The sequence below is a fragment of the Strigops habroptila genome, chromosome W (assembly GCF_004027225.2).
Source record: "Strigops habroptila isolate Jane chromosome W, bStrHab1.2.pri, whole genome shotgun sequence".
Lineage (NCBI taxonomy): Eukaryota > Metazoa > Chordata > Aves > Psittaciformes > Psittacidae > Strigops > Strigops habroptila.
In genome coordinates, this window is record NC_044301.2 from 5,752,518 (window position 1) to 5,820,031 (window position 67,514).

The following is a 67,514-nucleotide window of genomic DNA, read 5'->3' on the forward strand; positions in this document are numbered from 1 at the left end:
CCACCAGAAAGCTCCCTTAAAGTCTCTTTCTAATGAAAATGGTGGGAAGGTGAAACATGCTAATGTCAGTATCATGTACTGATGTTTCAGACTGACAACCATTTAAAGACCTCACTCTTTCTATGCCTGGACAATGAAAGGTGTCTGGTAGTTTGACTCCATTGTCATAATCTAAACAAAAAATACTGGCTGTTTCAGGCTGATTAGACTGAAGGTCTTTCACCAAGGTTCTGCAGGCATTGCAGTTTCACTCCTCTAAGCAGATCCACTGAGCCCAGAGGAACTGGGTCTCCTCCCAGATTTACTGATGGAGAGAGGCTCATGGCATCATATTTTTGCAAGAGGATGTTCCAAGAGGACATATCTGCAATCTTAAGAATATTCATTAGAAAAGTTAATAGTGGTCTTGCTCAGAATAAAACTTCTGGATAGGAAAAATTTCAATTACTGCTGGTGGAGTGGAGACAGTTTTTCTTAACTCTTTGCTGATGCACTAACCCTCCTGGCAAGTCACAGCAACAGAGAAAGGCTTTTAATCTTTAAAAGGAATTTAAGAGTTGCTAAAAGTTCGAAGTGCATGTGCACGGTGTTACAGCCAGAATTATGTAAAATTCTAAGGTGGACTTGTTCTTATAGCATTTTGATTATTAGGATACTGATGATATTATTAGGGTACGTGAGAATACTGGTTTTTGGTGTATTTTTGGGTTTGTTGTTGTGGGTTTTTTTTGTTGTGGGTTTTTTTTTTTGTTGTTTTTTTTTTTTTTTTGTTCCAACTCCAGCAATATCTTTCATAAACTGTCCATTAGGATTACTGCTATGCCTTGATTCAAGTTTTGTAGTCAACTATATAGAAGGCAGGTTGTCTACAACCATAGTGATGTACTATACTGTAACAGTTGAGGTAAAAAAAAAAAACAACAAACAAAAAAAAAAAAAACCCCCCCCAAAAAAAAAAACAAACCAAAAAACAAACAAAAAACCCCCCAAAAAACACACACCACCAAAAAAACCCCAACGAACCACCTGAAAACATCTAATTCAGAGTCAGATCCAAGAAAAAAAAAACAACAAAACAAAACAGTTCTAGCATGACCATCTCATGCTAGAAGACTGTTTTTGAAATTTTCCTAAAGCAGATCAGGGAGTCTGCTGTTGGCCTGGGGAGTTCATTCACTGCTCACATTAGACTGTCTCCATGTGCTGATAACAGAGGTGGTCTTCATAGGATGCATCTTGTTTTCCAAGGATGCACTCCTCTTGCAGGAGGTTTGTTTCAGGGTAACTTATTTTCCAATTTGATAACTGAGCTCCTTTTTGTCACTTTTCTTTGGTATCCATTTGGATTGGCTAGAGAACACAACTGTTGTTCTTTGTGTAGCTCTGCATGTATGTGCACACACACATGAGCTCCAAGGATGACCTGGTTCTTAACCCTCTTCTCAGCTATGACTTGCTGTTGCAATCCATGTTTTTAAAGTTTCTGGTCTTGCAAAACAGGTGTCATGTTTTCTCTTTGTCCCCTCCTTGTTTTCCTCTTCTTTTGTGCCCCCCCCCCCCCGCGGAGTGGTGGTGAATGACATTTAATGAGTATGGGAGAAGGAACAGACTTTGCCAAAGAAGAATGTCTTTGAGCCAGGGCCCTGGTGTGAGGTTCTCTGCTGCAAACTTAACTCCATCTCTCTAAAACTTTGCTTCTAATCCTCTGCTCTTGCAGACAAAAATATGACACTGATTTCTCATTCTCAAAAGCTCATCCAGCCTAGCTAGCTTGAGGGTTCTGGTAGGAGCTTGGCCAGCAATCACATCTTTGGCTACAGTACAGGCATATCTGCTGACCACTAAGCCATCTACTTGGAAGAGAGCATGTAAGCTTTGCTTATTTGCCTTTCCCTCACTTAATTACAGAGTTCTCCAGAGTTTTCCTCTCTGTTAGGTCATTTAAAAGATTTAATGTAGTAAACAAGCAAAAATACGCAGCTCAGAAGGCCAAATTCCAATTTGATTTATTTTATATTCCATAGACTTTCATTGGTGACAATGATTTTGTACAGGTTATAATTGCAAGAGAATGTGACCCAGAGACAGGCTTCGTGCTCCTCTTCAGCAAACACTGTATCCCATCTGTTTGTCACTATTAGAACATTTCTTCATTGGCAGATGAAAAACAAAATGTACAAAAGGATCTAGTAAACTATTCCATACTACCCTCAGTACAACCGAATACATAGTCATTATTCTGATAATGATGTAGCCTCTTATTCTGGCCAACTGTCAAGTCTTCAATGCAATACATTTAGTGACTAAATGGTGTACTAGTGGCATGCGAAATGTTGAAGTCTTCAGAACAGGAAACAAATGATTGCATGCCTTTACATTCTATTTAGAAATTAGTTGTGGAGATTAATGGCACTGACTCAGTGCATCTTCATGCAGTGAATCACTTTATTGCCTATTGCTCTAACTTTTATACCATTCTAGGAAAGCTATCTTTAGCCTATTGCTCTAACTCCTATGCCAAACTATTTTATCACATCATGTTTAGTTCCTGGTTTACAGTTTTGTTTTTTTCAGCATTCTTCATCTTTTCACAAACAGTCCCAGAATAGCCAGTTCCTTATCTTTCTGTTCTCCTACTCCTGTCCAGCTGGGTTGCTCTGCTTAATCACACAGTGTACTTTGCTGCTTCTTTAACTCTTTCTTCTCCAGCCAAGCAGCTACCTCTCTCTGGCAATAATGAAATAGTTTCCATCCTTTCCTACATCTCCCCCTTCTTTATTTATCTGCGAAAGGGCAAGGTTCGCATATAACTGTGTGACCATAACCTGATTCATACTTCGTTTGATTGATTGTTGAACACAAGAAAAAAGACAAGGAAGACATAAGGCAATCATTAATACAGCAATTAGAGCTACTAAAATAAACCACATTGTGGACTGGTTAGTCACATTGGCAAGTGTGAGCCAAATGTTGGTGTCAGGCAACACAGGTGGTTTATAGGAGCATCCTCCTTAACCACAAGTGAAGATGATAAGAAGGCCGAATACAGTGCTCAGGAACCCATCGGGGCTGATTACCCGTGGAGACACAAGCATAGCCGTGACCCCATGTTTTATCTGGGTGGCCAATGCAGAGGCTGAAGCTGCTGCATGGTGTCCTGTGGTTCCTATATTCTGACATGCTTGAACCATATCTGCCAAGGTAGGGTTACGACTGCAAAGAGGCTGTAATACTCACAGTCGTCATTGGCATTATCATATGCTAATTGCTTTAGTAATAACTCTCGAGCCTCCTCATGCTCGACCTGTCGTAAAACATTTTGAAAGCGATCGACAAAGACAGGATACGGCTCCTTCGGACCCTGCAAAACCTTGGCAAAAGATTCACTGGAGGTGCATCCGGACTCAGGTATTTTCCAGACTGCTTTAAACACAGCCTCCTTAATCTGTAAATAAGCCTCCCTAGGATACCCAGCTTGTGTAATAGGAGCTGCATAATTACTCTCCCCAGCTAATTGCTCATAGGAAATAGCAAGTGCCCAATTAAGATTGTCTATCAAGGTCACCACACACTGCTCATGAAAGTCAGACATCCACATCATATACTGAATTGGGGTGAGCACCATATGAAGCAATGATTTCCAGTCATGAGCTGTAAATACATAAGATTCTGCTGTCGCTTCAAGAAGGGACATGGCAACTGTACTATGAATTCCTCCTTCCCGAACAGCTGTACGCAACTCTTTAACAGCCTCATAAGGCAACAGTTGCCATTCTGGGAGTCTAGTGTGGCCGATAGACAACCGGGCATGCCACCGCTACCCCCATGTCCCCCCGCTTAAGAGTTTCCCGCCTGCAGTCCTGTCATAGGTCCTCCAGACCCCACCCCTGCTTCCCTGTAAATGTCTGTAACTCAGCAGGGGGAGGAAACAAGTCTGGCTCCTTCTCCAGATCTATAAAACCAGGATCAAAGGGGTCTGTAGGGTCATCAGGGTCATCATTCAACTCAGCTGCTCCTGACAGAGGCACTTGCACCGTGAAGATCGTCGAGGGCGGCAGCGAGGACTGCGACAACAAAGGAGGCACAGACAGGAAGACAGCTGGTGATGAGGCTTCAGGAGAATTTACCCCCTTACGAGCGTTGGTAGCTTCCTCAGATGTGACGGCATCAGCGGCACGGTCTGCTTTAAGTTGTTTCAATGAGTCAATTACCAATATGCCACGTAGTCAATAATCTCGTGGCGGTGTTGTCGCCTTTAGTAGCAGCGTCCCACAGTACTTCCCCAGCTCGCAACCATGTTTCTACATGAAAAGCAGTTTGTGCATCCGCTGCTATGCCTTTGTTTTTAAGCCAGGCGAGTAACAAGCAGAGCGTGTTCTCGTTGTGATACCTCTTCTCTCCAGAATCTTTTTGAAAATGCAGACAATAGATTTTTCTTCCGACGACGTACTTGCCCCCGTCGTTATGCCCCAGCCTTTCACCTTCTGTAACGGTGATTGTTTAACCCAGGTTGCAGCTCTCTGGTCCCGCTGCTCCTGTCTCTCGATTGGCTGGGGTCTCTACCGGTCGCTCTAATTGCCGTGTTCGGGTCCCTGTTCAGGCACCATTTGTGGAGATTAACGGCACAAACTCAGTGCATCTTCATGCAGCGAATCACTTTATTGCCTATTGCTCTAACTTTTATACCATTCTAGCAAAGCTATCTTTAGCCTATTGCTCCCTTATGCCAAACTATTTTATCACATCATGTTTAGTTCCTGGTTTACAGTTTTTTTTTTCCAACATTCTTCGTCGTTTCACAAACAGTCCCAAAATAACCAGTTCCTTATCTTTCTGTTCCCCTGCTCCTGTCCAGGTAGGTTGCTCTGCTTAATCACACAATCTACTTTGCTGCTTCTTTAACTCTTTCTTCTCCAGCTAAGCAGCTACCTCTCTCTGGCAATAATGAAATAGTTTCCATCCTCTCCTACACTTAGTGGTTTGTGATAGAAAATTCCTACTTTGTAGCTCCTTTTAAGTGCTTTTTTTATGTCGGGGGGGGGGGGGATATAAATCTTTAAGGTCCATTCCAACCCAAACCATTCTATGATTCTCCGTATCTGTATGTTGTGCACCTGTTTTGTCCTCCAATCAAGTTGAGATGAAATGGGATCAAACTAGAGCATTTAAAAATGACTTGGCCCTATAAACTGGAGAAAAGTTTGGAAGAGGTTCTAAGCAGGCTGAAAGGAAGTTATTTACTATGAGCATTTAGAAGGCTCATAGGACTTGTATTACCTATTCAAACTTGAGATAGTTTTTTGCTGGTGAGCTGTTTTCTGATGACAATATATAGATGTCTCTTGTCCATTCAGAGGATCCAGAATCCCTTGTGACAAATACGTGCCAGAGATTTCAGCTAACTTTCAATTATTCTTGAAGATTAGGGATGTAGTTATTTCATAAACCAAGCTACCCATCTGCAGTTGCAAATTCTTATTTGCAGTATTGGAAGCTGTATTAAAGTCTGCCTAAAATCTAACTTCCAGCTTGAGTAACCATGCTTTGAAAATTGTTTCTAAATTCCTCATCTGTAGAGCTTTAGGAGGCTCTTTAAGGGGGATGGGAACCTGGATTTAGAGATGTGCACAGTACGTACTATGTCATGTATATAACACAAACAGTTGTTGTGGTGTGTACAGGGTTAGTTCTGCTCATGGAAAGGGTGTTCTGCAGGAGAAGGAACTCCTCAGTCTAAATGCAGGGATCATGCACCTTCCTACCTCCATGTGGTGACGTGCCTGCCAGTCTTTGTCAGGGAGACAGTGTAAGCCCCTCTACTCCACTGGCAAGCATATATGCTGGGTGTTCGCAACTCCTTGTTCACTCAAGGGAAAGGTGCAGCAGTGCTGTGGTTTAAGCCCAGCTGGTAACTCAGAACCATACAACTGTTTGCTCACCCCTCCTTAGTCAACCTGGTATGCCCTGGTTCCCCAGGGCTCACCATATTGATGCCAGCCTTAGCATGGATGCCCACTCAGCATAGCACACTGCAGCCCAGAACTCCTGGGCTCAAGCCTCCTGAGTAGCTGGGACTACAGGTGCATGCCACCACGCCTCCAAGGTCTGTCTATAACTGAAACCCCCAGTGTGGTGGTCTGTGTGTAGAAGTTAAAATACACCTGCTGCAATTACAGCAGCCAGTCAAGCCCTGTCAAGTGTCTTCAGTAGTGCTGTGCTCCAGCATGCTGTTGAAGCATGGCTCCATTCAATTACCAGTATGTTACTTTGGACGTGCCTTATGCCATTGACAAAAATAGCTAATAAATTTACCGCACATAAATTCTTCTGTGGTACTCCAAGAGGGGTTGCATGCCACTTGCTTCCTGTGCAATAGCTTTTCCACATAGGCAAGCCTGATTGCTGCCCTAAAAGATTTCAGTGCATCTAAAACAACTTTGCGGTCTTTGTGATCATAGAATCATAGAATGGTTTGGGTTGGAAAGGACCTTTAAGATCATCTAGTTCCAATCCCCCCCCTGCCATGGGCAGGGATGCCTCACACTAAACCACGTCACCCAAGACTCCATCCAACCTGGCCTTGAACACTTCCAGGGATGGAGCATTTACCACTTCCTTGGGCAACCTGTTCCAGTGTCTCACCACCCTCACTGTAAAGAACTTCTTCCTTATATCCAAGCTGAACTTCCCCTAAGTTTGAAATCATCAGCCCTTGTCCTGTTGCTACAGTCCCTGATGAAGAGTCCCTCTCTGGTATCCTTGTTAGGCCCCCTTCAGATATTGGAAGGCTGCTATGAGGTCTCCATGCAGCCTTCTCTTCTCCAGGCTGAACAGCCCCAACTTTCTCAGCCTGTCTTCATACGGGAGGTGCTCCAGCCCCCTTATCATCCTCGTGGCCTCCTCTGGACTTGCTCCAACAGCTCCATGTCCTTTTTATGTTGAGGACACCAGAACTGCACATGGTACTCCAATTGGGGTCTCACAAGAGCAGAGTAGAGGGGCAGGATCACCTCCTTCGACCTGCTGGTCATGCTCCTTTTGATGCAACCTGGTATGTGGTTGGCTTTCTGGGCTGCGAGTGCACACTGAAGCTGGCTCCTGTTCAGTTTCTCCTTGACCAGCACCCCCAAGTCCTTCTCTGCCCAACCTGTAGCTGTGCTTGGGATTGCCCTGACCCAGGTGATTACTGCAGCCTACTCTCTATTTGCTGTTGGATGTCCTGACAGCACCAGTTCTACAGAGCAGGTATTTGGATGGGGCTTTGTGCAACCTGGTCTAGTGGAAGGTATCTGCCTGTGGCAGGGGTCTGGAACTAGATGAGCTTTAAGGTCCCTTCCAACCCAAATAATTTTATGATGCTTGATATCAGTTATTATAATGTCACCTCCCTGTTATAAAAGACCCATGGTTCTGTGTATTTAGATTAGGTACTAGGAAGAAGTTCTTCCCTGCGAGGGGTGGTGAGGTGCTGGCACAGGTTGCTCAGAGAAGCTGTGGCTGCCCCATCCCTGGAAATGTTCAAGGCCAGGTTGGACGGGGCTTGGAGCAACCTGGTCTGGTGGAAGGTGTCCCTGCCTATGGTGGGGGATTGGAACTGGATGAGCTTTAAGGTCCCTTCCAACCCAAACCAGTCTGTGATTCTATGAAGGGAGGCAGGGTGGGCAGGGGCAACCTGCAAGTCCTTCAGCCGAAGCACCACTGGGGCCATGACACCACCAGGGCACAGAAGGTCCCTCGGCCACCTGACATGCCACAGGCAGAAAGAGATTCTTTATTGGCTGGGGGAAGATTAAGGCATTTCCCACCACTGGTCCTACAAGTCCTGCATTAGCCGCCCTTCTCCAGGAGCTGCAGACACAGCTGTGTGGGGGCTGCATCCCAAGCAGGCAGAACCCCCTGCGGCAGGGTGGCATAAGTGGGGCTGGTTTAGCTACAGCTATGAGGCATGATCACCAATGCAAACCCAGGCAGGGCGCCATCAAAATTCAGCAGTTGGTGACCATACCCCTGTGGCAGGGGGTTGGAACTAGGTGAGCTTTAAGGTTCCTTCCAGCCCCAACCAGTCTGTAGTTCTATGACTGTAGGCCGATCAAACCCCTTTGCAGAGGGGTGGCTCGATGTTCTACACTCAAGGCCCGGGACTGTGCTCTGAATAAATGCAGGGTGAGGGCACCCGTGCCCGGTGGCGGGACGAGGGATGCTGAGGCAGCCACTCTCCCCTAGTCCGCTGCGGCGGCGGAGGGAGCCGTCGGGGCCGCCTCTTGTGGCTCGCAGCCGGGCGTTTCCCGCGGGCGCGGCGAGCTGCCGGGCGGCCTGGCTGGCTACCCAGAGTGCAGCAGGCAGGCGGCGGTCGGCAGGCAGCTGCCGGTACTCTCCCGGCCCGCCGGTGCAGCGGGAGCCGGGCCCGGGCTGCAGCGCGGCCCAGAATGCGAGTGTGAGATGCTTCCCTGGGCCCAGGCGGTGGCGGTCCTCGCGTGGATGCGGCTTTGGAGCCGGCGCTTCGTCCTCCACAAACATTTCTATAGGACTTACTCACCCTGCTGAGGAGATCGGCCCGACCCGGCTGCCTGCTCCCCCGCGCCGCGGAGCGGCTCCCTTAGAGACTGCGGGCCGTGCCCGGGCGGGCATGGAGGCCTTCAGCGGCGCTTTGCCGCTCAGCCCCGCGCTGGTGGGCCGCCTCCGCCAGGAGTGCGAAAAGGTAAAGACCAAGGCGGCCGGGCCGGGCCGTGGGAGGAGGAACGCAGCCGGGGCCTGGGACGGGCGGGGAGCTGGGGGGGAGGGATGAAGCGGCTCCCCCCGGCTGGGGGTGGGGAGGAGGTCGGCAGCATTGGGGCGGCGTGCGGGCACGTGATGGCGCTGGCGTCACGGCTGGCGGATGAAGCGGGTCGTGGCCGTGGTCGGTCCCCGGCGGGCCGAGGCTGGGGAACCCGGAGCGAACCCCGGGAACGGAACGGGCCAGGCCGGTGTACACCCGCCAGCCCGCCCCATGACCGCCCCCACAGGGAGAAGGGGCGCCGAGAGGCCCCCGGCCCGGCCCGTTAGCTGTTGGCGGCGGTGCCGAAATGCCCTTTTACAACGACACATGCCTCTCTACTTTGAAAGGCACAGAGGCACCCATCTGCTGGCCTGACTCAGTCTCGAGGGAGGCGTGTTGCCTATCAGGGGCTCGGATCAGGGATGTTGCTGAGAGGCTGCCTGGTCTAGTAAGTCCTGCTGACTTATCTCCTTCTAGTGGTCCATGTGGGTGCTAGCAATATAGATAGCAATAGCCTAGAGAACATTAAGAAGGACTAGAGAGCCCTGGGAGAGGTGGTTAGGGGCTCTGGAGCTCAGATAGTTTTTTTCATCAATCCTCTAGGATAAAGGGGAGGACCTTGAAAAGGCCAGGCAGATTTGGCAGGTTAATAAATGGTTAGAATGGTGGTGCCATAGTCAGGGGTTTGGTTATTTAGACCATGGGACTCAATTTAGGAAGCCAGGTCTACTGGAGGCTGATGGGGCTGGTCTGACAAAGAAGGGGAAGAGCTGTTTTGGTAGGAGGCTTGCCAGGCTGGTCAAGGCAGCTTTAAATTAGATGTCTTGGAGGAGGGGGGCATCGATCCATCCCAACACTCCCAGTCAGATGCCAGCACCTGTAATAAATGCTTGGAGCAATGCACAGATATTTCAGCTGCTCCAGCCAATGAGTCAGCTTTATTTGGAGCTCAGCTTAGATGCCTCTATACAAATGCCCGTAGTATGGGGAATAAGAGGAATTAGAGATATGTGCACAGCTACAGTGATATTATATCATTGGCATCACAGAAACATGGTGGGATGGCTCTTATGATTGGAGTGTTGGAATAGAAGGTTACAGGCTGTTTAGAAAAGACAGACCAGGCAGATGGGGAAGGGGAGTAGCTGTTTATGTCACTGATAGGCTGGAGAGTTTGGAACTCTGTCTGCGGACAGGTGATGAGTCAACAGAGTTTGTGGGTCAGGGTCAAAGGGAGAACAGTGATGGGGGACATTACAGTGGGGATCTGTTACAGACTGCCTGATCAGGAGGACTCTGTGGACAAAGCGCTCTACAGACAGATAGGAGCAGCCTCAGGCTCGCAGGCCCTTGTCCTCATGGGGGACTTCAACCATCCTGATATCTCTTGGAGGGATGGTACTGCCCGGCACAAGCAATCCAGGAGGTTCCTCGATTGTGTGGAAGACAACTTCCTCTTTCAAGCAATAGAGGAACCGACAAGGAGAGGTGCCATGCTGGACCTCGTGCTCACCAACAGGGAGGGACTGGTTGGAAATGTAACGCTCCAGGGAAGCCTTGGCTGTAGCAATCACGAGATGGTTGAGTTTGAGATCCTCAGGACAGTGAGAAGGTCACACAGCAAGCTCACTGCCCTGGACTTCAAGAGAGCAGACTTTGGCCTCTTCAGGAACCTGCTTAGTAAGGTTCCATGGGATAAAGCCCTAGAGGGCAGGGGGGCCAAGACTGCTGGTTGATATTCAAGGATCACCTGCTACAAGCTCAGGAGTGTTGTGTCCCAACTAGAAGGAAGTGCAGCAGGAGGGCCAGGAGACCTCCATGGATGGATAAGGAGCTGCTGAGGAAACTTAGAGGGAAAAAAAGAAGCTCATAGAAGGTGGAAGCGAGGACAGGCACCCTGGGAAAAATACAGGGATATTGTCCAGGAAGCTAGGGACCAGGTCAGGAAAGCTAAGGCCCAGCTAGAATTAAATCTGGCAAGGGATGTGAAAGATAACAGGAAAGGCTTGTATAGGTATGTAGCAAACAAAAGACAGGCTAGCGATAACGTGGGCCCTCTCTGGAAGCAATCAGGAGAACTGGCTACCATGGATTTGGAGAAGGCTGAGGTTCTCAATGACTTCTTTGCCTCAGTCTTCACTGGCAAATGCTCTGACCACACCACCCAAGTCTTGGAAGGCAGATGCAGGGACTGTGAGAATGAAGACCTTAGGCCCACTGTAGGAGAGGATCAGGTCTGAGACCATCTTAAGAACCTGAACGTGCACAAGTCCATGGGACCTGATGAAATCCATCTGCGGGTCCTGAAGGAGCTGGCAAATGAAGTTGCTAAGCCACTGTCCATCATATTTGAAAAATCATGGCAGTCAGGTGAAGTTCTGGACGTCTGGAAAAAGGGAAATATAACCCCCATTTACAAGAAGGGGAAGGTGGAAGACCCGGGGAACTACAGACCAGTCAGCCTCACCTCTGTGCCTGGCAAAATCTTGGAACAGATTCTCCTGGAAAGCATGTTAAGGCACATGAAAAACAACGAGGTGGTTGGTGACAGCCAACATGGCTTCACTAAGGGGAAATCCTGCCTGACCAATTTGGTGGCCTTCTATGATGGAGTCACGGAACTGATGGACAGGGGCAGAGCAGTTGACGTCATCTACCTGGACTCGTGCAAAGCGTTCGACACTGTCCCGCACGACATCCTTGTCTCTAAATTGGAGAGACATCAATTTGATAGATGGACCACTCAGTGGATGAAAAACTGGCTCGATGGCCGCACGCAAAGAGTTGTGGTAAATGGCTCGATGTCCAGTTGGAAACCTGTAACGAGTGGTGTCCCTCAGGGATCGGTGTTGGGACCGGTCCTGTTCAACATCTTTGTCGGCAACATGGACAGTGGGATTGAGTGCGCCCTCAGCAAGTTTGCCGACAACACCAAGCTGTGTGGTTCGGTTGATACGCTGGAGGGAAGGGATGCCATCCAGAGGGACCTTGCCACGCTTGTGAGGTGGGCCGATGCCAACCTCATGAAGTTTAACCAAGCCAAGTGTAAGGTCCTACACCTGGGTCTGGGCAATCCCAGGCACAGCTACAGGTTGGGCAGAGAAGAGATTCAGAGCAGCCCTGCAGAGAAGGACTTGGGGGTGTTGGTTGATGAGAAGCTTAACATGAGCCAGCAGTGTGCGCTTGCAGCCCAGAAAGCCAACCGTATCCTGGGCTGCATCAAAAGCAGCGTGACCAGCAGGTCAAAGGAGGGGATCCTGCCCCTCTACTCTGCTCTCGTGAGACCTCACTTGGAGTACTGTGTGCAGTTCTGGTGTCCTCAACATAAGGACATGGAGCTGTTAGAGCAAGTCCAGGGGAGGGCCACGAGGGTGATCAGGGGGCTGGAGCACCTCCTGTATGAAGACAGGCTGAGAGAGTTGGGGCTGTTCAGCCTGGAGAAGAGAAGGCTGCGTGGAGACCTCATAGCAGCCTTCCAATATCTGAAGGGGGCCTACAAGGATGCTGGGGAGGGACTCTTCATCAGGGACTGTAGTGATAGGACAAGGGGGAATGGCTTCAAACTTAAACAGGGGAAGTTCAGGTTAGATATAAGGAAGAAGTTCTTTACAGTGAGGGTGGTGAGGCACTGGAATGGGTTGCCCAAGGGATTTGTGGATGCTCCATCCCTGGTGGTGTTCAAGGCCAGGTTGGACAGAGCCTTGGGCGGCATAGTTTAGTGTGTGGTGTCCCTGCCCATGGCAGGGGAGTTGGAATTAGATGATCTTAAGGTCCAACCCTAACATTTCTATGATTCTGTGCCAGGCGGGTGACCGGGAGGTGGCGGGGTCAGGGCTTGCCTTGTGCCTGCTGCCTGGGTGCTCGTCCTGACGTGCTGTGGAGATCATTACAGTCCATACACATGCAGCGTGCATGCCGGCATTCTCCCACATGCGTTTTTCACCCTCATTTCCCTTCTCCTTTTTTTCTCCAGCCACAGGGCCGGTCATGCACCTTTGTAAAACATGGGCCTGCGCGTAGGCCCTGTGCAAGGCCTGGCCAGTGCCGCTGAACTGGGTCATCTCCTGGGCTAACTTGAAGAGGAGGTGAATCAAAAATTCATGCCTTGTCTTAAAAACATTGATTACATTTGAAACAGTTTTGAAAGAGCCAAGCAGAAATGATTCCTGGGAGTTTGGAGGCTGGTTCCATGTGTGGCTGTAGTTCAAAACTCAAGATACCTTTTCCTGCAGATTACACTTGTGATCTGAGGCGAGTGCACCATGCTAATTTAGCAAGTGGGATTTTGGGCTTGTAGGTCCCAGCCTTGCAGCGAGCTCTCTGTGGGTGCAGGAGGAACTTGCGGGCATATTCAGTGCAGCACTGGCACAAGTACGTTTGCCCAGTCACCACACCTTTCAATTTTTCTGCTCATTTTAATCATAGGATTGAAATTTCTTAAAGCTGCTTCTAAGATGCACGTTAGAGCTCCTCATCTAGAACTGAAGACTTCACTGTGTATTGCTTTGTCACATGCTGGTTTAGTTAAGAGTAAGAAAACTGAGTAAGACATACATGATGTAAAAAAATGTGCCTTGCCTGGAATACAGTGTGCAGGAATGTGTCTACTTTTGAACAGCTCACTCTTGTCATTGCTGTGATCTACATAACCACTGACCCTTAATACGGATGACCAGTAAGAGGATCTGCTCTGTGTCGCACGTTCTGCACGGATAGTAACCTGTTATACCAATAATTGGTGATAGTAAGTCATCTGCTTGGGCTCCTTCAGTTAATTTTCAAGGTGGTAGAATCTGGTGAAGAATAGTTTCCCTGGTACATGTCATGGTTTAAGCCCAGCCCATAACTCAGAACCACACAGCCGCTTGCTCACTCCCCCCTTCTCCCCCCACTCCTGGTGGGATGGGGAGGAGAATCAAAAGAATGTAAATCCCACGGGTTGAGATAAGAACAGTCCAGTAACTAAGGTATAATACAAAACCACTACTACTTCCACCAATAATAATAATGATAAGGGAAATAACAAGTGGAGAGAATATGAAACTAAAAGGGGAAAAGGAAAACAATAAACACAAGTGATGCACTATACAATTGCTCACCACCCACTGACCGATACCCAGCCATACCTGACCAGCTATCTGGGCCTTCCGGGTAACTCCCCCCAGTTTATATACTGGGCCTGATGTGACGTGGTATGGAATACCTCTTTGGCTAGTTTGGGTCAGGTGTCCTGTCTCTGCTTCCTCCTGGCTTCCTGTGCCCCTCCTCACTGGCAGAGCATGAGAGACTGAAAAGTCCTTGATCAGAGTAAGCATTACTTAGCAACAACTAAAAACATCAGTGTGTTATCAGCACCGTTCTCAGACTAAAGCCAAAACAGAGCACTGCACCAGCTACTAAGAAGGAGAAAAATAACTTTTACAGCTGAACCCAGGACAGTACATTAGTGTCAGACAGGCCTAATGTGTCGGTTGTAACCACATAGAATTATTTCTAGTTCATGGTAAGACCCTTCTGTAAGCAAGTTTAAGACTCTTCTTCAACAGATCTCCTCTAGTGGAAAAGAGGCCCAGGAGACCATTAATTAAGTCTCTGTTAGGCTGATGTGCCACAATTATATTTTATCATAGGGAAACTTTACATAATTCCTGCAAATTGGCTAATAAAAATTGAACACTTTAGCTTCAATATGAAATTATACTAAAGAACTACATATCTTGGTTAAAACCGAGTGTCATGATGAAGATATAGTAGACTTTCCCTTTATGCAATTGTCGTGGTTTAAGCCCAGCCAGTAACTCAGAACCACGCAGCCAGTCACTCACTCCCCCCCTTCTTTCTCCCCTGCTCCTGGAGGGATGGGGAGGAGAATTGAAAGAATGTAACTCCCACGGGTTGAGATAAGAACAGTCCAGTAACTAAGGTATAATACAAAACTACTACTGCTACCACCAATAATAATAATGATTAGTGTAATAACAAGGGGAGAGAATACAATTGCTCACCACCCACCGACCAATACCCAGCCTGACCCGAGCAGTGATCTGGGCCTTCCAGGTAACTCTCCCTGGTTTATATACTGGGCATGACGTGCTGTGGTATGGAATACCCCTTTGGCTAGTTTGGGTCAGGTGTCCTGTCTCTGCTGCCTCCCAGCATCCCATGCCCCTCGTCACTGGCAGAGCATGAGACTGAAAAGTCCTTGATTGGGGTAAACATTACTTAGCAACAACTAAAAACATTGGTGTGTTATCAACATTGTTCTCAGACTAAAGTCAAAAACGCAGCACTGCACCAGCTACTAAGAAGGAGAAAAATGACTGCTACAGCTGAACCCAGGACAGCAATGAATATATATAATTGGATTACAACAGTATTTTCAGTTAGGAAAATACTGTATTTTAAGATGGAGGAGGTCTTTTCATTTCAGCTGCCTCTTTTCAGAGATTCATATTTTTCTCACAAAATTAATGAAGTTGAAGGCTCATGTTTTGGGCTTAGCACAAAGATGAGGGAGAATCATTTATCCCGTACTTTGGTAGACTAGTAATGGTAGTATGAGCATCATAACAAATAGTAAAGTTATTTAGCCAGAACTATCTCTCTATATACCAGTAGCAGGCACATATATTTCCTTTAATTACTGTGATGTCGCGTTGTCCCAGTGATACTTGATTAAGTATAAAGAAACCTGTTTATTCCCATTAGTCTGAAGGCAGCCTTGAGTATAACTGTGAAATACACCATTATCTATCCACAAAATTAATATTTGAATCATAGTTAATTATTTTAATCTCCAGGCCACTGTACAACCCTGGTTCAGCTATGAGTTTGAGCTTTTAAGTGCTAAAGAGCTGCTCTGGAGAGCACGTGAACTGAGGCTTCCTTCCTGTTTGAGAATATTAAAATAACAGGATGTTCATGACTTTCTATTTTTAATCTGATTGAGGCTGCAACTTCCAGGTTTAGGACCCCTGGTGAAAAGTAATTTTAATTCTTGTTTAGGACTGCTTGCCGGTTGGACAGATTTCATCTTGTTAATTTGTAGCGATGGCAAGGCTGTTAGAAGCAATTTTCAGTGCTCCCACGAAAGGCACTTTGTATAAAAACATGACTTAGAATGTGTATCTTGGGGATAAATTATAGAAGAATATCTAGTAATTTTCATGATAAAGACCATCACTGGAAGCACAGTGCCTGCATAAAGTTTTGAATCTTTCCATAAGAATATAATGTATGTATCGTGGATTACTCGCAAAAGCAATATGTTAGCTGAAAATACCATGTTAAATCTATTGCAAGCTAGTACAGGAATTATAAAATTAATATTTAAATAGGTGGATTCTCAAGCCATAGAGCCTGCATTTAAACATAATATTTGATATGCATCTATGTCTGCAATGAAATGGGTTGGGATTACTAACTGATAGGAAGTTGACAAGTCAGATCTGTATGATCTGGTACGACTTGTGTAGACAGTGAATTTACAGTGGGCTGATATGTTCTATAGTTTCTGAGCAATGCAAGGAAGGTACGTGTAATGGGAGACATTTGTAGAGTGCAAACATGGGCATGAAGAATGTAAAGGATTCCAGTATTAGCTGGCAGTATGATTTTTTTTTTTTTTTTTTTTGTATTGCACTAACAAATACATTTATTTATTTTCCTTTTAGGAAAATTAAGACAAACAAGTGACTCTTGTCACTCATCATGACAACAAAACACGATTAGATTTAGTGCTACTATTGACATATTCTTAATTTTTATGAATTTTAATGGTTGATTTGGATGATCTTTAATTTCCAAATTGTTTTCAAGATTCTGGGTACTTGAAGTTTTTTAATGGTCAAATAACTTGTAGGTGGGTTATGGGGAAACAAATCGGAGAACCCTATGCTTAGACTCTTTTAAATTGTTTTCTGCTCATATGAGTTACTTCTGGAGGTAGCTGCTTCTGTTTATTCTGTTTAAGTCTTTTTCAAGTAGTGTCTGTGCTATGAAATCAGCAGCATGGAAGTTTTAAAGCTGTTCCTTCAGTCTGAAAAAGAGCAGCGAGACTGAGTAGGGTCTTGTACACTGCAGGAGCCACTGGAAATCTCGAAGTGCTTGCCTGCAGACTCGGCAGGTGAGATTCAGTGTGCTTTCCAGTGCAGTGTCTCCCAGGGCATTGCACTTTTTCCAGCCTACATCCAAGGTAACAGGCTCTAGAGAGAGCCTGGGTACAAGACAGCAGCACGGTAGGACTTCAGTTTGCACAGTAACCACTTGAGAAAAGTTAACAGTGTCCAAAGCTTGGTTTGATATGTTCCTTTTTAAAAGGACCTGTCTGAAGCTTCATTTGCTTTTTCAAAGGTACCCGGACAGTTACTTCTTCAGAAACTTGTGGTGACATTCACTGCACCCCATCCAGTGCTTCTTTTGTAATAGTGGGTTCCAGTAATGTTTTCTCATGCGCTGCTTTCAAGTAAAAGGGCTAATTCAGTCATTATTTAGAAGCTTTAAGTGTAATACTTATTGTTCCTCCAGTGTTAATTGATCATCGCTTTTACTTTTTATAGTCAATATTTGTCTATGTTCTTATTACTATGAATTAAATACCCACTGATATTATATAGTGTCAAGAATTGTGAAATAAATTATCAGATCTTTGTTTTTTAAATGGTAATTAAAGTAAAAACTATTCACAAAAGAGTTTAAAGAGTGTTGCCTTTATTCTGGAGTGGGCAAGTCTGTATGTGTCCTGCCTCACTGGTAACTAAACTGTATAGATGAGATTATATCAACAAAATTTAAATATTATTGAAGTGTCCTGTTCCTACTACAGATTCTGTGAGTAGATGCAGTGACTAGGGTACTGTTTGGGAATTGTCTTCAGTGTCTCCAGTATCTTTGCAGGTCTCCACTCCAGAAGTCCTGCTCATAACCTGTCTTTTCAGGTTGACTTGGGTACCCCTTGGGTACCCCATGTATTCCTTTCCTCCTTTGAGTTTGTGAAATTGTATTTGGTTTTAATCTGGAGCTCCAGTCTTGCAGATGGATGTGCTAGCTCAGAGCTTGCTGTCTTGAGGCTCTCAGAGCAGCAATTGCACTGAGACTGAATTTTTTTGTAGTGGGGTGTTAGGACCCGGGGCTGCACTGTGCAGTTGCTGGTTTTGTGGTTCCTCTTGTCTGTTTGCATAGGCTGCCACTTCACTGTCATAAAAAGGGTGAACCCCTCTACCACTTTTGTACTAAAGCTTGTGATCAGCCTGCTGGGAGTAAGAGGAATCCAGTAATACATACAAAATGGTTGTGTCAGATGCCAGCACAAATGTGGTGGGGGATATGCAGAGCCAGCGATGGGTGAAATTGGGCTGGCCCTTTGAACTGCGGCCATGCTCGTACCAAGTTAGAGCAGTTGTGAGCAGCAGCCTCAGTCCCTTGTTCAAAAATTTCCTTAATGATCACGTGAGTTATCCAGGAAGGAGATCTTACCTTTTTTTTTATGACCGCTTGTTTCTGCCTTTTATCAATTTTAGGGTGGCACATCTGTGATGCTACTCAGTGACCTGGGTTGGGATCCAGCTTAAACCCAAACCTTGGTTGTTGACTTTTTTGCTTTTTTTTCTTCCTGGATTATTTTTCAGCCACCGTGGTTCCCTAATCTGGTTGACTGCAGCATCACAGATGTCTGCCAGCAGATTATGTCAGGGTTGGAAGGATAAGACGGTGGAGCTGAGTAGTTGGAGACAGGGAGGGATGAGTTTACTCAGGATTGCGGCTGAATGTTGAACCACAGCCTGAAGGTATGTCTGGGAGGCAGGTGCCATGGCTCATGGCAATTTTTAGCTAGTTAACTCAGGTATTGCTAGCAGCATAGTCATTGCACCATAGGCTACATCAAAGCTTGCAAAACCTGCTGGAGGTGTTTGGTGAGTTAGATCACGGGAGTTCTATGCTTATGTTGGTCTGCTGCTGTGAGAGGTAAAGGCGACGGGATCTGCATGATGGGCTTGAGCAACACTCTGAATGCAAGCTATGAGGCCCTGATAACCAAACAAGCCTTGGGCTGATGGGCCAGGATGTTGGGAAACAGGAAAAGCGTGGCATGCCTGGGCATGTTGAGAAGGTACCGAATGAGGGAATAAAAGGGGCTTGATTGTAATAAAGTTTGTCTCAGTATCCTCACCGACCTGAGTCCGTGCTTTCAATACGCCACATGCTGCTGTCTTGGTACCTGAGCTAGCTTGGATATGGTACAGCCACATGAATGCATTTACCTGAAGTAAGTTAAAATAAAGGTACAAATTCCTTAGCTCTGTCTCAAGATGCAGTTACATGACATGGATGCTGACTTGCTACCAGTGAAAGATGAGACCTTACTCCAGTTTGTTGCTCTCTTGCACCAGTTCTTTTGGTTCAGAGCTAATTAAACTTGCACTCTTAGCGGAAAACATCCTGCTGCCTTTGAGATTTTTGCTGGGTTCGTCAGTTGAAATGACTCCCAAAGGGGACTGGCAAACAGCAAAATAGCCCAAAGGCATTGGGAGCTCATGGTTGGATGCGAGGAGGAAGGGTGCTGGCTCGTGTGAGGTGACCCTGCCTGCCTGGCTGTCCCATGCTTACCTGTGCCACGCTTACTACAGGGTAACTCCAAGTCATGTGTCGCATCACCTATAACAGTGGTCACAATGTAAAATAGTCCAGAGGGCAGAGTTCCCAGTGGCAAAGATAAGATGAGGTGTTTACTGTCCGCTTTATAATTTTTTGATGTTTCAAGTAGAATTTTTAAGCTCCCCAAAATAATTTTTTTCAGAACTTAGTTTTTATTTACTGATAAATAATAATAATGTACTACTTTTTCTGCAAAACTGTGACCCACTTTTGTGTACACAATTAATATAAAAATAGATCTTCACTTGTTTTCTTGTAGAGAAAGGTAAAAATTGTGATTATATTTTTAAATTAGATTTTTTCCTTTAGAAAGAAATGTTTGCCATGATTCAAATTTCTTTCAGTCTCTCTTTTCCTTCAGTATTCTTCCCAAATGCATTTCTTCAAAAGACAAGTTTCCACCCAAAGGGGGATTTATGTTAATAATTTCTTGAAATGTAGTGGTTTTGAGTAATATGATCTAATAAATGAGTATGAGCACTCAGAAATGCTTTCTTCCTTTTCCATTAGATCATACAGTGTGCCAACAGACTGAAGAACTTTTAATAGTTTTGTTTAATTTTTTTGATTGAAAATGAGGCTCTAGGAAAAACAGTTGTGCAAATGTTAATTCTGTCTTTCTCCATCAGCGATTGCTGTGTTTTAGGCAAATACTGTGTAGCTTCCTAGAGGAAAAAATGAAAATTCATTTTAAATGTTTATTTTGCATGTGGCTTGTTACATCCTTGTTACCAAGAAATGATTAAATGTTTGACCATCCATTAGTGTTCTTCTGTAATGTAAAGTCATATTGTGATCTGGTTATTTCATCGGTAAACTTTTAGGGTTTGGGGGTGTGACAGAGAAATCTCATGCATGAGTTGTATGGCAGAGCAGGTTTTGATGCTGCAAACATTTACAGATGGAGGCAACTTATGTGCGTGTATCAACTGTGGTAAATACTTGGATGTAGAAGGTTAAGCAGTTAAAACTGTGCAGAGTCGGAGTCATCTGAATTGGGTCAGTAGTGGAAATGATCTTGGATTTATCATGAGCCTTGCAAACGTGGATCTGCATTTCAGAAAAGCAGCATCCACTTCCACTGTAGTTTGTTGGAAGTTCTGAACAACAGAACCAAGGTTGAGACTGAGATATTTATACAGCCCAAATGGCAGGGACAGTCTCCTGAAGGCAAATCATTGGTTTTAGACTTTATTAGGCTCTTACCGAATTACCACCTCATTACTTGCTCTGCTTCCACAAAAAGTATTCCATACTGTCATTTTCCCTAAGTAACTGGAAATGTGATTGAAAGGGATGTTTAAAGTGAGACTAATTCAAGATTAAATAGTCACAAATTATATTATTGCTACATGTGAACAAATTTGCATATCTGATTTTATTCAGATTACTTTTCAAGTGGTAAATAATGATTTATCACTTACATAGTGCTCTTACATCTTTAGAGTGCTTTTCTCACATTAATTAATCATCATTAAACACACTGAGGTGGGTAGGTTAATACTATTATCCCCATTTTGCAGATGAAGAAATATAGACTGAGAGATCGTGATTTGCTCAAGGCCATCTAGAAGAAATAGAATCAGAGCTGGGATTAGATCTGTGTCCCTAGCTTCTAATTTCAGAAGACCAGACAGATTGCGAGCCACAGTTTTGAAGCAAAATACTCAAGTGTGCATGTAGAAACAGCACACATCTACTTGGCCTCTCAGATGCCTGAGTTGCAGTTAAAGTGGAAACTTTGCTTTTGTGCCATGCTGCATATTTCCACATCAATAGCCACAAGTGTGGAAATAGCTTTTCATTCATTCAGGAACTCTTCCTAAGATGATGGGGCATTTTTATTTCCATCATTCTTGTTGAAATTTACTTTCATTTTAAATAACAGTTTCTAGTTCTTTAGACTTGAACATTACTGTGACTTGGATGCAGCAGGTTTAGCATTGGGACCTAACACTGTCTACAGATGATACCAGTACCAGCTCTGTTGCTTACAGTTTTTCACGAACTCAAACAAATAAAATTCTGGCTTGGCAGCTCGCCTTATTGCTGTTCAGAACAGGTGAGAGAGAGAATTACACTCTGTGTGCTAAACCCATCACTTGTAGGCAGTGCCTATCTGAGGAGTAGAGACGTTTGCATTCATGTATTCCACCTTGGAGAACTACCTAAATAAACCCAAATAGTCTTAGACTGGAGAGGAGAGCAGAACTATTTGTGCACCACCTTGGTAATTAGAAGCACTAAGGAGAATTCTATTCAGCTGTTAGGAATGGGAGCATATGCAGAAGCAACAGGCTTCTGATGCTAGCCCAGTTCCAGTGTTAGTGGTTAAGTTACTCAGCCTGCAAGATCAGTGTAGCACTTTACCAAAGTGCTTTAAACTTTAATTCATAGGTAAGTTTTTGAGCTGTTCAGATGGAAGATCCTGGAGAAGGTGGGCTATAAATAGATTGGAAAGAGAGAAAAGTGTTGGACACAAAAGGAATTTCCTGCCTTCAGACAGCTAATGAAGTCTTTGGTTGAACAGTTGTTCTGCTAACAGGCAGGGTACGCCACAAAACGACCACACGCTACCTGTATAATATACACAGTTTATTAAACAAGCACACTAAAGTGATCAAGCACACTAAAGCAAACAAGCACACTAATGTGAATCAGGTATATATCTCATATATATAGTAAATAAGTATAATAAAGCAAATTAGATATATATAAAAGTACAGAGGAAAATTAGCAATGCATCAAATCATTACTGCATAGAGAGAACAGAGATTAAGAAGAAATACATCACCGATTACCACTGAATCATCATCCAGGCCCACACTTCCAGCTGGGAAGCCCCATTGCAGCCTATGCCAGGATTCTCAGGTAACTGGGAAAATTCCTATGCGGTGCATCCACCCATAGGTGAGGCTTCTTTCATGGCCACAAGAGGGTCCCGCTTTTATACCCTTATCAAAACAACTGGTTTTATGCCAGATCTCTAATTGTTTACTCATGGGACCGTGCATTTTCTCATGATCTCACCATTGTCCACTCTGAGAGCATTGGCCAGGCGCCCCAGTGCGGCCAAGTATGAAGGTCATAGAACAGCTGCACCCTCATGTTTTCCTGCCTCTTTCTGACAGTCATGATGAACATAAACATATATACTCTACTGAATACACTTTGACAAAAAACATACTTTGTTATGTCTCTCAGTCATGAGAGGGAATCAACTCTCAGCTATGTTCCCATCCATTACAATGGTACAAGTTGTTTGGGGGTGATTTGTAGTCACTAGCCTGCAAGCTGCTCTGGGTTCAGATTGGCATGGTGGGGGACACCTGGGAGATGATTGTAGGTCTAAGGCTGACTCTCCTGCTCTGCTGTGACTCTGTGAAACCTTGAAACAAGAAATTCCCTGAAAGCAGCAACGTGTGCTTCCCTTCAAATAGCTCAGCCTAGTGGTGACGAGAGCAGTACCAAGGTGTAATCACCTGCTTTATCATTTTTTTAATCCAGAAGGAATTATGCTTTGGGTTATAGGTGCACAGAAGTGTGCTCTCTCAGGGCCGTCCCACAGTATGCCTCTGTCTGGTCAGGGGCTCATGATGCACTAAATTTTAACAAGTTGCTGAAAGAAGAAAGGAAGGTGTCCTGAGTTCAGCTGTAACAGTTATTTTTCTCCTTCCTAGTAGCTGGTGCAGTTGCTGAGTTTTTGACTTTAGTCTGAGAACAATCCTGATAACACACCAATGTTTTCAGTTGTTGCTAAGTAATGTTTACTCTGATCAAGGACTTTCTCAGTCTCATGCTCTGCCAGTGAGGAGGGGCACGGGAAGCTGGGAGGAAGCAGAGACAGGACACCTGACCCAAAGTAGCCAAAGGGGTATTCCATACCACAGCACATCATGCCCAGTATAGAAACTGGGGGGAGGTACCCAGAAGGCGCAGATCGCTGCTCAGGTCAGGCTGGGTATCAGTCGGTGGGTGGTGAGCAATTGTATCCTCTCCACTTGTTATTTCCCTTCTCATTATTGTTATTGGTGGTAGTAGTAGTAGTTTTGTATTATACCTTAGTTAGTGGACTGCTCTTACCTCAACCTGTGGGATTTACATTCTTTTGCTTTTCTTCCCTATCCCTCTGGGAGCAGGGGAAGGAAGAAGGGGGGGGGGGGGAGTGAGCGAGCAGCTGCGTGGTTCTGAGTTACCAGCTGGGCTTAAAGCACGACACACACCTTACATGGAGCTAGTACTTGTTGTTTTAGTGTTTATTGGCTTCGGGGCCTGGGCTAAGGTTCATTGTTTTGCTGTACTTGATGGTAATGACTTGTGATACAATCGAATCATTGATCATGAAGCTGGGCTGGTAAGCATTCTCAGCGTGGCTATCACCTCTAGACTATGGGAGGCATATAATGGGAATTTTTAACAGTTACACATCTTTTTTTTCCTTCCCTCAGAGGGTCAACCTATGAAGGAGACATTCCCTCACCACCACCCCCAGCTCCCCCACCAGGCTATTTACAGCAGCATTTGAGAATTCTAAAGGTTTTGAATATCCTTTGAATACCCTTGAAACCTGCCTGCTGCTTTTGCTGGGAATCTGCATGTTGCCAAAAATACTGTATGTGCTTTACCCACAGCCATACCACCCTGAGAATGCCCGATCTCGTCTGATCTCAAAGCAAAGCAGGGACGGGCTCAGGTCTTGTCTAAGGTTAAACAACTATTTAAGAGTACCACCAAGAGATCTTCCCTGAGGCTGCACAGTCATGAGTGGCAGGGTGTGTGGGATTGTATAGGGAAGCACCTGGGCAAAGCAACAGGCAACGCAACTACTCAAACCCCAAACACAGCAGCTACCCCAACCCCAGTGACAAGCACAGCAGTGACTCAAACCCGGACAACAGACACTGCAGCCGCTCCAACCCAAGTGACAGACACTGCAGCCACTCCGACCCCAGTAGCATGCGCTGTACCTGAACCAAATCAGTTGCCCCATAAGCAAGAGGAAAAGCAAATGAAAGGCGCGGAAAGCAACTTCTGTAGTGAACGAAGATAAAGTCCTAATGCATGAACTATAGGGGGTGACATCTGAACGAGAAGAATTAGTACAGGAATGAGAGGAAGAGGACAAGGTGACTTCTCGATCTTTGTCCTTGACTGAGCTGCAGAAAATACGAAAAGATTTCAGCCATCTTCCAGGGGAGCACATTGTCACCTGGTTGCTCTGATGCTGGGACAATGGGGCTGACAGTCATGAACTAGAAGGTAGGGAAGCCAAGCAGCTGGGATCACTTGCTAGGGAAGGAGGAATTGACAAAGCGATTGCAAGAGAGAAGAGAGCCCTCAGCCTTTGGAGGCAGCTCTTGGCAGCTGTGAAGGAAAGGTTTCCCTACAAGGATGATGTTATATGTCGCTCAGCCATGTGGACCATGATAGAGAGAGGCCTCTAGTACCTGAGAGAATTAGCCGTTCTAGAGATGATCTACCATAAGTTGGATGCCGGGAATGCACCCGTAGATCCAGATGAACTCAGATGTACACGACCCATGTGGTGGAAATTTACACGGAGTGTGCCATCATCATATGCCCACTCATTGGCATCAATGACCTGGAGTGAGGCAGCAGCACCAACAGTGGATGAAATGAGTCATCAACTCCGAGAGTTTGAAGACTATCTTGCCCTTTCCATCATTTCAGCTGTGGAAAAACTCCTGTCCCAGCAGTTCAAGCAACTGAGAGATGATCTATCCAGTTACCCACATGTACCAACCGCATCTCAGCTATTACCAGAAGGCGCCCTATTGCCCGAGAGAGAAGATATAGGAGGTATATGCCATGGGCCACCCCATGGTTTTATCTGCAGGATCACGGAGAAGACATGAGAAAGTGGGATGGAAAACCTCCCTCACTTCTGGAGGAACGGGTGTGTGAATTGAAGAGGAAAACAACAGTCAAGAATGATCCTCCCAAGAAAATTGCTAATTCAGTCTTTGGTGAGCAGCTTCCCAGATGGAGTGGAAAAGCTGATTTTAGTCCAACTCCTATGAATATGAATGCTAATGCCTTTGTAGAAGAACTAAGTGAAGAATCTTATGATCACTATTAGAGGGGCCTTGCCTCCAGCCAGGTGGAGGAGAGGGATAATCGGGTTTATTGGACTGTGTGGATCAGATGGCCTGGCACATCAGTCCCACAGGAGTATAAGGCTGTAGCAGATACTGGTGCACAGTGTACCCTGATGCCATCAAACTATCAAGGGGTAGAACCCATTTGTATTTCAGGAGTGACAGGAGGATCCCAAGAGTTGACTGTACTGGAGGCTGAAATCAGCCTGACTGGGAGGAAGTGGCAAAAGCACCCCATTGTGACTGGTCCAGGGGCTCCATGCATCCTTGGCATAGACTATCTCAGGAGAGGGTACTTCAAAGACCCAAAAGTGTATAGATGGGCTTTTGGTATAGCTGCCTTGGAGATGGAGGAAATGAAGCAGCTGTCCACCTTGCCTGGTCTCTCACAGGATCCTTCTGTTGTGGGGTTCTTGAAGGTCGAAGAACATCAAGTGCCAATTGCGACCACAACAGTGCACTGGCGGCAATATCACACCAACCGAGACTCCTTGATTCCCATCCATGAGCTGATCCGTAGACTGGAGAGCCAAGGAGAGATAAGTAGGACTTTCTACCCCTTTAGTAGCCCCATATGGCCACTGTGAGAGTCTAATGGATAGTAGACTATCATGGCCTGAATGAAGTTAGACCGCCACTGAGTGCTGCTGTGCCGGACATGCTAGAACTTCAATATGAACTGGAGTCAAAGACAGCCAAGTGGGATGCCACAAGTGATATTGCCAATGCATTTTTCTCAATTCCTTTGGCAGCAGAGTGCAGGCCACAATTCACTTTTACTTGGAGGGGCGTCCAGTACACTTGGAATCTACTGCCTCAGGGTGGAAACACAGCCAATGATATAAATCCTTCTGAAGGCCAGTTTTGTCATAAAGCAGAGTAAGATCAAGGGACCTGCACAGGAGATTCAGGTTTTTGGAATAAAATGGCAAGATGGACATTGCCAGATCCCCGCAGATGTGATAAACAAGATAACAGCAATGTCTCCACCAACTAATAAGAAAGAAACAGAAGCTTTCTTAGGTGTTGTGGGGTTCTGGAGAATGCACATCCCAAATTACACTCTGATTGTAAGCCCTCTCTATCATGTGACTCGGAAGAAGAATGATTTCAAATGGGACCCTGAGTAACACCAAGCCTTTGAACAAATTAAACGAGAGATAATTCATGCTGTAGCCCTTGGACCAGTCCGGACTCAGCAAGATGTGAAAAATGTGCTCTATACCGCAGCCAGGGAGAATGGTCCTACCTGGAGCCTCTGGCAGAAAGCTCCAGGAGAGACTCGAGGTCGACCCCTCAGTTTTTGGAGTTGGGGATACAGAGGATCTGAGGCCAGCTATGCTCCCACTGAAAAAGAGATACTGGCAGCCTATGAAGGGGTTTGAGCTTCTTCAGAAGTGATTGGCACTGAAGCACATCTCCTCCTGGCACCCCGGTTGCCTATGCTGGGCTGGATGATCAAAGGCAGGGTCTCCTCTACCCATCATGCAACTGATGCTACATGGAATAAGTGGGCTGCACTAATTACACAACGAGCTTGCATAGGAAATCCCAGTCATCCAGGAATTCTAGAAGTCATCATGGACTGGCCAGAGGGCAGAGATTTTGGGATGTCACCAGAAGAGGAGGTGATGCGTGCTGAAGAGTCCCCACCATATGATAAACTGTCGGAAAGCAAAAAGCAATATGCCTTTTTTACTGATGGGTCCTGCTGTATTGTGGGAAAGCATCAGAGATGGAAGGCAGCTGTGTGGAGTCCCCTCTGACAAGTTGCAGAAACTGCTGAAGGAGAGGGTGAATGGAGTCAGTTTGCAGAGGTGAAAGCCATCCAGCTGGCCTTGGACATTGCTGAATGAGAAATATGGCCAGTACTTTATCTCTATACTGACTCATGGATGGTGGCAAACGCCCTGTGGGGGTGGTTGCAGCAATGGAAGCAGAGCAACTGGCAACGCAGAAGTAAACCCATCTGGGCTGCTGCACTGTGGCAAGCTATCACTGCCCGGGTGCAAAACCTGGTGGTGAAGGTATGCGAGGTAGATGCTCATGTACCCAAGAGTAAGGCCATTTAGGAACATCAGAACAACCAACAGGTGGATCAAGCTTCTAAGACTGAAGTGGCTCAGATGACTTAGATTGGCAACATAAGGGTGAATTATTTTTAGCCCTGTGGGTCCATGACACCTCAGGCCATCAAGGCAGAGATGCAACATATAGATGGGCTTGTGATCGAGGAGTGGACTTAACAATGGACACTATTGCCCAGGTTATTCACCTATGTGAAACGTGCCGCAATTAAGCAAGCCAAGCGGTTAAAGCCTCTCTGGTATGGAGGATGATGGCTTATGTACAAATATGGGGAGGCCTGGCAGATCGACTATATCACACTCCCGCTGACTCTCCAAGGCAAGCACCATGTGCTTACCATGGTGAAAGCAACCACCAGATGGCTGGAAACATACCCTGTGCCCCACACCGCTGCCCGGAACATTATCCTGGGCCTTGAGAACCAAGTCTTGTGGCGACACGGCACCCCAGAGAGAATTGAGTCAGACAGTGGGACTCGTTTCCAGAACAACCTTATAGACACTTGGGCCAAAGAGCATGGCATTGAGTGGGTATATCACATCCCCTACCATGCACCGGCCTCTGGGAAAATCGAACGGTACAATGGGCTGTTAGTAACTACACTGAGAGCAATGGGTGGTGGGACTTTCAAGCATTGGGATGCACATTTACCAAAAGCCACCTGGTTGGTCAACACGAGGGGATCTGCCAACAGGGCTGGCCCAGCCCAATCAGAACTTTTACGTCTTGTAGAGGGGGATAAAGTTCCTGTGGTGCACATAAAGAATTTGTTGGGGAAGACAGTCTGGGTTATTCCTGCTTCAGGTAAAGGCAAACCCACTCATGGGTAGTGCAGAAAGATGGGGAAGTCCGGTGTGTACCTCAAGAGGATTTAATTTTGGGGGAAAACAGCCAATGAACTCAATTATATGCTGTTGCCTGTATTAGAACAGTTCTATAGCAGCTAAATGCTCATCTCTGCCAGTCTGGACTTTGAAAAGAAGCTATGTGCTATCATGATCATCAGCAGAGAATCAAGTCATGGGAAAAGCCAGCAGCAGCAGGAGTCTCCCAGTACTGTCCTCTGGCCACCAGTAAGTGAACCTGACTTCCCTCCGATCGTCACCCCAACAGAAAATGAACTTTGACGAAACCAGACAAGTTTAATGCTGTCGTCAGGAGGCAACAATCCAACACTACACACTGTCTCTCCTGTTCTGAAGGACTGATGAAGCACAACATCATAGACTGAATGAATTCAGTGAACTTTATAGGGATGGTCCATGGACTAAGGAATAATATGTCTCTGTGTGTGTGTGTATGTATATATATAAAAAAGCGATGGTATATTGAAAAATGTGGGACCTGAGTATGATGTTAATAGGTATGGAATAAAGGGTGGATACTATCCTGGGTTCAGCTGTAACAGTTATTTTTCTCCTTCCTAGTAGCTGGTGCAGTGCTCTGTTTTGGCTTTAGTCTGAGAACAATCTTGATAACACACCAGTGGTTTAGTTGTTGCTAAGTAATGCTTATTCTGATCAAGGACTTTTCAGTCTCATGCTTTGCCAGTGAGGAGGGGCACGGGAAGCAGGGAGGAAGCAGAGACAGGACACCTGACCCAAAGTAGCCAAAGGGGTATTCCATACCACAGCACGTCATGCCCACTATATAAACTGGGGGGAGTTACCCAGAAGGCCCAGATCACTGCTCGGGTCAGGCTGGTTATCAGTCGGTGGGTGGTGAGCTCTTGTATTGTGCATCACTTGTGTTTCTTGAGTTATTTTCCCCTTCCCTTTTTAGTTTTATTTTCTCTTCCCTTATTGTTGTTGTTATTTTATACTTTAGTTATTGGACTGTTCTTATCTCAACCCATGGGATTTACATTCTTTTGATTCTCCTCCCCATCCCTCCCAGAGGTGGCGGGGGGGAAAGTGGGGAGTAAGCTCATGACTGCGTGGTTCTGAGTTACTGGCTGGGCTTAAACCATGACATTTTTTAATAGAATTCAGTACTAGAAGTGCAGCCTGAAACTTTTTTAAGGTGGTATATTTTAGTACTTCTGTACAAGGTCTTCTTTTATGCTGGCCTCTGAAACAAAAAGGTTTGGTTTTTTTTCCATCCTTTAGTATCCCTTCAAGAGAGATTATATCAAAAAAGAAGAATTAAATGAAAATTGATTTGTCTTATTGCTTTTCTTTTTTTTCTTTTTTTTAAAAAAGGGTATAAAGGGTGATGGAAACAGCATATGCCCCTGAGCTGTTTTACTGATGGGCTATTTTTTAAAAACATAAAAAGCATATGTGCCCAATTTATATATTTACTAATTAAAAATCTTCCTGGAAACCTTCAGTAGACTATCTTCTGTAACCTTTAACATTGTAGCTAATGGATATAGCCTGGAAATTTTCATAGGAGGTCCTCTAAATAATGTAAGTGATTATGAATATGTAACTTGTTAATATGCAGCTACAAAAGGATTATCATGTTAATGAACATGCTCTTCTGGTTTGCAGGGCCTTTCTTGTGCTTTTAGTTCACTTCATGCATGGGAAGTCACATATTGGGAATGGGAAGCTTCTCGTCTTTTCCATCTTCATCTGCAATGGGGCAATTAAACCAGAACTTTCTTAAAGGATTTCATAAACATTTTTGTGTGCTAAATTATGTCATGCGCTTTACAATCTCTACCAACTGAAAGGATGAGGGATGTTGATAGAATAGGCTCTAACTCTTGTACTTGTGCATGGTGGGCTCCATTGTGGGTTAGCATTGTTACCCTGCACTAAGTGATTTATACCTTTGATGGGAACTTTACTCTTAAAATGGGCTTAATATTAATAGTATGAATTAGATTTCTGAGTTGATATCATGTAGAAGTCTGTATATTTACTCTTAACCTTAGCTTGCACATTAAGGAAAGTTTTTGCTGGGCATTTGATTTATAGGTGTTTAAAGCAAATGATAAATTTAAACTTGGCTTACATGGGGCAAGCTACCTGCTGAATTTCCTGATGGATTATGAAATAGCATAACCATAAATGTAGAGCTGATCCTTTTCATGTAAGTACTTTACTCTGTTTAAAGAATTATTAGCTCACAAAGTAGTCCCTGAGTAGGGAGTGCAGGGTCTGAGCTCTGTTCTGCAATAGCTGCACATATGCTAACAGAAAAAAAAATAAAATTGCCTTTCATCCTGTTGTTTGGGAAAAAAAAAAAAAATAATTATCTGCTCCAGTGATTTTGGTGGTACTTGAATGTATGTTACTGTTTTCTCTGCAAATTTTCTCATTAATTGCTTTCAAATGTTGGCATTATTTTGGCTATAGGAAAAGCAAAATTTGTAAAAAATAAAAATCTAGAAAATACTTATAGTGAGAAGATGTTTAGACATATTTAATTGCCTCGTGGCTTCATTGCATTTCATATAATTGAATGAAATTGTGTTATATTTTTGGTAACCATTATTCAGAGATCAGAATACGTTTTGAAAGACAAAATCTCCACGTTATTATGGCAGAGAAGGTCACAGGTTTCAGCATCTTGTCTGTTTGCTATACCTACATAGTCTAAAAAATACAGTTAAAGAAGAAAAGTATTTCATTTTAGCAATGCCCTTTATTTTGAAAATTATTTTGGATCTCTTGGGAAAGCCTGTGGCATAAAGTGAAATATTCAGATTAAAACTTCCTCTTTTTGTGACACCTGGAAAGAACAGGAGGGAAGCCAGCAGCCCATAATGGTGTCAGATATTCTTGTATTTAAACACCACAAAATTAATTTGTGCTTTTTCAAATCCAAACTGGCAGTGGAGACATTTGTTGATGTACTGATGATGGAAAATATGTTTTTGGTGCTGTGGGGTTCATTTGATTTTGTTTTTTAATGACTGAGTAGGGAAGTTACATTGATGTCTTGTTATAATGTATGTTGTTTTCTTATTCTGAAAACATGTAACACTGAAAATAGATTTGCAGATTGCACAGCCTACTACTTATATCATGCGTCATGTAATAGTTATGGAGGAGGTATTGTACCAAAATATGAACTGAAAAGCTGTAATTTTTTTCTATGGTTATCAGTCTGCATTAGTGTGTGATAAAGTGTGCTGCTTAAGAACTACCATTCACATGCCTTCACACTGACAAATAGAAATGTATATAGAGACACCTCCAAATCTGTAATGCTGCTGTTCTAGTTTCTGATGCATTGACATTGCAGCTGTGTGCTTAGCTTTGTTTTCTCATGAGTAGTTATCTGTTTTAATGACAGGTGGTCACTAGCTGCCAAGAAAAAATCCAGCACTGGTAAGTGAAAAATGTTTGATTACATGCCTAAAATACTGATGAGTAACCTAATTATATTTTAATAAAGTATTGCTATTGATTCTGATGATAGCCAAATCCTATTAGCATGTTTGGGGATTAAAGTTAGTGATAGGTCAGCATTGTTGCAGTGCACTCTCTTGAAAATGTATATATTTTCCACCGATATCATTACTTTAAATCACAAATACACTGTTTATACTTCTGTTTTAGATACCCATCTCATTCGTCTTTTCCCCCCAAGTAACCTTGTGGGTAAATGCTGAATTTGCCTGATTGGTGCAAAGGTACTCCCAGGGTAGAATTAATGATTCTTGGTTTCTTTCTAACTATGGAGCAAGTAGGGAAATTCTGCTTCCCCTCCTCCATGTGCTAAACCACTCTGAAAGTCATGTTTCCCTGTTTTTTCCCCCCAGTAAAGTATGTAATAAAACTTAGTTTGTAATGCTTAGAAAGAAATGGTTTGTTACATAAAAAAAAAATCTCTGGGCACTTTTTTCTCTGTTGGCAATCTATGGTTAATAGAAAACATGCTTAGTAAATAATAGTTTTCTATGGCATGTGAGGAAAATGTACATTTGATAGTGAATGAAACCTTATATTATATAAGTTACTGTGAGATATAACAGTTGATCTTACAGATATCAAATTACAATATATCCATGCTGTGTTTACCATGATTTTACTGAGAGAACAACAGGAGCTGTCTTGATTGTTGTCTGCAGGTTTATTGCAGAATCACAGCAACTGCCCCTTTAGTGGTGAGATTAAACCTTTGGTTATACACCATCAAGCATATAATATTTTAAATTTATTTTAAGAGGCTTTTTCTTCATGCCTGAAAGATCTCCAAGCAAATAATTTATATTTAGTGTGTCTCAAATGTTTTTACTTTAAATGTACATAGGCTGCAAGCACTGGATAAGAGGAAAAAAATCAAGGCAATCTATACACATCATATTAAATTCTGACTATTGGCTCACAAAAAAAAAATCTAAAACTAATATGTTTCATTTATGTTTAAAATTCAGAGACTGCATTAATTTTCAATAAGGGAAATATTATTGAAGTTCCTCCTGGTGCTGCTGTGGTGAAGGCAGGCAGAATATCCCCAGCACACATACTGTATCAGGAGCTTTGCAGTGTCCCTACCAATTCGATCCTGTGTGAAATTCTGCATGTACATTCTTTCACTAAGAGACAGTATTTTTCAGAAAGAAACGAATTGTCAGAAAGCCTTAAAATTCGAACAGATTTTTAAAAGTTTGTCAAGTTGTGACAGTTATTTTCTCTTACAAAAATGGCTGAGGCTTGTGGAGTGGGGTGGGAGGGCTCTGTTGTTCTCTGTTGTTCTCTGTTGTTCATGTCAACTCAAGGAGGAGTTGTTCATGTGTTTGCTTTTATGCAAACTCTGGCCATGGCGCCATGAGCTTGGGGGATTTGGGCATAGCATGTCAAAAGGAAATCCTAACTTACTGTTACCTTTTATGTAGAAAAGCAGTTTATACAGCATTCGATTTTATTAAATAAATATTTAAAATTTAGTACCCTTATTTAGATCTTGATTGTGCAAGATCTGAGTGCTCTTGTTTCAACTGAGTAATTTGTTCATATAAGACCTTTTAAGTAGTCAGTGACACAGAATTTCGCATTTGAGGCCTGGGCCAGGCCTTTGGCTTGGAGGTTGGTTGTTTTTCAGCAGGTGGTTGGAGTGCATCAGTGTCCATTTCTCAAATACAGATCTCTGTGAGGCAAAGGCTGGATTCTGTAAATATTAAGTAATTGATATCATTGACACCAAGTTGTCATTTTATTGCCCCCCCCCCCCCCCCAATCTCAGTGAATTTTGTTAAGATTCATGAGTTTGTCCTTCCTCTTTGAAGGAAGTGAATTGTATTTTCACTTCGATGTGGACAGAGAAACTTGCCTAAAATGTCAGGGAGAAATATGCTGTCAAAGCAAAGCAGCAACAGGCATCTTTGGTAAATCAGTTATATGGAATACACTTTAATGTCCAAATGGCATAAAAACCTAAATTCTTTTTTTCAAGACTGTTCAGCAGCTTAAAGTATGAAGTACTCCAGGTATGAAGTAGGGTGATTACTGCAAAGTTCAACTATGGAAGCAAATGAGTCAAACACAGGAATATCAGATAATTTTTCATAATGAATGCTGAAGAAGATTTCATTCTGCTTATGAATCTAGGAAAATCAATAATAATATTTTGAGAGTTGTGTTATCAACTATGACATTCATTTCTCAGCACATTTATAGATTGATTTCCTGAATTCTCAGAAAACCTATAATTTGCATCTCAGGTCAGTATTGTTAAGCATGCTGCTCCATGCTTTCAAGTTGCCTTTTATTGCAGAATTTACTACCATATATACATTTACTGTTTTGAAGTACAAGTAAACAATATCATCAAACCTGACGTTTATATGCCAGCTACTTCGTGCAGGAGCTGATTTCTGACCACCTTCAGAATGGCAGTAGTCCGTTAAAAGAGTTTTCCAGCTGAATTTAAGTATTTTAATAATGTCTTACCAAAAGAAGGCTTTTTTAGAGGGGTCTAATTGCTTGTTTTGCACACAAAGGAAAATCCCTGCAACAAATGAAATGCTGCATCTTGCAACGTCCTCTGAAGAGCCAGGTATCTGCTGTGGGAATAATTTGTCTAAGTTTTCCAAGCCATTTCTCTCTTGGGTGGCAACATGTAGCATGAGCCTTATTTACATTTTGGATGGAGAGGCAGCAGAAGGGATGTTCCTCACCTGCAATGTCCCTTGTCAAGGATTGAAGATGTGACAGAATCCTGGTGGTCAAGCCATCTTTCACGCATCTTGACTCCTTGTAGGAACACAAAGTTCACATGAAAATCAGAATGAATTAAAATGCTGCCCATTTATGTCAGCTCAAACCAAAGTCATGAATTCTTTATTGCAAGTGCTACTTGTAAGAATTTGCCTCTTATAAAGTATAAACTGGATTTTCAGTTATTTTTTTAAATATTGATGGTGGCATAACTATTAAACTTGAACATGGAGTGAGATATGCCAAATCCTAGTGAAAGAACTGATTATTTGCACCATAAAAAATTCAAATTCAGAAAGAGATGAACAATTTAAAATAATCATGACCCTATTTTAATACATGTTATTCTAAAATAATCTATTGTTTGTCATCCCAAGTCTTTTATAAATAATTTATCTATCAACTGTATGTGTTTAAGAGTAAAATAGTTTATTTTTCTGTATTTTTGGTGTATTGTTGAATTACTAGCAGAAAAATGTTAACTCTTTACCTTAGACATGAAATTGAATCAACTTGAATTTGTCAACAGGAAGAAGGTGGAGAGTGATTATGAGGCTCTTCAGGAACGACTTCGTACATTGCCCAATAAACTGTCTTACGATATCATGGTATGTACGCTGTAGAGTTCACACAAGGAAATGGGCTAAAATGTTTAGTAACTCGGGTATCTGCACTCATAGTGAGGTGTTATTCAGGTGGCCATGTAGTACTTTGTAATGTTATGTTTATTATGGTAATAGTTAAACTTTTGCTTTTGTTTCTTTCTCTTTTCTTTGAAATCCATTGTAAATTACAGTGTTACTGACAACTGAGAACCGATGACATAAATGCTAATAGAAAATCTGACATATTTGATACGTAAAGCTATTGTATAGAAAACTGTAATTATGACTGAATGTCCTGGGTTCAGCAGTGCAGTCATAACATAATATGACTTATGTTACTTAGTCATTTCCTGAGAGTGGCCATAGTATTTCCTGATTCATGGAAATAAACCCTAGAACATTGATTTTTACATAAAAAAGTGCTGCTAATTTTTGTTTCACAGATCTTCACATTGACATAGCGATCTTTTCTGGTGCTTTGAATCTTCCCTAACAGCTGCACAGCTCCCTGTGTAAACTTTACCCTGTTGGCTTGTGCTCACCAGAATTTTGACCAAATTGGCTTTTCCCTCTTTCTTTTTTCCCTCCTCCCTTCTCAGGTCCAATTCAAGTTATATCTTTGAAGGGAGGGAAGTTGTACTGTAAATAACTGAATGGCTGATTTCAGCCCAGAGTGCCTGGCTGCTTTCTTCCTTGGCAGCTTGGCTCAGCGTATAGAATTGAGTTGTTAGTAAGACAGCGTTGGAGTACTCTTACCATGTGGGAAAAGAGAGTGTTTCCCTTTCCTGTGCTAATAATTCAGCATTGGATTTTATGTGTGTAGTCCATTTACTATGTATATATGTGTGGCCACGTGTTGTAAAGCAAAAAGATCGTGTTGTTTTGAAGCATAGAAAACCCCCTATTTTTTAAAAAAGGCTAGCTAGGGCTTATTCTTAGTTAAAGCAGCAATGTCAACTCACATCTGTTATTTTAAATGTATATAAATAGTTCCTATCCTGTTAGCCAAATGTTTTCATGTTTTCAATTTTACTTTCATCATTTTAGAGGAAGAGTGAACAGGCAAATGGTGCAGTCTGCTACTTGAAAACCAAGTTGAGAAGGGTACACGTGTAGGAAAAGCACATTTGGCATATCCTTAATGTCAGGATGCTGCCTGCCGGAGAACTGTTTAAAGCCATGGTACCCTCCTGGATACTGGAGCTAGGGAAGAACACTTTCCAAGGGATGAGATCCACTAGGCCAAGTGCTCTGCTTCAGTACAAATGTGATGAGAAAGCAAGTGGCTATCCTGAGGAAATGAAGGAGGTGGCAGAGGAATAAAGTAGAAGGAACTGATACAAACTGGCTGAGACAGATCTCTTTTTACCCTAAGAAAGAGAAAACTTGAAGTGGATGTGGTTTTTAGTGTTTTGCCACCTCCATTTTAACTTCAATTTGATTTTGGGTCTCCTTTGCAATTGAAGCCTAAAGGCAGCCAGGCAGGTGGCAGTAGGTCTGAGGGGGCTGGTGCAGGAGGTAGGCGTGAGGGTGGCCAAGGCTTCTTAGCGACAGGACTTGCCCAAGCACTGTCTGTAAAGTGTGGGCTGTGGAAGGTGTCTTAATTCATGAAAACAATGTTCCAGGCATTGTAGTATGTGTTAAAATAGGGCTTACACATCTTAAGAAGCACCTCTTAGTTGTAAAATGTGTTTATCCCCAATGTACTCCTGTCTGAAGTATTCCGAGTCAGTATTTGGAGAGTTATTAGAGGATAGGTATTGCTTGGTGGAGCATTGCTTGAAGGTTGAGGTCTGCACACTGGTGAATGATAAAACAAAGTGAGCTTAAGCACAGTCTGTGATCCTGCTAGTAGCCCCGCAAACTTACGCCGAGGTTTCTAGGTACTTACTATTAGCAAGATGGATATTGAGAAAAGCAACTTAAGTTTGAGTTGACCATACCTATTTAAGTATTTTTAACATTTTAGCAAAGGTAAACTTGCTGTTATTAGGAGATGAATGTAGTCTGTGTATAACAAATATGTAACTCACCCAAATGATAATATTTTTGTCATCAAGGCTTACATGTTCAGATTAAGTGGATTGTTTTCCATGCGAGCATTCCGCTATTCTATAGTTTTATGTCACAAACCAACTTGTCTAGTTCAATACTTTTCGGATTTTGTAAGTACAATACTAAATTTAAATTGATCTGGTCATTTGAATAGATATGAGGGGTTAGTCATTAAATAACTGCTGTAGAATTTTTATTTCTTTAACTCTGTATTTTATTTTTTGTTAAAAACTAAGGCATGAATGACTGTCTAGGTTTTATTTTCATTTGTGATTTTCAGCAGTTTCTTGCCTTTCACAGGTACCTTTTGGTCCTCTTGCCTTCATGCCAGGAAAACTTGTCCACACCAATGAGGTTACTGTTCTGCTTGGGGACAACTGGTTTTCAAAATGCTCAGCAAAGCAGGCTGTTGAGCTGATTGAGCACAGAAAAAAACGTATGTATGCTTCTGAACATAATTTAATAGTCAAAATTATGTGTCTTTTTTTAATATATAAAATTAGTAGCATCTACACTGTTTTTGTGAGCTCGCTAGCAGAAGTCTCATTCAGATGTAATACCAGTTTAGCACCTTATTTTCCATCTTTACTTTGTATTTTATTGGATATGTCTAATTTTTTTAAAGATCTAGCCAGAGCTTTTTTTTCTTTTTCAATGATGCATCAGCTTAAGTTACCAAAATTCAGGTTTTGATGTTAGATGTTAGAATACCGACAACACCAAGCCGTGTGGTGTCAACGCCAAGTTTGCCGACGACACCAAGCTGTGTGGTTCGGTTGATACGCTGGAGGGAAGGGATGCCATCCAGAGGGACCTTGACATGCTTGTGAGGTGGGCCGATGCCAACATTATGAAGTTTAACCAAGCCAAGTGTAAGGTCCTACACCTGGGTCGGGGCAATCCCAGGCACTGCTACAGGTTGGGCAGAGAAAAGATTCAGAGCAGCCCTGTGGAGAAGGACTTGGGGGTGTTGGTTGATGAGAAGCTTAACATGAGCTGGCAGTGTGCGCTTGCAGCCCAGAAAGCCAACCGTATCCTGGGCTGCATCAAAAGAAGTGTGACCAGCAGGTCAAAGGAGGTGATCCTGCCCCTCTACTCTGCTCTCGTGAGACCTCACTTGTAGTATTGTGTACAGTTCTGGTGTCCTCAACATAAAAAGGACATGGAGCTGTTGGAGCAAGTCCAGAGGAGGGCCACGAGGATAATAAGGGGGCTGGAGCACCTCCCGTATGAAGACAGGCTGAGGAAGTTGGGGCTGTTCAGCCTGGAGAAGAGAAGGCTGCGTGGAGACCTCATAGCAGCCTTCCAATATCTGAAGGGGGCCTACAAGGATGCTGGGGAGGGACTCTTCCTTAGGGACTGTAGTGGTAGGACAAGGGGTAATGGGTTCAAACTTAAACAGGGGAAGTTTAGATTAGATATAAGGAAGAAGTTCTTTACAGTGAGGGTGGTGAGGCACCGGAATGGGTTGCCCAAGGAAGTTGTGAATGCTCCATCCCTGGCGGTGTTCAAGGCCAGGTTGGACAGAGCCTTGGGCGACATGGTTTAGTGCAAGGTGTCCCTGCCCATGGCAGGGGGGTTGGAACTAGATGATCTTGAGGTCCTTTCTGACCCTTACTATTCTATGATTCTATGATTCTATGAAATACAAGGCACACATTTTCATTGCTTACCACATCTTGTGTCCCACTCTCCTGAATGGTGAGGAGTGGGAGAGCATCTGCTTGGGGCTTAATTTTTTTAGAGGGGCTGGCTCTTAGGTAGAAAAGGTTAAGAGATTCCTGTAACTCACTTCTGAGTGTTGTTTCTTGCTGGTTCTGGGGAGTTTTCTTTATTGCCTTTGACTTGTTTTGTGGGGGTCTGCCCACTGAAGACCTCTGGTCACCAGGGGTGACCCTGTTTGCCTTTGAGGATGCCACTACCCTAACAGTTAATTTAATCAAGTTTCACAGAAAATTTTCTTTACAGTTTGATTCCTTCTCTATGTGTTGGATTCATGCAAGAATGGACAATATGAATTTGCACACTTAAGCATTAATAGTGCCAGATAAATCAAACAATGTCAGTGAGCATAAATCCTTGGAAGTTAGGGGTAACAATAAGAGTGTACTATATATAAAAGCTTTAAATATTACTTAATACTAATTAGGTCATCTTTTTCATCTTAGTAGTTTTGTTAAATTTGCTTTTTAAAGGAGAATGAGTGAAAAAAATGTTTGCTTCTGTGGAATAGAGAAATGCCCAGCCACAGCAGATAAATTTCTTGGTTAAAATTTTTTTTAACTGAAAGGAATAATTGAAGGGTGACTGTACTGCATTTTGAGTGCACTTTAACTGACATAGCTATAGAAAGCCCTATTTTGGGGCTACATTTTTGTTTGCTTAGCTTTTGATTTAGATGCAAACTGTTCAGCATTGTGATTTGTTGAAATGTATTTGGTAAAATTTGGGACAGTCACTCATGTCAAATGTTACTTTTTCATAAAATATTGATCATGTCTTCTTGAATAATATCTGAATTGCAGCAGGTCTTTAATTTGATGTGCATTTTTGTGACATCCTAGATGTTCAGTTAGTTCCAAAACTTAAAAAAAAATAAATCCAGTGAAGTTTATGGAATTGCTGAGTGTCGTGGTTTGAGCCCAGCCGGTAACTGAGAACCACACAGCCGCTCGCTCACTCCCCCCCCCCTTCTTCCTTCCCCCACTCCCGGAGGGATGGGGAGGAGAATGGGAAGAACGTAACTCCCACGGGTTGAGATAAGAGCAGTCCCGCAACTAAGGTATAATACAAAACCACTACTGCTACCACCAATGATAATAACGATTAGTGAAATAACAAGGGGAGAGGATACAATTGCTCACCACCCGCCGACCGATACCCAGCCCGACCCGAGCAGTGATCAGGCCTTCCGGGTAACTCCCCCCGGTTTATATACTGGGCATGACGTGCTGTGGTATGGAATACCCCTTTGGCTAGTTTGGGTCAGGTGTCCTGTCTCTGCTTCCTCCCGGCTTCCCCTCCTCCCTGGCAAAGCATGAGACTGAGAAAGTCCTTGGTTGGAATAAACATTACTTAGCAACAACTAAAAACATCAGTGTTATCAGCGTTGTTCCCAGGCTGAAAGTTAAAAAACACAGCACTGCACCAGCTACTAAGAAGGAGAAAAATGACTGCTATAGCCGAACCCAGGACACCGAGTATATTTTTAATTGTTTTAAATTTGTTGCAGTTTGTTAAGCCAGGTAGTACAGATACTGTGAAACCCATTACACACGTTTGTGTGAAAAATGTGAAGAAATAGTGAAGGAGATTAAAGGATATGTACACCAAATTCCATTATAATAAAAGAAATTAGCTTTTTAAGTATGTCACAGTTTAGCACAACAATAATGCAATTGTAGGTTTTTCTCTTACAGTTATCTTGCTTAAGGTACTTCATAATATTTCTGTTCTCCTCAAGGCAAGACTGTATTGTCTCAGAATTCAAAGAAGGAATAAAGATTCTTTTTGTCAATGTGGGATTATATGTTTTACGTGTTTGTGATAATATAAATTACATTTTTTCTCTATATCAGTAATCACGTTAATTCTTTAAGATGGGAAATTTTTCATTACAATAGTCCCTGTAGTAGTTACTGTAGAAAGAAATGAAATAGATTTTTCTTGTAAATATTTGTGGATTATTTCAGGATGCTAGGTATTCCAAGTGTCTAAACACTTTAAAAGGTGGGAAATTAAAACATGCACACAGAACTAGGAGTGGTTTTATTGTGTTAAAAATTTATCAGATAAAAAATAAATCCCACTTAAAGGAGAATTATTGAACTACTTAGCAATTGTGTCTTCAGTATATGTAAGAATACCCTTGCAGTGTCATGCTGCATATGAATTCATGAAATGAAAATACTGATTACATTAACATACAGTATTGTGATAGTACCCAATTGTAAATTGAAGAATGTAACCTTTAATACAAATATTTGTGTCAATCAAAATTGACTGATAGCTTAGTATATGGGGTTTAACAGATACCATTTTTTTTAATAAGATGATCCAGGCGAATGAGGACCAGTTTGAATTTGTTCCTTATCAGCATTTCCAGAAAAAAAGGATATTGTCTCCAAAATATATGATAGGAAGGCTTTCCATTTTCCATCTGTGAATGAGTGAGGCCTTTAGAGGTTTTAATGTTTCATTCAGGGGTGAAAATAACTTCCTTTATATTCTAAAGAACGTAACACAAACTTGCCTCCTCACTTTTTTGGGGGGAAAGAACAAAAAATGCAGGCAATGTTACAGAGAAATCTAGCCATTGCTTTTCTTGATTAAAAAAAAAAATTGAAATCTGCTCTTTTTCTGTATGCTGGAGAATTTTCTTTCACTGTGCTTTTGAACTTCTTTTTACCATTTCTTGTGATGATTACTTTTTAGTTTGATAACCTCCACCAGTTCCTTCCTTACCCTTGTTTACATCAGGAGCTGGTTCCGGGCAGTGCTAAGTGCTCTAAATTTGCTCTGCGGTTCCCAGGAGGTGTTGGGTTTCTCACAGGACCACAGTCCAGGTATTTTAACCAGAAAACAGTGGAAGAAAGTAAGGAGCATAAACTCCTTTCTGTAGGTTATATATTGTGATTCAAAGAAGCCTCTTTGAATTTTGCTTAGTATTCCTAAAGCCAAATTATCTATACACATTTTTACAGAAGAAAATCCAAATTACTTTGGTTTTGGTAGCAAGGGAACATGGAAAACAGAATGAAGGTTGTCTTTAAAAGGCGCAAAGCTGCTGCACAGAGTGTTGCGTTGCATTTTATAAACTAGTGCAGTTGCTGTTATAAAGAATGAATTTATTTATGTGGTTGCAAGCACAAAGAGAACTTAAATCCATATACACAAAAAGCAATTGGGATTCTCTTTTAAATCTTAAATGCATCTCTAGAAAAATGAACAGAAAAGAATAGAAAACCAGAGAAGGGTGTTTTGAAAAGCTCTTAGTAGATATTCCTTTCTGCAGAACTGCAGATCGTACTTCTTTCAAGTAACCTGTGATGGTTTGTTGAAAAATTTTGGCTGAAAACATATTTTATTGCAGATTAAATATATGTTTATTGAAATACACTTAAAAATCCTCAGATGATCAATCTACTGATGCAGGCCTTTAAAAGCAAGAAAATAAGTAATGCACTTAAAATAGCATGCCATAACTCAATCTATTAATAGTTCTTGTAAGTGTACTGTAGTGCTGTGCTTCTGCAAGGAAATATACCTTCCATCTCCAAAGGATTCAGAAGTGGAGTATATGCAGTAGGTTGCATGATACCTTACCTCCAGCCTCAGTAATATTAACATGCTGCATTAACAGACTGCATGATAGGTGTTCTTTTGTTCAGGAGTCAGTTGTAATTGTGCTAGAAATGGCTGATCATAGAATCACAGAATGGTTTGGGTTGCAAGGGACCTTAAAAATCATCTAGTTCCAGCCCCCCTGCCATGTTATATCCATGAGACTTCCCTGAAGACTAACTGAACCTAGCAAGGTAGACCAGGCTTCAGCTTCATCTCAGTTTGTCCTGTTTCACATAGTCTGACTTTTCAAAATAGATCAACCTGTTCTCGCTATTCTTGTCTGTTCTTACTATTTAAATCCCAGTGTAACACACAGTTTCCAGAAGTAACTAAAATAATGTCTGCGATTCCCCAAATCCTTATAGACAACACTCCAAAGACATTAATGTCAAATTCAGACAATTAAAATTTGTATCCAGCCAAGCTAATTAACCTATTAAAGCCAAAATGGGTAGATGAGAATTTGTGTCAGTTTGGCATTAGTATGTTGTCATGTCTTGTAAAATCTGGCTTCAGTGGACTTCTTTTCAACAATATGAAATGTGCTCACCAATTATGTTTTTCTTCTACCAGTGTGTATGTAGTAAGCAGAAGGCTGCTTTGTAAAACCAGCTAATCATGGTGTAAGGAAATCCAGTCCAGTCCTTTCAGACTAATAAGGGAGCTGGGAAAGAATGAGCTAAATGTAAAGGAATCTCGCTGCCTGTAAAATATTCAAAGGCTGCTGTGCAGAGGAAATGTACGTATCCTGATTTCTGATTCAAATACCTTTTCCTTTTGGCAGTCCTGGAAAACAGTCCTAGAGAGGCTTGTCTGTGGCACTGAACTGTCTTTCTGAGCGGTTTAGCTGAGATGTGTAAATAGGAACCACTCGGGTTCACCTGAAAGCCATGTCAGACTTTTCTCAGATTATTGGATGTGACAAAGTTGGACAACAGCTTCTGGTTCAATCTGTCTTAAAAGGCTCTAAGAAGCAGAAACCACAGGGTAGTAAGAGGAGGAGACTATGGAGCCTCTCTTACTCTACTGGTATTTTTATGGGGGTCTCAATGAACTAAAAAAACCCTGTAGTTTGTAAAGTGAATTGTTTCTCGCTCTATATGGTACATTTTAAAATTCAGTGAATGATGTTGGATGTTTTCAGGATGCACGGTGGCAAGTTGAAAACACAAAACCCTGAGCTTCCCCTGCAGTTAGGTGAATGAGCCGTTTTCCAGGTGACCCTTTCCTCATGGGGTCCTGGCCACAGGAAGGTCTCCCCTTCGGCCGACCACAGAATTATAGAATCATAGAATAGTTAGGGTTGGAAAGGACCTTAAGATCATCCAGTTCCAACCCCCCTGCCATGAACAGGGACACCTCACACTAAACCATGTCTGTCCAACCTGGCCTTGAACACCGCCATGGATGAAGCATCCACAACCTCCCTGGGCAACCCATTCCAGTGCTTCACCATAGAATCATAGAATCATAGAATAGTAAGAGCAATAGAGCAGCCCTGTGGAGAAGGACTTGGGGGTGTTGGTTGATGAGAAGCTTAACATGAGCCGGCAGTGTGCGCTCGCAGCTCAGAAAGCCAACCGTATCCTGGGCTGCATCAAAAGACGCATGACCAGCAGGTCGAAGGAGGGGATCCTGCCCCTCTACTCTGCTCTCGTGAGACCTCACTTGGAGTACTGTGTACGGTTCTGGTGTCCTCAACATAAAAAGGACCTGGAGCTGTTGGAGCAAGTCCAGGAGAGGGCCACGAGGATGATAAGGGGGCTGGAGCACCTCCCATATGAAGACAGGCTGAGAAAGTTGGGGCTGTTCAGCCTGGAGAAGAGAAGGCTGCATGGAGACCTCATAGCAGCCTTCCGGTATCTGAAGGGGGCCTATAAGGATGCTGGGGAGGGACTCTTCCTTAGGGACTGTAGTGGTAGGACAAGGGGTAATGGCTTCAAACTGAAACAGGGGAAGTTTAGATTAGATATAAGGAAGAAGTTCTTTACAGTGGGGGTGGTGAAGCACTGGAATGGGTTGCCCAGGGAGGTTGTGGATGCTCCATCCCTGGTGGTGTTCAAGGCTAGGTTGGACAGAGCCTTGGGCGACGTGGTTTAGTGTGAGGTGTCCCTGCCCATGGCAGGGGGGTTGGAACTCGATGATCTTAAGGTCCTTTCCAACCCTAACTATTCTATGATTCTATGCTGATGGGAATTAAGTGAAGAATAAAAGCTGCATGTGAGAGGTGGTTACTGCTATGTCCAATGGTGGACGACATGGTTCACTGTCCTGGGTTCAGCTGTAACAGTTATTTTTCTCCTTCTTAGTAGCTGGTGCAGTGCTGTGTTTTCAACTTTAGTCTGAGAACGGTGCTGATAACACACTGATGTTTTTAGTTGTTGCTAAGTAATGCTTACTCCGATTGCGAACTTTTCAATGTCATGCTTTGCCGGTGGGGAGGGGCACGGGAAGCCAGGAGGAAGCAGAGACAGGACACCTGACCCAAAGTAGCCAAAGGGGTATTCCATACCACATCACATCATGCCCAGCATATAAACTGGGAGGAGTTACCCAGAAGGCCCAGATCACTGCTCGGGTCGGGCTGGGTATCAGTTGGCAGGCGGTGAGCACTTGTATTGTGCATCACTTGTGTTTATTGTTTTCTTTTCCTTTTCCCCTTTTAGTTTTATGTTCTCTCCCTTTGTTATTTCCCTTATCATTGTTATTATTGGTAACAGTAGTAGTGGTTTTGTATTATACCTTAGTTACTGGACTGTTCTTATCTCTACCCGTGGGATTTACATTCTTTCAATTCTCCTCCCCATCCTGCCAGGAGCAGGGGGGAGAAGGGGAGGAGTGAGCGAGCGGCTGCATGGTTCTGAGTTACTGGCTGTGCTTAACCACAACACTCATGGAGGAGTTGTGTCAGGGGAGCCAGGTCCCTGATTGCACGTGGAAGGAGCTGTGTTCTCTGAAGTTGGGGTGGGCACTCCTCAAGACATCGAATACTTTTTGGGAATGGTATTTCATCCAGTAAGAAATGCAAATGCAGAGCATTTTTCAGGGGAGAATCATAAAGTATTTCTTAGAAGCAGTTTAACTAATAGACATGACTGCACATTTGACACATAGGTTGTTGTTTGGTTTAAAGGCTAATGTTTTTGAAATACTCCAAAAGTCTGAGCTGTGTCTTTGTGCTTCTTTTTGGAAAGAATGGGCATTTGCTGGAGTAGCCTTTTCCAAAATGCATCATTTTCTTTCTTAACTATTTACTGCAAGTAATATATTTTTAAGTAATTGTAGTTGATGCACTGTAAAATATCAGCAGGGGAACAAAGCATACAATACTCAATCTGTTCAAATTAAGATGAGAGTAATCTCACATGCGTGGTGATAGTTGTGTTTTGCATTGACTGCTTCATGCGTAATTCCCTCTCCTGCATGTGCTGAGGGGGAGGAGGGATCTGAACCTGTTTGTAGAAGTCTGAATCACTAAGGAGATTTTACTTTCTCATTACATCTACAAATTCATTTTTTCTACTTAGTGCATTTTGTAATCATTTTGTGTTTATTAATATATTTTCACACATCCTTACCTGAAAGGCCTATCTTTATCATAAATGCAATCTGAAACATTTACAACTGCATACCCTAGCCAGAAAACTGTATGGGGAGTAGCTATGGATGTGCTTAAGACGTTTTAGCATCAGCCTCTAGACCAGAGAGGTACTTAATCAAATACTAAAGTTCACAGGTAAAAGGAGAGTTAAAGAGTAAGAATACCAAGAAAATACTTTTGAAAATAGTTATTCAATTAAAATATTTTGCAGTTAAGTTTTCCCTCATTCCACATTCCTGTCTGTAAAATAGGAATAGCAGGATGCTCCACCATACTTGTATGTTGTGAAAAATCAATAATTGAAGGTGTATGAGGTTTTTTACATGCTGCAGTACTGGTGATCGTGTAAGTATCATAAATAGAGAGAAGTGATGCTGAGGAAGGATCTAGCTAGATCCATGAAGTGAGTTAATACTTTAAAAAGTTTCTTGGAGTGTGACTTTGCTGATCCCATGGTAGAGAGGATCTCTTTGCCTCCTTCAGAGTATTGTGTGAGACATCTTCTTGTATTGCTTTAATGATTCCAAAAAAGAATTTTAAAATAGAAAATCAGCTTACTTTTTCACAAAGGCTTTTAGTTCCTTCAGGGTATATAGGACCAGTAGGTGCAAGGTCTTAGAGATTCTCTGTCGAAACTAATTTATGTAGTAAGTCTTCCTTCCTGAAAATTTGCATTCGTATTAGTTTTGAGTTGAACAAAGAGTGTAAGTCTATTAATATTATTAGTATCAGGCTTTAATTGTGCCCTCTTTTCCCCAATTCTTAAGTCTTAGCAAAGCTGCGTTTCCTTTTCAGGTGGTTATGACCTTCTTTTGCAAATTAGTTTGTTTTTTATGACAACTTTAAGGTAAAAGTGAAACTTAAGTTTTTTAATATTTTATAAATTGCTATTGAAAGGATTCATTATTTAATTTGCACAAGGGGATATAGAAAGCAATGTCTCCAATGAACTAATGTCTGAGAGCTAGGTAGTTCTTAAAGTAGGTTTGCAAAATTGCAATAAAGCATAGTTGCCCAGCCAGAAGAGCTGTCTGCTTTCTGCTGTGTGCTGAAAGTACAGTTATTATGGCATCAGTGTATTTCACTTGTCCATTGTAACAAAAATGTTTGAACACAGTAACAGGAATGAAGTTTCAAAGGATTTTTAACAGTATGTTTCAAATACCAGTCTTAATTTTGTCACACAGACACTCCACCGGGATGTTGTGGTTTTTTTCTTTAGAAGACTTTTACTCAAAAAGACAGTTCTTGCTCACTTTCGTATTGACCTGAAAATTCAGCTTTTAGGCTTGCAACATGAGCTGAATGGTTTACTTATCTCCTTGATTAACTTTTTGGGAATATTACAGGTAACTGTATGCTGCTTTGTTCGGCCTGTTCCAATAGAAGATAGCATATGTACCTTCCCATGTATAAGCACTGCTAAAAGGGATTGTTACCCAAACTAAGTTGCAATGTATGTTTCCTTAACTCCTACAACACTGTGTCTGGTTCACCCCATTTTTCTTCTGTGAGTGGTTTCACTGTTTGTGTTCAAACTTACAGACAAAAGATCTGCAACTTCTTCCTAATGAATCAAATGGTTAATTTGTCTTTTATAACGATCTTTCCATTCTGGTTTTAAGTAATTACCAACCTGTGCAGTCGTTATCTGCAAGCATAGGAGTCTCTTCATACCATGACCTGCCAGTTTTAACAACTGTCTTTCTTGGGCTTAAGTGAAGCTGAATCCTTAATCTATTCATGTGGTATTCTTAAATTGTAATCCCTGTCTCTACTGGTTTTTAAGCTTACTTTTTCTTCCTGCTGTTTGTTAGCTACAGAATAGCCCTTAATTGTACATTTTGATATATGCATAACTAGTCTTCTTGTTTATACTGCCTCCTATACAATTTTCAGTATTTTTTCCATAAATTTCTGTGAAATGCTATAAAGAGTTGAAGGATAAGAAAAGGTGATTTTGTTTTCCCAATCTTGAAAAAATATCCTTTTATTTCTCACTGTCCATTTGCACTTGGCAGTATTTTTTTAATCTCAGCATAGTTTTTAAGATTTAAAACCATTTGGAATATTGTTAATATAGAGATGTAGAGTCTTTTGTGCTATCGTAGAGATCAGACAGATTTAGTAAAAATTGAAAGGACGTATAAATATAATAGCCCTAAAGTAATCCCTTTATTAAAGGATTAGGAATGTGTAAATGATACTATATTTTTTACTGATGTATTACTGTCAGATCTGATGGCAAAATAAAAATACTAGGGCATGAGAAACAGATTCATTTTGGTTACTGGTATTTGAAATTTTTCTCCCAAGTATTTTTAATGCTGGTTTGTAATGGCATGCCACTCAAAGTTTGTTATTAGTGAGCTAAGGAGGAGTGAGGAGAATTGATATTTTCCTACCAAATCTATGGATTGTTTTCAAAAGTTAACATTTTGATTGTGCAAATATCACGTGAAATAAGTAGCAGGCTTTTCTGTAGTGATTTAGGACCTGGTCTTGTGAGCTGATGCATATTGGAATAGAAAACATTTGCTTTTCAGATGGTCCTGCTGTTTCTTATGGGACGTGGTCGTGTAGAGCCCATTCTGTTCCTGCTGGTCCCTGTTCTCGGGGTGACCAGCAGCTCTCTGAATTCAGCTGCTTTGCCAGCTGCTCTAGAGAACAACCACTCAAGTTTTGCAACATGTTGAACTACTGAAATGAGCCCTATGAGGATAACATATGCAGAACCCATCTCATGACACAGTCTTGGGTATTCAACTTACAGAAATGGGTGAGGGAGTATAGCTGTTTGGAGTGGCTTTTTCATACTTGAACACTCATGTACCCGGTTGAAAATTGAACACTTTTGTGTTTAAAGTAATACTTGCTTTGTGATGAATTTCCTTAGAAGTAACAGCTCTTCCTGATGGAAACATCAGTGAACAATCACTTGTGAGTACATTGACAAGCCAAGGCTTCAACTGATAACTTTAGTTTCACAGTATTTATATGTCAACAGTTTTAAAAATGTACTTAGCTTACCTAGCTACCATTTTTAATATTTTCCAGTTTTCTTGAAAAAAGTTATTGATTTGACCTCCTACCTAAAATAATGTTCTTTAGATCTAAAGCTGGTTAGACACATTATCTGACTGAGTTTACTGAAGCAAAAACATTCCATAACCTTAACCTTTTCCCTGACTCCCTGCTTTTAACAACTGCTGACATAGTTTTATGCTGTTACGTGACCATGCTCAGATGAAATCTGTCAAACAGCTCCTTGAGTTATTAGGCTGTCTGAGTCTGACCTTTGTGCAATCAAAGATATATGACTTAAGGGCTCAGATTTGCCATGGCAACCAGTCCAATTTGCTGCTGTGAGAAAAGGTCTAATTGTTGCAGAAATTTAATGATCTAGAGCGACATCAGGGCTGTGAGATTTTATGAACTGTTTACACTGTAATTTTCATTTTGTTAATGCAGTCTTTTTTTGTAACCCATTCATGGCTAGAGCATAAGTGGTTGTTTTTATTTAAAATAGCAGTGCATGTTCTAAAAGATGGCTCAGTGGAAATATGCCACTATTTGGGAACATATTAACACACAGTTATACATAATTTCAGCCACCCTTGCCTACTTTTCGTTCTTTTAAAAATATTTTAACTGCTTAGACCTTTGACAGACTTGGCATTTTTGTCAGCACAAAAGGGACTTTATGCTTTCTCTCCTCAGACCTCTTCTGATCTGCTTGCTGATTGAGTGCCTGCTGTAAAACAGTAGGAAATCGGAGAGGGTCTTGGGGGTGGGGGCTGTTGTGTCGCTCTATTTTTCTCCTTTTATTGGCATGTGACCCAAGCAATATTCTGTTTAATAGAGCGAAATAAAACTTACTTTACTTACTGCCACTGCTAAGAAATGTGTGTTCAAAACCAGCATGGTCGGAAGGTGTCTGAGATACTTTTCCCACTCTGTATTAATAACCTGAACTTGTTGCACTTGTGTCTAATTTCACATTCAGGAAAATGATAATGAGCTATTTTAAACTTAATACTGAAATTTTAGAGATTTAACTAAATGCAACATGGTGTCCTAGAAGAGAGAATTTGTGTGTGAGAGAGACCTCTATTTTTCATGGTGAACCTCTGCTTTTGATTCATCAGAACATAGGAAACAATACCTCTTAGGAGCAAACTGCATTTTTCAATACATCTCAGTCTAACTCAGAAATATATCCAATAAAGAAACAGACTAATTTGTTTTATATGCACTATCCATTCACTTGTTGTCCAGCTGGACTAAAATTATTTATGCAAACTGCTGTGAAATATTGCTTTATGTATGATAACACAAACAAACTAGGCAGTTGCTGTATAGGAATTTGATAATGCCATGCAACATCTGGAACCTAGTTCCATGCCCTGTGTTGAGAAAAACAGTAGTAGTCCTAAATTTCATTAGTTGCAAAGTAACATGCACTATACATAGATCACAGATAAATTGTGAGAGAACATATTTTAAAGCAGTACATTTAAAAGGAAAAACCAAAATAGAATGAGGAGAACTTAGCTTTTTTTTTTCCTTAAAGCTGGATTATAAATCATTATATTTTCAGCGTGAAATTACTTCAGTTAAAATGTTAATGCTGTGGGTACATGTCATGTTTTGCAGAGCAATTGTAATTTTCTTTTTCAGATGTAAGGAAAGTGTTGGATGATTTGCAAAAAGTCATGAAGAATTTTGAATCACGAGCTGAATTCACAGATCTGCAGAAAATGAGTGATGTAAGTGAATTGTTTTGTTTCATCCCAATTCTGTAATATTTGTAAAAATCTGGAAAATGATGGATATTCAGATTGATAAAAGGGTATAAATGTAGTCATTCCTGTCTTGCATATCACTGCATTTGCTGCTATGCATTATTTTAAAAATATCTGGGCTGTTAATAAGCGTAAACCAGTGCATTTAATAATCCTAACTTTCCATCTTTCTAATTAGGCTGCAGGTGATTTTGTTGACATAAGAGAAGAAATTGAAGATGTTAGTATTGAAACAAAAGGTAAATGATTTATTAATAAACATATGTCTTGAATTAATAGTAAGCGAAATATTCCTTTTCCAGGATTAACACTCCTTATGTGGGATTGACCAAATCATTTCACTGTACCTTTTACATTTAAAAAATTGCTTTATTCAATTTAAAAATTATTTGTCTGAAGTGGGAATTATGTACATTCTCTATCAGCACCAATCTGTACTGAGATTGAGAGAGAAGTAACTAAAACAACAACTTAGTGATTATTTTGAGGCAGCCTGGGCTTCATCAGCATAGGAATTGGTTTTGTTCACGTGGAAATGGGCTGTATCTCTGAGGAAGACAGGGACAAGTATCCTGAGCATCTCATTAGTTTATTGCTGAGTCTCCATTTTTCTGGATTTTAATATTTCCCTTTTTTTTGTTAATGTATGAAGTTAATGGTGGTGCTTTGTAGAGGCAGTGAGTGAGCACAGTGGATATTGGAGCAGCAAGTGGTTATCCTCTGTTGTCTTTGAGATCTGACCTGGTTTCATAACAGACAGAAGTTTTGTTAGAATGAGGAGGGAAAACCACTGGCATGTTGAAGCACTCACTGATGTTCAGGAAGCCACGTACTTACCTTGGTAGTCAAGTCAATGGTTAACACTGAAGTGTAGCAGAAAGAAATTGGGAGGGCGTAATCTGAAAATCAAATTGAAATAGATTGTCAACTAATCCTTCCAAATTTTATTTATTAATTTTTTAATTATACCAAATGAAATCCTCACAAGCTACTCTGATTGTTTGGCTTACCTCAATTTATATTCAAATCTCAATAAAATACTTTTCAGCCTTTTCTTAATGAGATGATGAAAAATACTATCCAGTGGAGGAGTAGGGGGGACACATTCCAACATTACTTACAGTCACCTGTTTGCTTTTTAATGTTGCTATTGAATTTGTATTTAACTCAGGATTAAAGTATAAGCTGATGTATTTGAATAAGGATATCTTAAAACCATGAGTCCTTAAAATAAAAAAAAAAAAAAGGCCACACAATTGGTTAAGAGAAAGAGATTCTAAAACTTGAAGGATGCTGAATAACAAGGATGCTGTATTACTGTTGATTAGATGCACAAAGCAGAGTTTCATAAAGCCCCATAGAGATACTGGAGTCCCGCTGTACAGACAAAATGTTGGGTGTATTTGTGTCAGGGATGGAAGGGGAAGGGTCCTCCCTCCTACAAAGAGGTACGGATGCTGTGTGGGGGTGCTGATGGGCAGAGAGCAGGAACTTCTCTTGGGAAGCTGCCTGGGACTGTGCAGATACAGGTGATGCCCTGGGAGCTGGTCTCGGGGAGAAGGGGGATTGAAGGAGCAGTCTTGCCCTTCACACAGACAGGGCTAAAGCATTAGTATTGTTGGCAGGCGGTTTGTTCCCTGTATGCTAGACAGCACTCAAACGGTAAAAAGTATTCCCCATCCTCAGTGGATGCACCACTTTACTAGGTAGCAAAGCTTTTAATGCCAGAAAGAACTTGTTGGCAACTACCATTTACTCATAAGTGTGTATCTTGGGTCACCTCTGAAGCTTTAAAGGGATTTATATTAATTAGTTCTGAAAGGCAAGGGTTTTTTATGCTTTTCAGAGCAGGTCTTTTTCACCAAAATAAGTGGTTCTGGATTTTGGTCAGATTTTCCAGATGACTCTGAGATCATTTTTAATGATCTTCACTGTAAATTTAAAAAAATGCAACCAAAAAGGCTCTGCTCTCTAAATATAGGTGACTTAGCCCAAAATGAGCTAAAGTACAAACTAGGTTTGTTTTCCTGGTAAATAAAATGTGCTGTTAATGGAGCGGTGAGCAAATGTCACATTCACAGGCTGGTGTCTATCAGAGCAAATCAAAGTCTACTGTTTGGCAAAGAGGTAAAAAAACCCACATTGTAATAAAAGTGTCATAGGATCAGTGTCTCCTGCTTTGTCAATAAACATCTCTGCTTTGCCTTGGTATGTCTCTAACATCCAGAGACTATTAGGGTATTATCCTGTGCTGGTGCTCTGGTTCATTATCAGTTTCACTTAAACAGTTAAACAATAATTTGAAATGGAAAATGTTCTGCCCATATCCTTTAATTCCCTTGTGGGTTTTTCCCACTCCCCCAATAGTTTTTGTTGGGTTTTTTGGGGAGGTTTTGGGGTTTTTTTGGTCAATTGCTTTAGTAATTGCGTCTTATTTTTTTGTTACACAGGAAAATACCGAACTGCTCACAAACCTCACTCAAAGCCAAAATTATCAAATGTTTTTGAGGTGGATTTTCCAGCGAATGGAAGTGATACAAAATCCATGGGCCATTTTCAGTCAGAGGAGGAACTGTGGGCCCACTTAGAAGAGCTTGAGAGACAAGAAGAGCTTCTTGGTGAACTCGACAGGTACAGTGCTGCAGTAACACTGTCATGTTTGTTGCTCAGAAAGCTACAGGCATGTGATTCTGTTTGTACACAAAGGATCTTGCAGTGAGTGCAAATAGCTGACTAGTTAAAATTATAATAGGTGGAAGAAGGGTGGAACATGAACAAAGCATGCACTGCAAGGCCAAAGGTGATAAAACCTGCCTCTGTTGTGCAACCATGGCAGTCCAGCAGTATAGTATTTTTTCTTTAGGATGATAAAAAAGGGGGAAATAAAATCCATTTCCCACAGGCTAGAAAAAAACATTGTTTACAATGTAGGAGTTAACACATTTAGTATTTAATGATATCCTGAGATCTGTTCTGATCCTAAAGCAATACATATATCATTAGCCAGAATGTCACAGTTTTGGTATTTCCAGTTGACATGGGAAGGACATAATCATTCTTATAGAGTATAAAAAAGGTTTCACCATCTGGCTAAAAATACAGTAACTGGCTAAAGAAAGTTACATACAGGCTTGTTCATTATTTTATATGCCTGTGTCTCTCGAGTATGAATTGCCTCAGTTCACTTGGATATTTTTCATTTCATAGGATGCCTAATACAGCTGAGACAAATGGAGAAGATACAAGCTCCTCTGAAGAGGAGAAAGAAGATAAGAGGACAGATCTGAATGGGATGTATAGAGCAGAAGACTGTATTACTCAGGGCAACTTCCATAAAGAAGTAACAAATTCAGACTTGTTTGGTGGCCAAGTTAATGGCTCTACTTATTATCACAGTGATGATGAAGATGACATAGATGTTGGAGATAACTCTGTTCCAACTATTTTTTTCTCTCACACTGTTGAACCTAAAAGGGTTTGTACTTTATTATTTTTATCTTAAGAGATTGCATAAAACATATATACCATATCTAAGATAGAAAATTTTAGATAATGTAGATAATGTAGAATGATAACTATAGGTGACATATTGGATTTTTTTCAAGGCCTTGAAACCCACTGTTTAAATCTGCAGTTTCAAATACGGTATTAAAAAAATGATCTTCAAATGTATACCTTGCTGTCCTGGCTTCTGGCTGTTGTAAAAGGTAGTATCCTGTCTAGGAGTTTTTAAAATTTTTACTGGACTTGAAATTAACTGTTGAACAGCTCAGCTGTTGAGCAGAGTTTGAATAAGCAGATTTTCATATTTTATATGCAAAATCTGTGCATATTAGCACAAAGAAATGCCCCAGCCTAGTGCAAGTGGTAAAGAATAAACAGCTCACACTATGAATGTTACCATTCATACATTTAACTTGTCTATGCTTCATAATTCCCAACTGCTTGGATAAGAGAATGTCAGAAGTCAGTTGATCTGCAGCACGGTGATTGTTGATTTTATGGTCAAGACCATCATTTGTTTTCAATTTTCAGGTAAGAATAAACACAGGAAAAAATACTACTTTGAAATTCAGTGAAAAGAAAGAAGAGGCCAACCGTAAAAGGAAGAACAGCAGTGGCAATGGCCATGCAACTCCAGAGTTGCCTAACATCAAAACCCCAGCAGACATTTACCGGTGTGTGAGATTTCCCCTCAGCAGCCCTTCTCTTTTCATTTCTGTTCACCTATAGCATGAAACAGAGCCTACTATTTCCTGAAAGAAATAGCTGGAACTGAGTTTACTACTTAAACATGAAAGTTTGTGGCTTCTGCATGGTTGCTGTGCTTTCATATCCACAAAACATTTCTAAGCTTAAAATTTCCTTTTCTGACTAGCAATTCATCATTCATCTACTTTTTCAGACCTTCTGAAATTGAGGTAAATTTGCCAGTGCATATCATCTGGATAAAGGGATGCAGCAGTGATGTTATATGTTCTGGTTAATTCCATGTCTTTTGCTTCTGTGTTTGTTTTCAAGCATAACTGACCAGATCTATCCCTTGTAATACTTCTTCTTTACCAGTTACTAATTGCTGGTTTTTGTCTCTTCCTTCCAGTATCTTCAGAATATGTTGGCACATATTGGCACTATGTTGGCATAGTTTGTCTTGCATTTGTTCTCCCTGACTTTAGTCACTCTCTCTATTCTTTGTAAAAATAAGTGCTCACCTGTAGAACACCCACAGTCAGAGAGCTTGAAAAATGCTGTTGGGCATAGAGGACTCTATAAATACAAAACTAAGGTGACGGGAGAGTTAAACCAAGTATTTAGGTTTGTAAAGATGAACACAGACACCTATTAGATTGGTTGATTAAGTGCTTGTGAAAATCACACTGCATTTTTATGTCGGTGTATTCAGGCATCTAAATATCTTAAAAAATGTGTCACAAAGTGGGAAAAGTTAAAGCCCATCCTGCAATTACAGCTTCTGGGACTGAAGATGAGGTAAAGGATTCTTCCATGGTGCTCTCCTGGAGCTCTGCGAAGGAACCCCATATTCTGTAGAGAGATGCAGGTGTTCCCAGGAGTGCCTGATGAATAAAGCTGTTAAGAAACAAGTAACACCCTTAAAACTCATCCAGTCGTTGTTCTCCTCCTTCATGAGTTTGATAAAGTTGGCACTGTCTTCTAATGCAACTCTTTCTCCTCCACCCACCCTTGACTTCTTTAAGTCAAGTCATGGAGATGGAGTACAAACTGTAGGAAGAGGGCTCTTTACCAGTTTACAGTCTGATAATACTTGAAAAGTGTCTTCATGATGATCTGATCTTAAAAGCTGATTTTTCCCCCTCTTTTTTTTTTTTTTTTTTGACTGAAAGCAGGAGATTATGGCACTTGTCAGGAACAAGCTTCATCCTTTCCATGTGCAATGAATGTTTCAAGTATTTGTTTTTATATTCTACACTTTGTCAAAGACTTAATTCTAGAAAACCTTCCATCATTGTGATCTGTTTCTCTTCACCGAAACAACTCTGACAATTGTCTAGTTTACCTTTTTTCTAACTTTTGTAACTTACACTATTCTGTTTCCTAACACTTTTCAAAAAGCTATACGTTTTCTGCTGGAAGAGTGTACCAACTTAATGCTTGAATAAAGGGCATAACAGTGTTTGCTCTGCAGAATTGATTCTTGTACGTTGGTAAATAAAATGCCTCTGAAGGTACAGTATTGTAATTCCGCAGCAAAAAAGTTGGAAAAGCACATCATAATTTGTACAAAAGGCAAAGCAAGATCACTGTGAATTTGTCATCTGATTCTGAAATGGTTTATTAAAGCTAACATTTTCCTTTATAGAGTCTTTGTTGATGTTGTGAATGGAGAATATGTCCCTCGTAAATCAATTTTGAAGTCTCGAAGCAGAGAGAACAGTGTTTGTAGCAATACCAGTGATAACAGTGCTGCTGAGTTTGATGATAGACAAGGAGTTCAGAGGAGTATTAGCTGTGATGAAGCCACTCAGAGTGACAACAGCGAAAGCATACTGGAGGAGGAGGAGGAGGAGGAGGAGGAGGGGCAGCAGCAACTACCGAAAAAGCTTCTTCCCTCTTCAGGGACAACTGAGGTACAGTTTTTAATTAATTATTGATTGTTGGCAAGGATAAAAACAAGAAATCTAGTGACTGTAGTTGCCTATACCATCAGTTTGATTTCTTTAAAATAATTTTCTAAAACTCCTACCTAGTTTGCTTCAGGAGGACATTATGGGGTGAAAAGTTCTGTCATAGGCATCCTGGGGGCAGAGGGGAGGAGATGAGTCAGGGGCTTACCCGGGACATAAGATTTGACAAAGTAGTCACTTGCTGGTGTGACTGAAACCAGCGACATGTCTACTGGGTCATCCTGAAAATGTCCCTGCAGTATATATAGCAGGATTTTTTTTTTAAAAAAAGAGAAATCTGTGCTTCATAGTTGATGAGAGGGAAGAGTTGATTGTCTGCAACCTGTGTTGCACAGCTACCTGGCAGCTAGTTTCCAGGTGGTGTTTTTAAGTTTTAATAGACACAAATATCAGCTGAGTTATCATTTGGACTTGCCAAAGGCAGAGGAATTGCCCTGTGGAAGGAATCACTACACCTCTACTCACCCAATTCCAGACTAGAGCTATTAGTGATCCCAAACAAATCTATTTTCACATGTTTGGAAAGTTCAGGGCTTCATCATAAAGGAAAGAGACGGTACGACATAAGGGAAAATGTACAGTTGCTTTAGCGACTGGGTGAGTACAAGAATTAAATATAGCTGCTGCTCTGAAATTCAGAGCATTCTTAAGTATTCTTAATTTTTATTGTGTAAGAACTTACACTATTTTTTTCAAACTAGATGAAACAGTTTTCAGTAGTTCCCAATGAAATGGGCAAGTTCAATGAAAACCCTATTTTTAGAAAAATTATTTTCTACAGTAAATGAATTCTTCATAAAAGCTATTGTTTATTATCACTTTTCATACAAACAGCTACAGATGAATCCAGGCAGGATGTGATTGATGGTGAAAGATCCATCTGTAGAGTTAGCACTTCATGTTGTAGACTTTCTGGAATGTATTTGCTATAGTTTTATAAAACATCTAAGTACACTCAGTCCATTTTCTGAATATGGCATGATTATTCTCTACAGTATAATGTATTTTTAAGTAACTGAAGGAAAGAGAGCAAACCACTCCAGTTAGACATGCCTTCTTAAATGCTGTTGCTGTGTTTTTGGGTTGGTTTTCTGGGTGTTTGAAATACGTTTGCAAAACACTAACTTTTTCTTTTTTCTTCTTTCTTCTGATTTGACCACGATTCTGCTTACCTGTTTTTGAAAATCAGCGTGGTGTTAGAACAAGGCAGTTGTGTACAGGCACAGCTTTAGGCAGACTTTGGCTACTGGAGCAGAAAACAAAACCCCACTGCTTTTCTGCAGGTCCTGCAAGAAAAGAATGGCTGGCTTGTTTTGCTTTGTTTTTCTTGGTAACTGAGTTATGAAAAAGCAGAAGTAAGCATAGTTAATAAATCTGGTGTGCGTTCCTTTGTGCCCAGTCTGAGCATCAAACCTTGGATGTAAACTGCTTCCCCTTGTCCTTAGGCATTCTGAATTGCCTGTTTTCAATACATAGCAGGGTGATTTGTTCTTAAATATGTTTATGAAAAGTCATTCTGAGCTGCTTTTTTCCCAACATTTTCCAAGAATCATTTCTTAGCTAAGTTAAAAAGGATTAAGTCCTATAATCAACTGCATATAAATTATAATTTTTAATCATTAAATGTTTTTATTAGACCTTTTATAGAGAGAAATAGTTGGAAGCAGGTTTGCCTTTCTCTTAAGTATAAATTACTTTCACCATTTTTTGATCATATTTGGTAAGGAGGAAAGAACAAACAAAACACGTGCTTGCCAATTTGTATGCAGTGTGTCAGCTTGATGCAATTAGAAGATATTAAGTCATAAAATATGATGTATGATGGAAATGATGACATGCTCCAACTTTGCAAAGTCTGCATTCCTTATCCAAAATGAAACTGTATATTACATCAGCTGTTTTATTTCTTGAGCATGTGTCAGTGAGGAAGCAAATTTTTAGATCATTTATGTGGTAGGAATGAGATGAAGTAGTACTTTTAAGACGCTGTTTCATTCGGTCATCTTTGAACAAGATATATTTTGAGGTTAATTACAATTTGGTTACTTATGCAAGGAACAATCATTGATTTAAAAATATTTCTTTACTTTTGATTAAGAGAAATAACAATCCTAATCAGTCTAATATAGGGTAATGACCTTTATGGGCATAGCTTCACATTTTCATTTTATTAGCTCATTTTGAATATTCTCCTCTGTTGTAGGCATTTTCCGGAACTGTTATAGAAAAAGAACCTTTGTCTCCCTCCTTAATTCCCCACCCAGTCATTGCTCACCCCATCCTGCCTACCATTCTGGAGCGGAAATCAGAGGAAGTCTTGTCCAAAGCATCAGAAGAAACTCCAAAGAGGATTTCAAAATTCAAAGCTGCCAGGATGCAGCAGCCCAGCTAAGGTCCTGCCCAGCCAGCCAAATATGATCTGGGCATATTTGTTGAGACTATGTAGAACACTATGTGTGACACCTTGCTCACTAAAAGAGTGTCCTCTTGTTAATTTGGCATCGGTTATCCTTGAAATGTTTGTTGGCAAGTTTAAAAAAACAAAGGTTCAGTGTTTGAACACTTGAGTTTTCATCTCAATTGGTGGGTTTCCCTGTGTGCTGTCAGCACCTTTGTGTATGTTTGCCTTACGAGAGCAGCACTTGGGTTCTTTTTCAAAAAACTGTTCCTTACATACATTGTTTTTGTGTTTAAACATAAATACAGGCAGTTTAGTGCCAGCTGTGATGTTCTTCATACCATATGGACCATTTTAAGGAAACTTTTCACATTTCAAATAGATTCACCAGTTATATTGCATTATTTTCTTTAGTGTTTTAAGACACTTGTATTCACATTGCCATAGGTTTTGCAACTAGGTGTCTGCTGAAAGTTTTTTTCCTTCTTTCAAACCTCTCTGATATCTCACTGTACAGATCTATAAAACACTGGGTTCATGTACATTGCAGGGAAGCTTCTTTGATGGAAAAGGGTATTTTGTAAAATTAAATTTTCAGTAAAAATGCTGTGAAAGTTGTGTGGTTTTTGTTGCTTTACTACTAATTTGGAAAGAACACGGAGAGGTTTTCATTTTGAACTTGCATTTCTATCTTGAAGTGTTTACTATCACATGGACATAAAAGCAGTCCATTCATTCTCTTCTGCCATTGTGTTTTAACCTGCTGCTAAAGAATGTGCATAGAAATTGAATGCTCTTAAGGAGAGAAGCATAAATTCTGACTGATTACAAATCTCCTAGTTCTTTTGTATACTTGGAAAACATTGTAATTGTCTTAGGAATGCCCAGAGGGAGTCAGCACTAAGGAAAAATGTCTTAATGCTTCAACTTTATTTCAAAATGCATCAGCACTACAGCACTTGGGTACAGTTTCATGTATCCTTGTGTATCCTCACAACTGAGAGCAATCCTGGCTTCAGGAGTCCCTGCCCAGCAGCTCCTTCCCTGTCTTCTTGCCATCCCCTCCCTCATGCTGACACAGCTTTAGTCAGGGCCACCCCTTGAATGATAATAGGTGAAGGAGTTGGGTTTAAAAAACAAACTACTGGGTTTGGGTGGGGTTTTTTTTTTCAATAGTTGTGTGTGGTTTTTTGAAGCTAGTGAGTTTTCTAATCTCTTTCTCAGCATGTCTGTATCAGCACAGAGGGGTAATGTGTTGAGCAAGGGCAAGGGAAAACATTGGCAGAGGGCATGAGGAGCTGGAGTACTTTAAACTGATGTTACTCTTCAGCTGACATCATCAAACCTCAGCCTAAGAAGTGAGGCAAAAAGACCTGGGAGGTGTAATGAAGGGTTTGCTTTTGGCTGCAGTTCTGTGGCTTTGTGAAGGGGCAGCCTGAGAGCCGCCAGCATCTGGTTTTCCAAACCTTGGCAGTCTATGAGCAGGGCATCAGCTAATGCTGTTTCCTCACCTTCCCCTAAAATAACTGCACCTTTGCTCTCAGATCATAGAATAGTTTGGGTTGGAAGGGACCTTCAAAGGTCATCTAGTCCAACCCCCCTGCAATGAGCAGGGACATCTTCAACTAGATCAGGTCGCCCAGAAACACATCCAGCCTGGCCTTGAATGTCTCCTCACAGTTCATAGTGCAGCTTTGTACATTAACACAGCATCACCAACTCCCCTGTTTTCATCCCTTTTTTCTCTCTGTGCTTACAAGGGAGGTGGAGGCATTGGGACTTCTTTTCCTCAGGTGACCTTTACAAAAGGCTGCACTCTAACCGATGCTTTCTGCTGCATGTTTGGGAAGGTGGCATAGCTCCATGGGCAGAAGGTGCTGGGCAGCAGGAGGGTGAGAAGGGACCGGTAGCCAGGTCCCTGCCTGAGGAGCAGCCCCCAAGGCCATGGAGCTGTGTCTTCCCGTGAGATGGAGCAAACCATGATTTGCTGAAAGAAGAACTGAAGGGGAAGTTGTGTCCTCCTCTTGTGGCCAGAGCTCAGCTGGGAGGGGGCAACCTCCCTTGTAAGCAGATCCTGAGGATCACATTGAAAGTGTGAATGATTAACTCGATTCATGCTCAAATGTGGATTTATTTTTTTTTAAGCATATTGCATTAGTAGTAAAATAAGCCATCAATGCCAATCCATCCTCTATTCATGGCTAAATATTTAAAGGAGGTTATTTATAGTTTCTTTAATGAATTCTTGGCTAAACAAAATAAAATTATACCCTAGAAAATTAGAAGCTATTTTGTAACCAGAACAGTGCAACTGTAAAATATAGTTCCATGAATATGTATTTTAAATAACAAGAGGTTGAGATCCAAGACTACCAGACATGGGTAATTAGAGGGAAAAGGAGAGAAAGAGAGAGAGAAAAAAACCCTTTAAAAAGATTTTTTTAGATATCTTCTGAAATACTTCCCACTTCTAGTTACTTCAACAAAACCAAATGCCCCTTGTCACCATAGATCAGTTTCAAATCAAAATTAATTCTTTGCTTGTTTTCTTCCCCCCCCCCCCCCAATCCCTGCTCATGGGAAAAAGCAGGATAAACGCACCTTGGGTTTTAATGAATTATGGCCTCGGTTCAGGGAAGCATCCTTACTCAGGAATGCACTTTGGCATGTGCTTATGTCTCAAAGATTTTGCAAAGAAGAATGGATTTAACCACATGCTTAAAACTAAGCACGAGTGTTTTCCCTGATAGGGAGCCTAAATGTGTCTGTGCCCTTTCTGCAGTATATTTACTTCTCAGAGGGTTTGCAGCCTGGAATGATCCTTCATCTTCAGGCTCTTCATTGGGCTTTACCACTAGATTCACTATGCAGTGCCTAGAGCAAGAAGAGACGGCTGCAGGATTCTTATAGAATGTTTGCAAATGCTGAACAAAATTTAAATCTACCAAAGTAGATAAAAATCTAAAGAGTAAGAAAATGGTCACGTGAAGGCCTGTCTCAGCGAGGACTGAAAATTTGCTTTTTGTGCAACACTGAAGCCAAGTGGATGCAGGTGACCATGAAGCAAACACCAGGATGAAGCAATGGTGCCCCAGATTTGAGGCATGTAGGGTTCCTGGTGGCAAATTAGTCTGTTGATATGTGTCTTTTTTCCCCCAGTGCTGCAGTTGGAGGTGGTATTCACTTCAGTAATAATAAGGGCACAGTTTATTCTATTGCTGAAACACCCTTGATGGTTTTTCCTGCTGCTGCAAGGGCTCCTTGTCTGCTGGGGAGTGCCACTGAGGAAGGGGGTTTGGTTCTTCCCGGTGTTTCCCAAGAGGTTTTGTGTGTACTCAGCAGGAAGGATGTGGCCCATTGCTGCACAAGATGTCTTTGGTCCAAACTGAGTGTGGTGGCAGCAGCCTGCATGGGCACTGTGTGGCCACAAGGACAAGTCAGTGTGTCCCAGCCATGCCATGCCATGCCATGCCCCACAGCCACCCCACACAGCCCTTTGCAGGGCCATCATTGCATCAATTATGCACTGCAAATTACCTGCTCCCCTTCTGTTCCTCATTGGGAGGCAAATTTGACTCTTTAATCTTCTTTAATTGGCCACAAGTTAGTTGGGCAGCTGCCCTGCACTCAGAGAATGGGTTGTTTTCTGTCCCAAAGCTGAGGCAGTCTGGTCTGGAGAAGCTGAAGCAACCAGCGGTGGCTGTGGCTGTTGCATGTTCCCATAGCTGGCTCTGTGTTGGTAGCTGCCAGCCTGGCCTGGGCTGGTAGAGCCTGTGACATGCACTCAGAGGTAAAGTGGATTTATTTCCCTCTCTCCTGTAAGACTAGTTGCACTTAGCATTTTTCATTGCTCACTTAGAGCATCTAAAGCAGCAGATTTTTGTGTTTCAAGAGTGTCTAAACCAGCTGTTTTAGCTGTTAATTTTAACAAAGTGATTTATGTTGCAAAAAACAAGCTGGGATTAAAAGAAATCAGATGTATGTATTTGGTATATATTTTTATATATACCAAAATATTTTTGTATTACAAATAGCTCCATTCTAACCCACGTTAACCCCATGATATGTGAATTTTGCCAACTCCTGCTGTAAATCCAGTAAATCACTCTAAGTGTTCTAATTTCTAAACAAACTAGTCTGCCAGCAGAAGTCCTTCAATGCTGCGCAACAAATGAGGCGACCTGTGATTCTTTGCTGTGGTTCTTCCCTGTGAGGGTGGTGAGACACTGGCACAGGTTGCCCAAAGAGGGGGTAGATGCCCCATCCCTGGAAGTATTCAAGGCCAGGTTGGACAGGGCTTTGAGCAACCTGGTCTAGTGGAAGGTGTCCCTGCCTGTGTCAGGGGGGTTGGAACTAGATGAGCTTTTGAGGTCCCTTCCAACTCAAACCATTCTATGATTTTTGAGATCAGTTACTGTGGGATGTGGGGATGTGGGGGGGTTGGGGTGGGTTGGGGGGGGCTGCAGTTCCCGGCGCACACCGGTAGGTCGCAGCGCCGAGCAGAAGCGACAGTGGAAAGCTGGCAGTCAGCGCCTATAATTAATTATTCATTTCTCTTATAGGTGGGGTGTGCAGACAGTTACAGTAATAATTACCAAGACTGGAGGGTTTCCTAGGCAACGGGGTTTCTCCCCCCCCTTCATTCATGCTGTTGCAGAGAGCGTGCCTGTAAAGCATGACATTGCTGTATTCAGAGGTTTGCTGTCCTCCTGCTGCTCCAGGTTTGAGGTTAGTTACAGCATCATAAGGCATAAAAAGCTCAGGCTGGGATTAAAGCGTGAAGGGAATGCTGCTGCTAAGTCCTTCCCTCTTACTGTTTCACTTTTACGTAACAAGGTTATGAAAATGCAAATGCCATCTCATGGTTGTTGGAGAGAATTCCTGCAAGTTGTAAAACTTTTTTTTAAACAAAACCTAGCCCAGGTAAGGTGGTTTCTTGTGTTTTACAATGCTCTCGTGGAAATACCGTTTGCAGAAAAGGGGCTTGCAGCCTGCTCCAGCCCTGCAGTGTTTAGCATCATAAATCAATGGGAACTGCTCCATGCAGCTAATGATAAGGTCATATTTGTTGTTTATCCTGCTTTATGGTAATGGTTTGTGAGGAGGAGGGTGCTGTGTCCTTCCTGAAGGAGCAGGAGTAATCCTTGATATAGTAACAGAGTAACAGAAACCACATCTATTATCAGGGATCTATAAATGAGTTGTATTATGAATGAGTTGAATTGCCGAGGTATCTCCAGAGAGGACGCCGTTGACACCGGAGCGGGGGGAAGCACAGCGTCCAGGAGCCTCAGTTCGGAGCGGCAAGAGCGACCGAGGGAGCCTCAAGTCCTCGACAGGACTTGCCCAGGAGCCGGCAGCTCAGCTCACGCGAGCAGCTGACTCACAGGGGGCGGCGCCAGGAGTGACGGCACCAGCCCTCAGTGGGGAAAAACCCATCCCACGGAGCGCGAGCGACCAGGGCGTGGCGCGGCAGTTCGCGCGGGCAGGGCGAGCGGGCAGCGAGCGGGATGGTGAGCACTCGCCTCAGGACCAGGGCCCGCTCTGGGAGCTCTGCCCCGGCGGTGGCCAGCGTAGGCACCCAGACAGAGCTGATGAGAGGGGAGGCTGCGGCGCAGACCTCGGAGCGTAGAAAGTGCCTCGACTTGTCTCTTGAGGCGAGGGTGCACAATGGACAGGGCTGCACTCGGTGCGCCCTGGTGGAGGTCCTCCTGCAGCAGGTGGCTGAGCTGCGGGAGGCTGTTGGAGAGCTAAAAGATGCCAGGGAAGCTGAGAGGAAGCTGGGCTGCTTGCTCCAGGCCCAAATTGTACAGGGGCTGCAAACGTCCATCATTGCTCATATAGGAAAGAAGGAGGGCAGCAACCCAGGAAGCTGGGAATTAGTTACGAGAAAAACCAATAAAAAAAGGAGGAAGAGGACAATTAATGACAAGGGGCTTCCTCCTAAATCTGATGTCCCCACCCAGAACTGCTTTGCAGTTGGAGAGCTAAAAGATGCCAGGGAAGCTGAGAGGAAGCTGGGCTGCTTGCTCCAGGCCCAAACTGCGCAGGGGCTGCAAACGTCCAGCATTGCTCGTATAGGAAAGAAGGAGGGCAGCAACCCAAGAAGCTGGGAATTAGTCACGAGAAAAACGAACAAAAAAAGGAGGAAGAGGACAATTAACAACAAGGGGCTTCCTCCTAAATCTGATGTCCCCACCCAGAACCGCTTCGCGGTTCTGCAGGAGGCTAATGAGAAAGCACCCACCACACCTAATGAGCACCCTGCTGATGCACCAGTAAAGAGGATCGCTACTGGTGCCTCCAGGAAAAAGAGGAGGGTCATAGTAGTAGGGGACTCTACTTTGAAAGGCACAGAGGCACTCATCTGCCGGCCTGATCCAGTCTCGAGGGAGGTGTGTTGCCTGCCAGGGGCTCGGATCAGGGATGTTGCTGAGAGGCTGCCTGCTCTAGTAAGTCCTGCTGACTATTACCCCCTTCTAGTGGTCCATGTGGGTGCTAGAGATATAGACAGCAGTTGCCTGGAGGACATTAAGAAGGACTACAGAGCCCTGGGAGAGGTGGTTAGGGGCTCTGGAGCTCAGATATAGTTTTTTCATCGATTCTCCAGGGCAAAGGGGAGGACCTTAAAAAAGCTAGGCGTGTCTGGCAGGTTAATAAATGGTTAGAAAGCTGGTGCCATAGTCAGGGGTTTGGCTATTTAGAACATGGGGCTCCATTTGGGAGGCCAGATCTACTGGAGGCTGGTGGAGCTGGTCTGACAAAGAAGGGGAAGAGCTGTTTTGGTAGGAGGCTTGCCAGGCTGGTCAGGAAAGCTTTAAACTAGATGTGTTGGGGGAGGGGAGCATTGATCCATCCCAACATTCCTGGTCAGTTGCCAGCACCTGTAATAAGTGCTTGGAGCAATGCAGAGATGTTCCAGCTGCCCCAGCCATTGAGTCGGCTTCATTTGGAGCTCGGCTAAGGTGCCTCTATACAAACGCCCATAGTATGGGGAACAAGCAAGAGGAATTAGAGATGTGTGCAAGGCTACAGGAATATGATGTCATTGGTATCACAGAAACATGGTGGGATGGCTCCTATGACTGGAGTGTCGGAATGGAAGGTTACAGGCTGTTTAGAAAAGACAGGCCAGGCAGACGGGGAGGGGGCGTTGCTATCTATGTCAGTGATAGGCTAGAGAGTATGGAACTCTGTCTGGGGACGGGTGATGAGGTAACAGAGTGTTTGTGGGTCAGGATCAAAGGGAAAACAGCAACAGGGGACATTATGGTGGGGATCTGTTACAGGCCGCCTGATCAAGAGGACTCTGTGGATGAAGCGCTCTACAGACAGATAGGAGCAGCCTCACACTCGCAGGCCCTGGTCCTCATGGGGGACTTCAACCATCCTGACATCTGTTGGAGGGACGGTACGGCCCGGCACAAGCAATCCAGGAGGTTCCTCAATTGTGTGGAAGACAACTTCCTCTTTCAAGCAGTAGAGGAGCCGACGAGGAGAGGTGCCATGCTGGACCTCGTGCTCACCAACAGGGAGGGACTGGTTGGAAATGTAACGCTCCAGGGCAGCCTTGGCTCTAGTGATCACGAGATGGTTGAGTTTGAGATCCTCAGGATGGTGAGAAGAGCGTGCAGCAAGCTCACTGCCCTGGACTTCAAGAAAGCAGACTTTGGCCTCTTCAGGAACCTCCTTAGTAAGGTTTCATGGGATACAGTCCTAGAGGGCAGGGGGGCCCAAGACTGCTGGTCGGTATTCAAGGATCACCTGCTACGTGCTCAAGAGCGTTGCATCCCGTCTAGAAGAAAGT

General features: G+C 42.4%; 1 protein-coding gene across 1 annotated transcript; it reads left to right on the forward strand.

The window, feature by feature from the left end:
- The first annotated feature begins 8,626 nt into the window (after nucleotides 1–8,626).
- On the forward strand, nucleotides 8,627–60,311 carry LOC115619127 (unconventional prefoldin RPB5 interactor 1-like). Its single transcript, XM_030511173.1, has 11 exons — nucleotides 8,627–8,698; nucleotides 31,867–31,901; nucleotides 35,263–35,341; nucleotides 37,694–37,829; nucleotides 51,021–51,109; nucleotides 51,324–51,384; nucleotides 53,596–53,776; nucleotides 54,353–54,620; nucleotides 55,181–55,323; nucleotides 56,985–57,252; nucleotides 59,513–60,311. The coding sequence occupies exons 1-11, from the start codon at nucleotides 8,627–8,629 to the stop codon at nucleotides 59,699–59,701; spliced, it is 1,521 nt and encodes a 506-aa protein (XP_030367033.1). The 3' UTR covers nucleotides 59,702–60,311.
- The last annotated feature ends 7,203 nt before the right edge of the window (nucleotides 60,312–67,514 follow it).

Coding starts and splice junctions, on each gene's coding strand:
- LOC115619127 (XM_030511173.1), top strand. CDS start 8,627: ATGGAGGCCTTCAGCGGCGCTTTGCCGCTCAGCCCCGCGCTGGTGGGC. Junction 35,342..37,693: donor AACTGTCTTACGATATCATG/GTATGTACGCTG, acceptor TGCCTTTCACAG/GTACCTTTTGGTCCTCTTGC. Junction 57,253..59,512: donor CCTCTTCAGGGACAACTGAG/GTACAGTTTTTA, acceptor CCTCTGTTGTAG/GCATTTTCCGGAACTGTTAT.